Source organism: Psittacula echo (assembly GCF_963264785.1).
Source record: "Psittacula echo genome assembly, chromosome: 2".
NCBI classification, from domain to species: Eukaryota; Metazoa; Chordata; class Aves; order Psittaciformes; family Psittacidae; genus Psittacula; species Psittacula echo.
The window spans coordinates 4,144,370-4,216,458 of record NC_137737.1 but is presented as its reverse complement, the minus strand read 5'-3'; the positions used below and the strand labels follow the sequence as shown (position 1 = coordinate 4,216,458).

General features: G+C 39.8%; 2 protein-coding genes across 9 annotated transcripts; both read right to left on the bottom strand.

Annotated features, from left to right (window-relative positions):
- Positions 1 to 7,680: 7,680 nt before the first annotated feature.
- Positions 7,681 to 16,950, bottom strand: EIF1B (eukaryotic translation initiation factor 1B). 3 transcript variants are annotated; one of them, XR_013956168.1, is made up of 5 exons: positions 16,628 to 16,950; positions 14,597 to 14,760; positions 13,796 to 13,897; positions 13,000 to 13,216; positions 7,681 to 11,613 (listed from the first exon to the last, which is right to left on the bottom strand). XR_013956168.1 is itself a non-coding variant. In XM_080609861.1 (4 exons), the coding sequence occupies exons 1-4, from the start codon at positions 16,656 to 16,658 to the stop codon at positions 13,172 to 13,174; spliced, it is 342 nt and encodes a 113-aa protein (XP_080465987.1). In that variant the 5' UTR covers positions 16,659 to 16,950; the 3' UTR covers positions 11,848 to 13,171. The 3 variants fall into 3 exon arrangements, 1 of the variants encoding a protein (XP_080465987.1); XR_013956169.1 differs by having other exon boundaries at positions 13,038 to 13,216; XM_080609861.1 differs by lacking the exon at positions 7,681 to 11,613 and having other exon boundaries at positions 11,848 to 13,216.
- Positions 16,951 to 21,973: 5,023 nt separating this feature from the next.
- On the bottom strand, positions 21,974 to 70,182 carry ATP2C1 (ATPase secretory pathway Ca2+ transporting 1). 6 transcript variants are annotated; one of them, XM_080612001.1, is made up of 28 exons: positions 70,024 to 70,182; positions 69,323 to 69,551; positions 55,370 to 55,480; positions 54,320 to 54,436; positions 52,655 to 52,744; positions 49,921 to 49,956; positions 48,995 to 49,056; positions 48,523 to 48,631; positions 44,955 to 45,110; positions 44,239 to 44,307; positions 42,970 to 43,045; positions 42,379 to 42,445; positions 41,214 to 41,338; positions 39,941 to 40,038; positions 38,372 to 38,467; positions 38,181 to 38,270; positions 36,382 to 36,486; positions 34,610 to 34,766; positions 33,404 to 33,574; positions 32,291 to 32,388; positions 30,575 to 30,625; positions 29,585 to 29,751; positions 27,754 to 27,822; positions 26,050 to 26,166; positions 25,227 to 25,374; positions 24,518 to 24,613; positions 23,593 to 23,734; positions 21,974 to 22,770 (listed from the first exon to the last, which is right to left on the bottom strand). In XM_080612001.1, the coding sequence occupies exons 3-28, from the start codon at positions 55,436 to 55,438 to the stop codon at positions 22,634 to 22,636; spliced, it is 2,718 nt and encodes a 905-aa protein (XP_080468127.1). In that variant the 5' UTR covers positions 55,439 to 55,480; positions 69,323 to 69,551; positions 70,024 to 70,182; the 3' UTR covers positions 21,974 to 22,633. The 6 variants fall into 6 exon arrangements, 5 of the variants coding, with proteins under 5 accessions (XP_080468127.1, XP_080468125.1, XP_080468128.1 ...); XM_080611999.1 differs by having other exon boundaries at positions 69,401 to 69,551; XM_080612002.1 differs by having other exon boundaries at positions 69,323 to 69,475.
- Positions 70,183 to 72,089: the final 1,907 nt, after the last annotated feature.

Genomic DNA, 72,089 nt, shown 5'->3' with positions numbered 1-72,089 from the left:
CATCTTCCTGAACTCAATCATAGGAGCTCTGAAAGACCAACTGAGGCTGGTTTCTAGGTTTTCCAACATTATAGCTTTTCCTAGAGGACAGACTCCTTTTCAGGGTTCATCAGCTCTCTTGGGCATCAAAGTCAGCCACAGACTGCATCATGCAACAGTAAGCTCCTTACCACTGGAGAGCTGCAGAGCCCACAGCTGGTACCTGTGCTTGGAATCTCAACCACGTTGAAAAGTGGCCAGATCTGATCCAGCTGATCAACAGGGAAGAGATCCACATCTCAGTGAGTGACTAAGCTTACTTGTCATAGGAAGCATTAAAAGACGTGTCTTCAGCTTAAACAAAATGTTGGGGTTGCCAAATTAGCTGAAATTGAGCCCACCCATGTAAAATATACTTCCACTAAACTGACTCAAGCTAACTTATATAAATGTAATTCCACATGTTTTCCTTACTGATATCTAGACTGATGGGCTTGGTTCCTAAGACTTATGAGAACTCTTTGCTTGCAATGTTCAAGTTATATTTACAGCTTTAATTTAGACCAGAAATGAAATTGATAGGGATTAAACTCTAATCTGTCTGACCTACAAACTATTTTGCTTGGCATTCTGTATCTTGTAATCAATGAATTCCAGAATTAAGTGATATAATTGCACATCCTTGCTTGCTAGGGAACATTTACACTTCCCACACAAACAAACCAGTTCTACTCATCTTATTTCCTGAAAGGGAAGGCAAGGAGAGGATTAGGAGAGCTTTGGGTTACATAGAAAAATATATTTAGGTGCCCTCAGTCCCACAGCAATCAATAGACACTCAGAGACTCGCTGGAGCCTGTCCTTAAGTAATATTGGCAGTTTCCAAGCAGTCTCCTAACAGCAGCTGGTGCCATATGGGCTGCATCCAGTCCTGGGTGTGCACAGCCACCAGTCAGGTCGGTGGCATGAGACTGACTCCTCATGCAGGGTTTTGTCTGTGCTCACTTTGCCACCTCGTAATTCACAGTTAGAGGCAGTCAGCAACCGCTTAAGGCCAATGCCATCAAACCCAGCTCAGTGGTTCTGAGATTCTGTTCCTAAACCCACATCTAATGCCTACTTTCAGGCTCTTCAGGCACTATTTCATGATGTTGAATGGTGTTGGCTCCTGGTCTGTGGAGTGACTTTTCATATTGTAACCAGTGTGTTTATCCTCAGTAAAAACAACTCTTAGTTTTATTTCAGTGGCACCAGACCATTAGCAGATTTTCCTCTGTCACAAAATCACAGCTTCAGTTTCCTGGCGTTTTCCATAAACCACCTTTTTTCCTTCTGAGGGTAGCACACAACCAGACTCATCCTCACACATACACGGGGAACAGCTAAATCTAAAGCTTTTGGTTCATGTGTTTTCTTATATGAAATCAGGAAACCCCTTTAGGCTTCACCTGAGCCTAAAGCAAGAGTAGCCTCAGCAGTGGGTCACTGTGGAGCACTTGGGTACATTTCCCTGCCTGAGCTAGCCTGCCATGCCTACACAGGGAGGACGTGGACTGGACTGCCCAGGATCTCCTAAGACCATCTGACTCTTAAATCTCTATTAAATGTGACGTACTTCAAACAATGTATGTGAAGATTAAATCCTACTATAAAGCCACTCACCTGAAATTACTCTGAAGACCACCCTGAACACAGCCAGGATCAGTGTCTGAGCTCCTGATGTGAGCCTAGTGCCGGTTTTCTGCTGTTGGTTGCTTCCCAGAACCAAGGGTCCATGGCATTGCAGCATGCATCAGGCCAGGACTGCCACATCTGAGAGTGATATTATCCAGAATGACCTGAACCACTGTATGAGCTCATCAGCCCCTAAAGGAAGAGCCAATGAGACATCTCAACCAGAAGAGTAAGTCCCCTTTCCTCAGGGCTAACATTTCCATCCACAGTGAAACCTTCCACATAGTTAACCCAAATGGAATTAATATACTCACATAAAACAGGAAAACAAATCACGAAATCATTCAGTATCTTCTTACATTGCAGGAAATGCTGTTGATTTATTTGAAAGATTCCCCATGGGTATCAGGAAGTCCCTCCACATGTGAGTTGGAGTAGTGAGGCTGCAGTTTGGATTAGAGCTTGTTCTGCAATAGAGCTGCATGGATGGCAGCAGGGTGGCTGCCAGACCTAAGCTATTTATGCCTGCTGGCTATGGGATGAGATCTTACCAATGGTGAGATCAGGGCCTTCAGCAGGAAAGAGCCTTTCCAGCTGTAGGGCAGGACATTATTCTCATGGCGTGTACTCTTGGGCCTATGGGGGCTGAACCAGCCAAGTTTCTGGCAGATGCTGGAGAAGGGCCAGTTTGTTTTCTCCCATCACTGAGGCTGGTTTATACTCCTGTATACCAGCCTCAGCAAAGAGAGAAAACATGACCATGCCTCTTTGGGGTCTCACTTGAAGTTCCTCAGGCCAAAGCAGGCACCAGATCAGAAAAAGGTGAGCCAGAGGGAGAGCTGCAATGAACTTCACGTGGAGCTGGTCTGATGGTCATCAGCAAAAGCTGTGAGGAGCAAGCAGTGAACAGCCCAGTCTCTTCCTGCATGCCATGGATCCCAAAATACAAGGCAGGGTCTCTGTATCAGCCAGAGGGGCTAACCTCTCCCCACTGCTCTCACTGTAGCTGTATCTGGTTTGGTTAAACAGTGAGGCTGACTGAAATGAGCTACAAAATCACAGTGCATCACACCACCAGCCCTAAAATCATCAAACACTGACACCTTCAGTGCCTGTTGAGAGAGTCCACAAGCATAAAATCATAGACTCATAGAATGGTTTGTGTTGGAAAGGACCTTAAAGCTCATCCAGTTCCAAAACCTTCCACTAGAGCAGCTTGCTCCAAGCCCCTGTGTCCAACCTGGCCTTGAACACTGCCAGGGATGGGGCAGCCACAGCTTCTCTGGGCACCCTGTGCCAGCGCCTCAGCACCCTCACAGGGAAGAACTTCTGCCTTAGATCTAACCTGAGCTTCCCCTGTTTCAGTTTGAACCCATCACCCCTTGTCCTATCGCTACAGTCCCTGATGAAGAGTCCCTCTCCAGCATCCTTGGAGGCCCCCTTCAGATACTGGAAGCATCTGAAATTCCAAAGTGGAGGAGCCAGCATCCCTGTTCTGACCAGAGAGACAGACATACATTATTTTAGGAAAACAGGTTTTAAATTACCAACACATTTCTCTGGAGCTGTATCTTGGCACAACATGGCGTTGACTGCAACTACATGCCCATGAACTAGGGTCTCACTTGATGCAAGTCATCTACCCACTGGATATAACCAGCCCCAGAGCTTCAGGAACGCTGATCTCATGGACAACTTGTACTTTTTAATCGGGCAATCTCATAAATCGTTTTACTGTAGCTGATGCTTCACTTTTGAGGAGAAAGAAAAAAAAAGGAAGGTTTTACAAAGCTCCCTTTATTCACCTGAATCCCACCAAGTCAAGAGAAAAACTGCTGCTGACTCACAACAGCATTTGAATCAAGTGCTGAATTAGAAATTACACTTTGTACAGTTTCAGCTCAGGGAAGAACTAGCTTCCTAAAAGATCATGTGGTGACACCTTTTATCCTTTCTTAGCAAAAGTCCTAGGAGTACTTTCCAACACTGATGCACCAAATCAGAGAATTTTCCTCTTCTGTAACAGTTGTAATAAAAGCCAGTTATAGTTTTGGTCCCATAGATGTTAAAAACTGGTTTCAGCCTCCTTTCATGAACAAAATACCCACTGAAATCCAAAGTGTTGTGGCTGTTTGAGGAACCCATCTCTAATGCATCTTGGCTGCTTCCAACTCTTTCAGTTCTGGGAGAGGAACAGGTTCCCTGCGCATTGTCTACACTCAGATACCCTTATGGGCCCAGCCCAAGGAGAGGACCATTATTTGTCCAAACTGCTGATCCCTAAAGGTGCCTCCTCTGACTTATGCAGTGGTTTTGGACGGCTTTTTCAATGCTGGTTCCTTACACCTCTTCCCTGTAGGCAGCTGCACGGGGTGTGTAGCAAATCCCATTGCCTCCATGCAAAGTGCGCTGACCTCCTCTCTTCCACCTTGCTCCAGCAGACCCAACACCATCTTTTCTCTGCGCCTGCAGAGAATTAAGCGGACAAAAAGTGATTCTTTAACCCCCAAAAGCAATCCATTTCCTGCCGATTCCCCTCCCAGAACCGGCTTGCTCTCAGAGGAGGGGCATCATGAACTGGTGATAACTGTGGAGAGACACAAAGGCAGGTCTGCCTCCTTCTGTGGCACCTTGCCATGAGCTGACTTCCACCCATTATGAAGTCCTAGCTGTCCTCTCTTGCCTCTCAGTAGATTTCTTCCTTCTCTCTGAAGTGGTGCAGCAGGACTCTGCCTCACACCCCTTGCACAAGGCTCTGCAGTAAGCATGCACTGAGGTACAAGCCCTTGATGATGTGCAGCCGCGGTAGGGAAGGGGTACATCTAGGGACAGATTTCAGGTTCTCTCCCTTTCAGGCAGAGGAAATAGGGGGGACAGTTTCACACGGGTTATGCCTGAAACTACACGGGAATTTTACCAATTGTTCCTCTCTGCATTCCCCCATCAAAGCTTTACGGTCTTTTGCAGGCTTCAGTGTCACTGTTTTCAGTATGTGCTGTCTTCTAGTGACATCTAGGGACAGAGGCTGGAAATCGCAAGCTGGCCGTTTACATGAGCAGTTTAAAACGTATTTAAAATTGATAAAACTGGTTTGTTTGATGAGACCAATTATTTGATTGATTTGGGGAAGAAAAGAGCACCTGTCCCCTATCCCCTTACATCAGAATTTGTATTTTTAACAATCTTTTGTTGCCATCTCCCAATAACTGTTTGTAACACTTCAATGGCACAATGCACACAAACCTTAAATGAGCCAGTGGCTGAAGGAACAATTGCAACTAAGATCAGTGGAAAAGCACCCCGCCTGTTTTGCAGGATGATACTCCCCAAGGGTCACTCCTCAGCTCATGTGCATCAGCTTTCATTTCACAAAGTAGCAACAGAGACATGTCATTGACTGCCATAATGTTTCATTCCGGTACAAAGGATGCAAGCAAGGTAAAGACACTGCACTATGGAAAGCAAAGCACATGAAAAGGGAAAAAGAATGGGACAGAAACACTTACAGGTCTAAAGAGCAAGCAAGTTGCTTTGTGTAGCTGGATCTACTATTTACTCATTGCTGCTACTACTAATGTACTTATTAAATTTATATGTCAGTCCTCTGGTCATGAATCAGTCTCCATGCCTGGTGTTTCACCTACACAGGACAATGTCACAGGCCCTGATCTGGAGATCTTACCTGCCAGGGAAGACACAGCTGATGGATGCAGGCCATAGAGCAGAGGGAACAGTGGTTTCACCTCAACTGCTTTGTAGCCTGGCTCGATGTCAGATCAATCTACTCATTCCTGTAGGAACAAAGTAGAAGCAGCAACAACTCTTCCTGCTGTGCCTTCACTTCTTTACCAGAGAGGCAGGCAGGCCTCCTCCATAGCAGGACACCAAGCAGGAGGAGATGGAAAACGCACTATGTACCTGTGTAACACATCCCATCAAAGACGCAGAAATGTATGGGATAGCTCTTTTAAAACAGACTGGTGTGACTGCATAGCCTACATCTGCTCTGGATCTCCCCCTCTACATTTAGACTTCTTAATTCTTCAAAACCCACAAGAACAAAAGAAACCTGTGCTAAATCATGCCTAGACCTTTGGAGAACCCCTAAAAATACATCTTTCTGATGGCAGGAGGAAACATGGAACATATTCTCAGAAGGAAACATCAAGAGAAGTGCTTACACATGCATTAAGGGCTTGTATGTCCAAACCCCAAATATTTAAATCTGCGGTCACAGGAAAACTGTGTGGAGTACACTGAGCAAACAGAGCAAAGAACACAGCCTAGAGACAAACACTGCCAAGTAGCACATTTCCCATCTCCACCTACTTTGTGTAGCAGCCTGTGGAGCCTCAGGACAGCTACACACAAGCCATTACCATTTTAAGCACATTTCCTTCGCATTCCTCCTGCTTGTAGCCTCATCCTGCAATAGACAGCTGCTAGCAAGTGGGTGCTCTTGCTTTTGCATATAAACTGTGTTCTCAGATGGTCATTTGTTGTCTTCTGAATGCTGACATTGATGATTTCTAGAACTCCGCAGGTTTGTTTGGTTCCTCTTCCTGTATATTGAAAAAGGACAGTTGCCTGATTTCCCCATTCAGAGGGTACTGCCCTGCAGCTGTCAGGGCACTACTTTTATCATACAGACAAAAAGTCATTAACAGACTGTAGGCACAGCTCCACAATAAATGTCCAGTTCTGTGTGGTCAGATCCCATCCTATGACCAGAGTGCTCCAGTACTTTGAATTTTACTGCAGGAGACCCAGCTGAGCATCAGTCCAAGCTACTATGAGAACCAGCCAAGCTGCTGCTTCCATGCTGTGCAAGCCAGCAGCAGGTCAGACTGGCTACAGCTGGAGGCCACCTGAAGGGCCCTGCATCGCTCCATTTGGTAGGATGATGCAAGTACTTCATTCCCTCTCACCCTTGGCAGAAACTCTTCATAGCGCTACTGAAAGATGATCTAGTTTCAGCATGACTGGAGCCAGTTCTGGAACTGGCTTTTACTATCAGGAGAAATGAAAGAATGTGATGATCCCAGAGATGTCCCTCCCCTCAGTGCCCTTCAAAACCAGTTTGGCATGCAAGGAAAGAGAAGCAGCAGTGGGTGAGGACTCCCGGCCCAGCTACTTTCAAATACAGCACTGGTCAAAATATTTTTAATCACATAAAACCACTACCTGACCATCAGAAAGTTTCCCCATGCCACTTCAAAAGCCTACCTGAAGGAAAGGTAAGGAAATAAAATACTCTTCTTTCAATACTCCCTATAAGGACCTTTTCCATACCAAATTCTATCATATAAATTATCTTTAATGTTATTTTTTACTAAAGGAACCTAGGCAGTAGTTTTGTTCTGTATCTTCAAGTCCTAATCCAGATCTGAGCTTTAACGTCAGGTTTGACTCAAGGGTACTGACAGTATTGGACACTGACAAGTACCAGTTTGCAGGTTCTTCACCAAGTACAGATACCACTGATGCCAGTTTGGTCTGTTTGTTGAGGTGTAGCTGGATCTCCTATTTAGTGATTGCTACTACTACTGATTTACTCATTACATTTATATGCCAGTCCTCTGGTCATGAATCCCTCACCAGGAGTCACCCCAACCACACAAGTATCTCGCTTTCTCTGGAGAGTAGCTGAAGGCTGCTTCCTCTAGGACAGGGACTGCCCTTCAGTAGATTCTTCCAGCAGCACTCCTGGGAATAGACCATTTTTAACCTGTCTTACCTCAGAAATATCCTCTTACTGCCCATCAATGTCTACCCAACAGAGAATCCTTCTGGTTCATGCATGGGACAGCTATTGCAACAAGTGCAGCACCACATCCTCCATGGGGTTAGCTGTCTCCCTGTGATACCCAAGGCTTGCCTCTCTGTACCATGGGGAGAGCACTGTTTGACTGTTTATCTGTGCAAGGGGCCACAAACACAGCTGACAGTTACATCCTGTCCCTAAGGAGCACCACTGTTCTACTTGCAATGTCTGCAGAATTCAGCTACTCATAACGTGAGCCTGGATCATGGGGATTTTTGCTGCATAATCACAGCAAAGATGGCTTAAAAAGGAAAATAGCATTTATTACACACACAAGGACTTTTAATCAGACCCAAAATTAATTTCAGAAATGTGCTGTCATATTCACAGATGCAAAATGTTCCAAAATAGCTGAGACCAAACTTGAGCATGTTATTAGCTTCATCCTAAACCACTGCATTTTGCTTATTCAAGAAATTGGATGATCTTCTTCTATGCAAAATTTTAGACCTAAATCATTCTGGTTTAGAGCTATGACATCCCAGTACAACTCACAATCCTTCTTTAAGTTGGTTAGTACACACTGTAGTAGAAATTAAAAAGAGAAAATATAACATCAAAGCCAATTACAAGAGGATCACATACATCACTATTAAATCACGCTACTATCTTCCACCAAAAAAAATAACCCTCCTCAATAATAACATTAAATAAAATAATACTGGCACATTTTATTTCCAAAGACTTTGTTGTCTCAGCTCTCTAACAATACTCCAATACAGGTTAAGAATTGTTCATCAACAGTTCAATCACAGACATGTACCAAACATTAAAAAGGCATGCCAAGTACAAATCCTCTTCTGAGGTTATCTTCTTTTCAATGTAAACCGGAAAGAATAGGCATGAAGCATCTGTACACAAATATCAAACAACTACATCATTTTTGCCTTATTCACCTCAAAAAAACTTTATCTGACAACTGGAGAGTTAACCCTCATGTTGCTGCACATGGACATGTTCCTAACTAAACTGAGTATGGACATATGGAGAGTCTTAGGAGGAAGGCAGATTCTTAGTACTTAATACATCTGAACCTCTAAGACCAACTCCACTTCCTTATTGGCAATGGCACACTAATTTACAGAACACCCCATGACAATAATCAACACTGCACACACCAAAAGTGACAGGAACCCCCTACTGTGCCCCAAAATAAGTGATAAAAAGGCCCCATTCTATAACTAGCTAAATACTCATCTTTTACATACTTTCACACAGTAAGAAGAACTACTGAACCTCTTTAAATGAGGGTGTAACACATGGACCCTGTACACTAGAGCCTTCCAGGAAGACTAAGAAAAAAAACAATTGCTGACTGAACTCAAAGTACCTCTGTCCTATACTGTAAAATTAGAGCAGTACATCCTGTAACAGTGCAGCACATTAGATAAGATCTCAAAAAAACTACAAACACGGTATCACACTACAGCAAGGATATCCACTTACTGGTAGGTCTGTAAATATGGGTGCATCTTCAGGGCAACCACGTCCCCATCATAAGAAGTACAGGGCAAAATGCAGAGCTCTGCTTAATTATTGCTTTGTTCAAATATATAAAACTTAAGCTTCAGCAACACCTCACAATTTTTATAATGGCTTTATATATATTTAGAACCATAAATGCCAAACTCTCAAGGAAGTTTAATTAGGATTTTTAAAGATACAGAAATAACAATGTTATAGAGGTCTTGCAGTTCAGAATCTAAGTTAATGAAAACAGAATTAAGATACAAACTCATTTATTAAGGTAGTTTTTTCATGGGGTTCCCTCCTCCCTCTCCAAAGTTCTCCAGAATAAAACACTTTTCATTTAGGCTCTGCAAGACTGTGGTGCAGCAAGTAGGTTTAGCAAAGCCACTGAACCAATGAGTAGTACACACACACAAAAATCAGGCACTATTCTTTTCAGAGATTCTTTCACTTGAGAAAATTACTGCTCATCTGCCCACAGTTGTGATCTTCATGCTCATCTCAAACACATGACCACATTTAGCAGACCGCAGGTAGAGGGCCTGATAATTCACACAGGAGGAAGTAGGCAGCTCACAGATCCAAATTACTGAATCTTCTACAAATAAGGACTGTTATCAGCATTTGTGAAGCAACGGTTTCACTGTTCGTAGCTGCATGAAGTAGATGTAGGCTCTGAACAGACAATTCCATGAATTTATGCAATCCCTTACTCAAAGTGTATCAGCTAGAGAAGCTAGAGAAGGCAGCTACAACAGCCTAATATAGCTATACACAGCAAGGCTGTGAATTTGAAACAGCAGTTCCTATCGCCCACTGCAGCTTGTGGTTAAGCCTAGGAATCACTGAGAAGGCAACCTTGATTTGGAGATCTGTAGAACACAGACTTCACAATATTCCCACAAAAAGAAACCACCACTCTTTGCAGTCTCAGCTTCCCCAGTCTCAAGTCCTTCTAGTGAGTTTAAAAACATTAAAATGTTTTCCATTATTAGCTCCCTTTTACTGCCTCGACAATTATGGCCACATGCTTTACCATTTTTTAAATCTATTTTTGAATAGATGGAAAGATTGAAACCTGTCTTCACTGTGAAAACAAGTTTTCGTGGAAGTAACAGAAGCATTTATTTCCTAATGTCTTCCACATTTTTCAGCTTTCTTGAAACAGGGAGATATATATATATTCTAAATAGGCTGAGCTTTTACAAAGAAGTTTCAGCATAAGATAAAACATGGAACTATTGAAGCCTTTCCTCTAGAACATGCAGAGATGCTTGGGCTTATAACAAGGTGTCCTGGGTTCAGCAGTAGCAGTCATTTTTCTCCTTCTTAGTAGCTGGTGCAGAGCTGGTTTTGCCTTTCAGCCTGAGAACAGTGCTGATTAACACCGATGTTTTAGCTGTTGCTCAGTAATGTTTACTCTGATCACGGACTTTCTGCGTCTCGTGCTCTGCCAGGGAGGAGGGGAAACCAGGAGGAAGCAGAGACAGGACACCTGACCCAAACTAACCAAAGAGGTATTCCATAGCAGAGCACATCATGCCCAGTATATAAACAGGGGGCAGTTACCCAGAAGGGTGAGACCACTGCTCAGGTCAGGCTGGGTATCGGCTGGTGGGTGGTGAGCAGTTGTATTCTCTTCCCTTGTTATTTCTCTTATCATTATTGGTGGTAGAAGTAGTGGTTTGTGTAATACTTTAGTTACTAAACTGTTCTTATCTCAACCCGTGGGAGTTACATTCTTTCGATTCTCCTCCCCATCCCTCTGGGAGCAGTGGGAGGAAGGGGAAGGAGTGATCGAGTGGCTGCATGGTTCTGGGTTGCCAGCTGGGCTTAAACCACAACACAAGGCTAGTTACAATCTTATAGAAACACTGTTCTAGTTTAAAATACAACAAAAAATTCTGCTTTCCTTCTAAAAGATTGTTAGTTGTCATGACAAATCTCATCTATTTAAACTTCTAACATGTTACTTACTCCCTCTCCTTTTAATTTTGTCTCTTATAGCTCAAAACACTAGAGCATAAAACTCAAGCCAGCCTTCAACTGCAAGGCTCCTCCTATCAGAAAGGACTTAAATGAGGAGGAAGTAAAAGGTTTTTTTACTTATTCCAAGCAGAATGACTATGGAGAAATGACTCAAGCTTAGGTAGCAAAAGTTAATGGAATGCCATCTGAAATGAAGACTGACTCAGTAACACATGACACTTGCTAATCATTCGTTCATTTCCAATTCAAAACCCGCTAGAAGTGCTAAAGTAATACCAGTGAAAATAGGAGAAGATACTGCTTGGTTTTCCTTTGGGGCTTGAGGATAAGCTTTAAATGAGAATGTCAGTTTTTCTGGCATTTGATAAAATGAAAATCACCAAGTGCCATGTACCCCCAAATAATTAATTCCTTTAACATTTATGAATCAGGACTAGGTAAACTTGCAATGATTTTATTTTGCTAATGTGCAAGACTTGCGTAACACTTATGCCTGGGATTTTCGTTCTGTGTGTATTTCATGTTTTCCCGTAGGCATTCCCTCCTCCTCTTGAACACATTATACTTTAATAGTGCACCATCTTCTGAAACATCCTTTCTCTGGAAGAGTTAAGATCTGTAACACCAGGCAGAATTTTGTGGAGATTGAGACACTGGATTCTTACAGGTGGAATTGTCTAGACCAGACAGAGAAAGAAATTGTCATATGAATGCTCTATAATGCTCCCCGAATTGTTTCTAGTGCCATAAATGTTCATTTCTGAATTCAGAAATCTAACAACAGAAGCAAAAGGTTCACACAAGTTAAAATTAAGCATTTCTATTTAAAAAGGCAATCATGAACAGGAAACTAAGTATAGGCACAGGTGATACTAAGTAATAGTCTTGATGTTTACTTAGGTAGTCATCAATTCTTTTTTTCTAAGTTATGAATTGGTCTTAGCAATGTTTCTTTCTTCCTTTCCAGAGAATCGATGATATTACAAGAAGGTTTTTTAACATTTCCCACTATTGTTATGGTTTCCTAGTTCAGCGTGTTTTGAATTGTTTCAGAGAAAATTTCCAAGTCTGTCTGACAAGTAAGGCAAGATCTGCATGTTTCACCAAATGAAGGCATTTCATTCTGTAAAGAGACATGTCTTAAAAGCAGAATACCAAATGCTGACAAGCTAACTGGAACTAGATGAAAATCGTGGTAGAGCAAACCTGTTATAACTTCAGATAATACTGAATGCATTGCCTGTGAGAAAAGTAAACTAACCCAGCCTTCTATAGTAACACCCAAACCCCATAACAAAACCCTCCATATTAACCATTAATCACAGCAAACTTCATACCAGGAAAACAAAGGTTATTGTGGAGTCCACTACCTTCCTTCCTTCTGCAGCTGATTAAAGCACTCTGCTTGCCTATTAAATGCAGAGTCATGGCAGAAGCCAGCTCAATGCCTTTCCTTCACTCAGTGACATAGGAGATAAAACATCTGAAAGAAGTACATGGGATTTTCTGGGAGTGCTATGTAAGACCTAAACCTTTAGCATGTTCCCAGTAATAGCAGCCTTAAGGAGTTCAGCTTATTTTAATCTTACTATGATTAACACTAATACATCATAGTCACTGCAGTAAAATTTAGAGAAGATCCAGTTACTTACTCAGCAAACAATTTATGTCATGATGCTACTAAGATACACCTACACTAAAGACTTCAAAGCTCTAGTCTTACAGCTACAGGGTAAGATCACATCAAGCTAATCTACTGATTAATTAGCTAATACTTCATCAGGTAGATTTTCCCATTTATTCAATCAGCCCTGAGCTACACTTGCCACAAAACAGTTCAGCCATTCTTTAGTAAGGCTGCTGTGCTAGCTTAAAACTTAACCTAAAGCATTTCAGGTATCCCAGAAAATATATGAATAAACTTTTATTTTTGAGCATCAAGACACACTATTTTAATACAACCCACACATTTTAAGTCAGGTGGAGAGTACTAAACCGAACAATCATCACTAAAACATTTCCATTGGAAATGTGTTAAAGTTCTCATGTGTCTTCATAACCACCTTACTGAAGTTTTCTTATGTGTTTCTAGTCTACACACCACATGTTTCACGCAGTCATGCAAATCTGAATCAAATTTTAAATGTCCAGGTAACAGGGAAGTCCATTCACTGCAAAGATTCATTTTCAGAGAAAAGCCAAATAAGCAGGGTTCTTCATGAGAGTACAGGTATTTTAGAAACCATGAACTTTCAGTTGTTCTTCCTTGACAATGCCAATCTAAAGGAGAAAAGCAACACATTTTAGTAAAGCTGATATGCTTGGCATATTACAGTGATATCAAGTTACCATAATCTTATACTTTGACTAAAAATACTGCAACACAGTATACAGTGAATAAAGCAGTTCCCTAGTTTCTAGAACGCTTCTGGGCCAAGCAGAAGAACTGACTACATAAAGAAGAAAATGTTATCAGATATCTGACTTGTTCTGTAGTCCTAGCACTTCGCCTTTGACTGTGTTAACACCTCTGCATCATGATTGCTATCAGTAAGCCTCTTTCCTCTACAGTGTTTGCAGTCTCAAAATTATGGTTTGCATCAAACACTCGATTTTACAAATGGAGACCTCAAGCTGCACTGCCAAAGAACAAGTGGAATCCCGTAGCAAGGTAAACACATTCTACAGTGCTCTGATTCTTACCCACAGGTTTACTCTCATTCTGCAAGTGTCATTTTACTTTTTGGCTGAAAATACAAAGGAACTATAGTGACATCGTTAGCTGGTTAACTAACATCAGTGCCACCTGTCACTGTATTTCTTCCAGAGAAGTTTAGATATTTATCTGCAGTCCCTCACCTCCAAGAGGAATTGGCAAATGTTCTTCCTCTGGTCACCTTGAAGCTGGATAACTTCACCGTATTCAGGATGTTCAATCACAGTACCATTACAAGCAAATTTCTAGAGAGAAACATTCACATTGTCACACATCTGATGTACATTACGATTTTGCTTAGCAAGTCTTTTCAGCAGAATTTTGTCACAGACGCTGCGTACTAAATCCTGATGCCAAGCAAGGCAAAGGCTAGATCTATTTTATGCTGGGGTTGGTATATCTGCTGATGCATACAGAGACAAACTAAACTGCTGATGGTAAATTCAGGCAAAGACAGCATTAGCTACTGTGCAGAAGGAACTGGCCAATGCCCATCACAAGAAAAGAAAATAAAGTCATAAGATACAGCCTTTCAACTCCACACCATTTTAAAGTAAGTATTTTTACCCTGGAGAAGCTAAAAGTCTCCATTTTCAACAGCAACAAAACTTATGACAGAAGCAGGAATACAAAAACAGTTCTACTATAACCTCATTTTATTCTTTAAATCAAAGCAGCCAGGTATCTGTGAATTTAATGAAACATCCAAAATGCATTTTATTTACTTCTTTATCAGAAAAAAACACTAAACTTTTTAGCAAAAATCAGTGTCACTAGACACTGACAGGAGTTACGAGAAAGACAGGGAAACAGCCCAATCTGAATATGAAAGTGATGTGCACTGGCAAGAATGAAATAAAACAAATATTCTGTTATTTTGTATTAAAATCTATCATACTTCTTTACATAATATATTTATTACCAAATCAAATCAGTAACTTTACCTTTTTGAAAGCTTTCACAAGTTTCTTCTTGTCATAATCATCTGCAATCCCCTGAACAGTTGTCAGTGTCTTTCTTCCGTTCCGTTGCTGGATTCTTATATGAATGTAATCCTCAGTCCCTGCCGGGAGTAAGTCGTCACCCTTTGTTGCATCAGCAAAGGGGTCTGGGGGAGTTAAAAAAACATAATGTTTAAGTATATGCTCAAAAATCCTCTGCTACAATCAGAGCACTGCTTTCTCCTGCTGCATTAAGTCTCACTAGGCTACTATCTCAACACAGCGCTCTCAACTGTCATGCATCCGGTGTCTTCCATGCCCTTGGATATAAACCATTTTCAGCGGCAGTTTCAATCTACTTCACTATTCCTTGCAAACTGCAAATCCTGAAGCTTCTAAAACTGAAAACATGATTCCAAGAGAACATCGCATGCACCTTAAGTTTTAGATGGCCACATGCATTTTAAGGGCAATCCTGTCTTTCATCAGATCAACTGATAAGTAGACAATAAAAAAGCTCTTGTACACAGTGTCCTTTACAGAGCAGAAGTCTTACACTGTGACAACCACACTACCAGCATTTTAAGGCATGGATGTAATTCTTGGCTACTAATACAAACAAAACACAGCCACAGCCACTAAGAAGTGTCAGAGGCTGTCTGTAACCCAGCACCCCTCTGCCAGTCAGTAATTTTAGGCAAGAATTGTAGCACAATTTATTTACATTTTAACTAAGTCAGTTGTCAAATTCTTCCGAGCTTAGATTTATCTAGGTCAGGTGAAACAGGAAGGCATTTAGGAAGAAGGCTTTCTGGTTTATGCTTCTTATTCTCCACAAAAACATATTTAACACACTATAAAGAAATTTTATGGCCCAACAACTTTCCCAATCAGCAGCTTCAAATAAATCTTGAAGCATGAAGTGCTTTAAGTATTATTTTTTAAGATAAATCACAAGTAATTTTTTTACATTAATCAGAATTATATTGAAAAGTCTGATCTTCAGGAAGTGTAGTTCAACAGCCACCTATGCTACAATGTCCCAAACTTCCATCCAAAGCTCAAACCTAAACACACCACTACAGTTTTGCCACACACTTGAAGCAAACACCCCAAAAGGGTAAGACTTCAGCAGAAACAGCAACAGTACTTCAGCTGCACTGACCTATGTAGAAACAAGAATGACAAGAGCATTAAAGGCACTGAAAGCAGGATGAGGATGCAAGCACCACAAGGAACAAGTACAGCACTGGGAAGCTTGACTGGCTTAATTTCTATTATGGATAACACACTAAATTTCACTGTGAATTTCATGGTTTGTGGGGCAAACACTAACAGAAAATTCCAGTGGAAAAAATAAGGGAAAAAAGGAGGGGATTCAGGCATGAATATCACTTGCCAGACTTTAGGATTCTAGGCTGGAGATGAGCCAGCACTGTAGGTGTTAACACTGAATCACTTCAAACAGATCCTACGGGCAGCACCTTCCTAAGCGCAGGGTCAGCTCCTAAATCGTGATTAACATAACCTTCTCTTATGGGTTACATGTGCAGAAGATCAGAGACAAAACTTGAGGCCAAAACCCTGATATTATCGTATGAAGTGTTACCTGCTCACTTCTGTCCCCCACAGATAAGAGAACCACGGCGCAGCGTGGTAAACTTCCCTGCTAATACAGCAGAAATTACTTACCTTCTGTATAATCAACCTACAGAAACTATAGCCTTGGCAAGGCATGGGTCAGGTTTTGGGGCATTGTTATGGATGAGGCAGCAAATCAACAAGCAATTGGAACTGAGGAAATTATTCCCTTCTCAGTAGAGCATATGAACCTCAGCTTCCCTCTGTCCACAAAGATCACAACTCTAGGGCTGCACCCGCTTCACTGTCACCTCCGAGGCCGGGGCACTGACGCTCGAACCGCACCGGGGCCCTCAGGAACGGGGCCGGGGGCACAGGACGGGGTGACCGGGGACAGCCGAGGGGACGACTGTGGGTCTCTCTGCGGCACACGGGGGTGCCGGCGGCTCTTACCGAAGGATTGGAGGTTCTGGATAGATGACATGCGACTCTGCGGCGAGAGGCTGGAGCAGCGGGGAAAAGGCCGCGGCTGAGTGCTCACGGGTCACGTCTCCGGCTCCGCAGTGCCGGAGGGGCGGGGAGCGGAGGGAGAGGAGGAGGGGACGGGTAACAAAAGCAGAGGGAGGGTGACGAGTGTGAGAGGGAAGGAAGGGGGAGGGAAAGGCGGAGAATGGCGTGAAAGGAGGAGAAAGCGCGAAGAGGAATGAAGAGCGGCCGGAGCCCACGCCCCGACACCCGCCCCTCAGTGCCGTTAACGGGCAACGGCCGGCCGTTCCACTCACAAAATGGCGGCTGGCCCCGCCCCGGTGAGGGGTCGCAGTACCCAAGGTGCACCGCGCCCGATGGACGTTGCTTCAGGAGTTAGTGTTGATGGTGGATGGTGCCCAGAGTCGGGTTGTGTGCCCGCACATCTCTGCCTTCCCCAGGCTGGGCACGGTTCTCCACAGGAGCCCATTGTTCCCTCCCCATGCTGCCCACCCTCAGGACGTGGCAGGCCTCCGTGAGTGACCCCAATGGGGGCTTCCCTGCATGCTCCGCTGGCTTGGGTGGTGCTGTTTCCCAGCCTCCCTTCACGTTTCCAAGCTGGCATCAACCTGATCTGAGATAGTGCTTCCTCCTTCCTCAGTCAAGCATAGCATTCTCCTGGAGAAACTGGCTGCTCATGGCCTGCATAGGTGGATTCTCCTGTCTTTGGGGCAGAGCCCAAATGGTACCAAATGGCATCACATCCAGTTGGTGACCAGTCACTAGTGGTGTCCCTCAGGGCTCAGTGTTAGGGCCAATGTTGTTTAATATCTTCAGTGATTATTATTAGGGCCGGTTGATCTGCTGGAGGCTCTGCAGAGGGATCTGGACAGGCTGGATCCATGGGCTGTGGCCAATGGGATGAGGCTCAACAAGGCAAAGTGCTGGGTCCTGCACTTGGGCCACAACCACCCCATGCAATGCTCCAGGCTTGGGAAAGAGTGGCTGGAAACTGCTCATGGGAAAGGACCTGGGGGTGCTGACTGATGGAGCTGAACACGAGCAGCTTGTCCCCAGGCATCCAAGAAGCCACCAGCATCCTGGCCTGTATCAGCACCAGTGTGGCAGCAGGGCCAGGGCAGGGATTGTGCCCTTGTGCTGGGCATAGCCTGGGTGCCACCATGGCTGGCTGGCTGGCCACACAGGGCTCCATGGCTGCTCATGGACTGATAGTCATTTGTGTGTGGGGAAGTGGTGCTGGGGCTGCAGTGGTAAAGGTTTGCCTTTAAAGTGGTGTGCCCGTGTTACAAAGCTTGCCAGTCCTCAGGAGGTGATTAATGGCTTTGGAACTTACTTGCACTGGCACAATTGCCAGAACGTCTATTTCTCCTTCTTTTTTCGTTTTTGTTTTTTGGCTTTTACACCAAGCTTCAGTCCTCTTAAACCAAAGTGATTTCTCTTCAATGATCCAAGGCCTGGATCAGCGCTGCAGTACTTTTATGCATGTCACTGTGCATTGGTCTAAGAAAGTTTCTGGTCCTGGCACTTTGCAAAGAAGCTTTAATTTTCAGGGAAAGCAAGGCCATTTGCCATCATACAGAACCTCTGCTTACCCTTTGCTGCCGTTGCTGATGATGCCTTTCTCTGCAGTATGGGCTGTACAGAAGGGTTGTCTGACTCCTTCCCAAGCAAAGGCACTAATGGGACAGTAATGGGAGGATGGGAAGATGCTGATTACAGAGCTTGCGGTGCCTGCTTCAGTCACAGAGGGCATGGCATGGTTTGGACAATGTCTGTGGATTCAGGATGCAAAGCCAGACACTGCAAAACCTTCTGGGCAGGGTGAACAAGCTCAGAACACCCATCCTCAGGGACACGTCCAGCACCTCTGTCAGAGACATTACATTATAACTAATGGGGGAGGAGGGGATATTTTGACTCTGATGCATTTTTGCAAATTCTGTATATCTGTACAAAATTCTGTTGTATGTTTTGCTCTCCCATGAAACTTTTCCCTTTTTGCCCCAGCCACTGGTTTTTGTTACCTTGGCTGGGCCAGTACCTCTGTCTGTGGGACATGGTGATGAACCAGGCCAGCGTTTGATTTGACTTGAAAAATAAACTCAAAGGTTAAAACCTCACACCCACTCCACTTGCATAATCCTGCAACGGTTGTGCTGGGGCAATCAAAGAGGACAAAGGCTAGGGCCAGGCCTAGCCCTGGATGAGAGAACAGTGTGTGTTGAGACACACAACCCAAGCCTGAAGCCACAGGTTTGGGTGAGTTCTTTGCTGACTGTGGCAGTTCTTGTGCTTAATTTGGATCTTCATGCATTTAAAATAGTATTTACTTCTCACTAAAGGGTTTACCCAGGCCTATGGGCGATTTGTGGAATTCATCCTACAGCTTACAGCAAAGGAGATTTGGTTTCTGGGAAATAGCAAAGCTCCTTTATAAACCAAGAAGATGTGACTGTGTTGTCCTTAAAACGAAACCATGGTGAACTGTTCTTAAGTGCAAACCTTGACAACTGCAGAGGGAATGGAAACAAACCCTAATTGCACAGCTTGGCATGCACTGGGCAGCAATTAAAACAAAGGTGGTGGCCAACAAGCTTATCATTCCCTTGGCTGTGTGCCACAATGGCCATATGGGATCTTTGTGGGGCTGCATCATTGCAGCATCATCTGCTGCCCTCCTCAGGGGGAGCTTTGTGCCAAACTTTGGCCCCTGTGGGCAGAGACAGGTGCCATCCTGCTGGAGATGTGCTTCTGCTTTTGCCCTCTGGCAGCTGTCCTGAGGGCCTTTGTCCTGACTGAGTCCTTCCCTTTGCTGCTGAGCAGCCACTCATGGTAACAGACCTGTGAAAGCCCTGTTGCAAGAGCTTCCAGCCACACCAGAGTGCAAAGGCAGGCCAAGCACACATGGCACAACAGTAAACAAAAAAGGTAGCAGCAATTAAAATAGGGCTAAAACCTAAGTGGAAGCAAAAGGGGTTGTTGCTTAGGCTGTTACATTTCAGTTGATGGCTAATCACCCTAGAGCTGAGGCTGGAGTTAATCTCATTTGCTAATATCTATTGAGTAGCAGGGTTTAAGCAATGGATTAGGAATGAGAGTCTTGCCTTTCCATGACTAATGTATAACCTGGCAACTATTGTGCTGGAAAAGCAGAATATCATCTCTATCTTGATCATGGCTTCAAGCTATTTAAGTGTAACAGTTGCACAACCTGGTTATGAATTGCAATTAGAGATCCCTTTGCTTGCTTTTTACTGTATTTCAGTTCATCTGTCAGGCCGTACGTGAATCATTAGAGGTTATTTATGACTGGATAAGATGCAGGGATTAAAACCAGGAACTCACTGGCATGCAGATGAAAACTATGATATACTGATGCCAAAAATTGTCACCCTGGTGCAGAACTGCACCTTCACTGGGTACTTTGAGAAGCACCTTGGCTGCCGTTTAGGAGCAAGGAGTAACCAGACTAGTGGGAGACACTTTGTGTTATTCCAGAGAACTTATGTATGGAAGTATGGGCTGGGAATGCCCTGTCTTGCATCAGGGAAACAGGTCAACTGCACTTGGGAAGAGTGGCTGGAAAGTGATAATCCCCTTGTACTTGGCCCTGGTGAGGCCACACCTTGAATCCTGTGTTCTGTTCTGAGCCCCTCACTACAAGAGAGACATTGAGGTGCTGGTGCAGGGCCTGGAGCACAGTGTGATGGGGAACGGCTGAGGGACCTGGGGGGTTCAGTCTGGAGAAGAGAAGGCTCAGGGGGGACCTGATCGCTCCCTACAACTGCCTGACAGGAGGATGGAGTGAGGTGGGGTCGGTCTCTGCTCCCAAGGAACAAGGGACAGGACAAGAGGAAACGGCCTCAAGCTGCGCCAGGAGAGGTGATACCAGCAGATGGCAGCTACGCTCAACATTACAGGAAGTTACTGGAACTCTGCATCCCCTTTCTAACTGGGCTTGTATTTGCAGCAGTCTCCAAAGTCTCATTTCTATCAGATGAGTTATTTGAAGTTGCAAGGGGTTCAATTTGAAGTTCTTGATTTTAGTACTGAAATACCAAACAGCCGACAACACTGAACCACAACAGCCCCACTTGCCAAAGATGGTAATAGTTCAACAGGAGGTGCACTAACAAATCTGTTCCACTTCTGACAGGCAGAACTGCTGGAAATAAATTTATGCTTGAAGACAAGAGCATTTCTGTAAGAGGTCATCTTGTTCAAGCCCTACCAACTCAGCGGTTCACATAACGTCCCTGCAGGAAGAGACAAGGGCCATATGCCCTTTGCCTCCGTCTTTGCCTCTACACAATCAGGTAGTATTTGCATATTGAACAGGCCCAGGGTGAGCCACAGCAATGGATGAATTGCAGGTGTAAAGCAGACTCAGTGATGCACTGATGTCCTCTCTGCAGCCGCACTTCCCAACTAAGGCTGGGAACCTCCACAGGAAAAAAGAACAATTAAAATAACCTCACAGCAGAGAGATTCATACAGCATTTTCCAATATGCCTTGTCTTCCATGAACTCCCCAGATTTTGAGCATGGCATGTAGGGCAAGCCACAAAAGCTAAGTACCAAAATAACCCAGTGCCTGTTTATGATGACAAGTCATTAACTGACAGGATGCCCTTGTGACAGCATGGCCCAGAGTCAATACCAATGCTACACTTTTGGACTACAGCATGGAAGGATGTGTATCCACATGCTGTAAAGCAGAAGAGATAACATTAAGTTTCATAACCCCCCCTAGAGATCTTGGACATCCTCTTTTCAAGATTCCGTAGGTGATTGTTCCTTGCATTTCCTCAAGGCATGCAATGTGTCTGATGAGACATTCGTGACAACAGCTACAAGTCTATTTTGATGAAGAACACAATTTCCAATTAGTGAATATTAAGAGTATTCAGACATCATATATTAAAAATACTTTATACCATATCAAGACACAAATGTATTATAATGGTTTTCTAGCCACAAAAAGTCATTCTGTAGGTTAAAATTATCAGTTACGCTAACAGTAAAAACTATTTTATGATCAGAGTGAAAGAAGGAAGAGAAAGGAAAACCAAGCTTCTTTTAAATATGGATAGGGGGTTTTGCCATTAGAGTGAGAGTGCATTCATTTTCTGATTCAATACATTACAAATCATTTCAGTAACAGTACTGTCTTACAATCACTCAAGTGAGCAGTCATAACCTAAAGTAAATATGGAACAAGACATGAAACGAAGCTTGTATCTAAAAGTGTATCAAACCAGCATGCTCATCTGGTGTAAATGCCAGTTGCTTTCAAAAAGAGAGACGTCACACTTTTAAGAAAAGCAAACATTTACTTCAAATTGCAGTATAGGCTTTTCAATCACAGAAAAAGAAAAGAAAAACAGTGATCTGACAGCGGTCACATCCTGTGCAAAAAAAACCTGTAGCACAAGGTACTTGGAGCCGCTTGCACATTGCAGGATAAAGTAAATAAATACAGTAGCTAGAATATGGCACTCTTGTGACAGACTCTAAACCCCGTGGAATGCCTCTGAAATATTTTTTTATCCTTGTATTAGTAGCAAAGTCCCACCACCGTAACATAGGACAATGTTTTAAATAAACCAAACTAAAATATTTATATCTAAGAGAAGGATTTACACAGTTATAACTTTTAAGTGCAGAAAACGGGACTTGGGCTTAGATCTTTCTTTAAATTAACCCCCCCCACATATGATCCCGTTTGATCTCAAAAGTAAGTTTATGTTTGAGGAAAAATGTTACCAAAGTTGCATAATTTCATTTGTTACTCCCACAGCTGGAAGTTAAATTCTAAACAGTCTTGAAACACGAACGTTCATCATTAGCCAGTGAAACAAAGGACTTGTCAAAAGCCCTCAGGATTTCTTTATCCTCCAAATATTGATTTGCTTTCCCCTACATCTTTAGACAGCAATCGCTAAGTTTGCAAACAAAAGAATGCAATATGCATCATACATCAAGAAAAGACGAAGTTGACGAAGAAGAACTTCCACGTTTCTGAATCTTTTCCTTGCTTCTTTCAAACTTCTTTATGATCTCAGTCACTATGCACACAGAGGAAGTGAGTCCCACAAGAAACAGTAAATCTGTCAAAAAGATACACAATCAGCCTTTTTAAAATTTGCTATTTAAGGCTTAAGGCAGACTTACAAATGAACAAGACTCACAAGACTTTCAAATTGTCTCCCAGTCCCTGGGTAAGTTCAGAATCAATTTTTGAAGGACCAGGAGGTTAACATGCATAGTTTATGCACAAATCATAAGTACAGGCATGATATTTCAAACTCTTAAAGTATTTCATAATCTTGCTTTTATTAACACCTATGAAAACAATGAACACTAAGCAACACAATTAACTTCATAGGGGGGAAAAAAATCACCATCATCAGAAATGACTCTACAATAAAAATTATGTGAAAACATGTATTTCACGACAATTATTTAACTCCAGAAAACTGCAGAAGTAATAAATGTAAGTCTTAATAAAGCCAGCAGCATTGTGTATCTAAGGCCTCTTAAAATCCTCATGTCTATTCATCCTAAGACAGTGCAGTTGATTATTAAATAAAGGATCAATGTGTCTAAATAAGGTATTTACATTTAGAGAGAAAAAAAATCCAACTTGCTAAACAGCAACATTAATATTGCTTAAAAAACTTCAATGAAGTCTATGCTTCATTTATGCCTGCACCAAAATTTATATGAAAAACCTCCAATATACATAAGCACATAAGAAATTTAAGAACACACTGATCAGTTGTGTACCATATGCATTTAAATCATGGTTCCCAAAGGCTTTGTATTCCTTTTGTATGCAAACAGACAGAAAGTGCTCTTCTAGAACCATCAGCTGGTGTATTCACAAATGAATCCTTAATGCACAGTTTTGGAAAGGGAATTGTTCTTACCCAAGACACTCAGACTCTCTGTTTGGAAAACCTTCTGAAGTGGAGGAAAGTAAATGACCAATAACTGCCCCATTATAGATCCAAGAACGGCATAGCAGAACATTTTGTTACTGCAAAGTCCAATCTCAAACACAGATTTTGCCTGTAAAACAACACATTACACTGTACATGGAGTCTTAATTATATCTAGAGAAGAAAGTAATTTGTAACTACAACTGCTTTTCATCCAGACTTTTAGAAAAATGTAAGAAGTTACTGTTGACCTTTTAGATAATCCAGAACAAAGTTCCTGAACAGGCTAATTATATTTTCTTTCTGGTAAACAGAGTACTAATCCTGTCTTCATAGTCATTGACTTGTATTTTGAGCTCACTTTTCTGCAAGTACAGTGCATTAGAAGGTACTCTCTACACTGGAAGTGCTTCTGTTGACCCTGACAGTTCACATCAGAAAACAGACTGCAAATTAAAGGTAGTAATGTATACCAGCAATGTCCTTTTCTCCAATTAGCACAGAAATTCAGCCTTGCTTTCTTAGATCCAAAATATAGACAGAATGAACAGTTCAAACCTTTTTCCTTGGATTATGGGTGTAGGATTACAAAATACCAAAGTTAAGGCCTTTCTGCCAAGGATGCTGAACTGACAGAATTTAGCAATACAAAGGATGATCACACTTCAGCTTTCAATAAAAACTTCCTTGCTTCTGTCAGGATAGAAACATTACTACCAGCTCTGCATCACGTACACAAATTAAGGGCAGTAATACTTATGATGTCATTTAAGAAATCCTACCTAGTAAATATGTGAAACTCAACAGCAGATGTGCAGGCAAACATTTGAAACAAACACAGCAAGATCCTCCCTTAAAGAAAACTCTGCTTGTTGTGTAAATACTGTGTAAATGGACAATAGGAATCACCTACCTGAGATCTAGAACTCAAAGCATTGAACATATCAAAAAATACAAAACAGGTGAAAGTCATGGTTGTATCTCGAGGTGTTATTACATTGTCTCTTAACTGCCAACAAAAGAAAATGAAATGGCTTTAGCATGCTTTAAACCCTCTGCAACTAAGCAAAGTTATTATAAGAATTCAAGTTCTATGAGCTAGTAAATGAAAGCAAAAGCAACTTGATTGCTCCAACCTGATTTAATAAATTATACAGCAAAAATTACACACCTGTGACCTAACAACTATTTGTAATTACAAGCTGTGATTAAATGAAGCCTCCTGACAAACATTTATGCAAGCATGTGGAATACCAAGAATTCTATGATGTAGTACCAAAAGTTCAAGCAGCGGTTTTCTCTATTGGGAAAATAAAATCAAATGGCTGTTTCACAATAGCCTGGGTAGAAAATTTGTACAATTACTTTCTATGGGCTAAGGTTTCCCAAGTAGATTTGGGACTTGGGAAAGAGTGTTAAAATAAAGAATGGGGAATAAAACTGTACTCCCAATTTCAGCAACTACTTGGAAAAACCTTCCTCTATAATCTCCTAGCTGAATAGATCATTAAATAAGCACAGTCAAAACTTGCAATTAAGTTCATAAAAACAATGAATTCCAGCTGGTGGTATGAAAAGGACTTCTTTCAAATCAGTTTGTTACTGCTTTAAACTTATCATACCTCTCTCCAGAAGACGAACAGTGTTCCACACACGATAATTATTGACGAAACCAGTATTTTTACAATCAGACTTTTGGTCAGAATGCTGTCCTTCAGATTTCTTGGAGGCTTCCGAATTACATCTTTATCCACAGGCTCCACCCCAAGACTTGAAATTAAATGAATGTCTTAAGAGTTTTATCATCATAACAATAATTCACTGCTTCCAACTTAAGAATTAGATTTTCCGAGTTGAAAGATTTTAATCTTCTCTCTGCAGCTTAAGAATTATTTCACTCAAATAAGCACATAATATTTTTACTTTCAGAAAACTGAGCTGTATGTATTAGTAAATAAGTATTAGCAATATTCTAACACTGTAGTTTTAGAGTCCATAAATACATGATCTCAGACAGTATTCAAAGTTGTGTATGTTACTTTTAAAGGAATTTGTAATATTACTTATGTTCCCCATTTCTATTACTGTGATCAACCCAGCTAAGGAATTTGCCATTCATTCCTTTCCACCACTCCCTCCACTATCTGTCTGCAGTGAAGAGGGTGGTAAGAGAACAAACCCAGAGAGAAGCCAGAATCCTGCATGCAAGTTTCACAGGTATATCTGTGGATCTTTAGGTATCCAGGCTGCCCCCATACTTATCATTAGATACTAAAGTAAATCAAAAGGAATGAACATACAACTATACTGCAAACATAATAACTTAAGGTTTGCTGTTTTGGAAGCATTTCACAACATTTCCTGAATAAGCAGAATTTCCTTATTCGATTTCCTTGAAATAAAAAGGACTACAGCTCTCTACTGGAATTTCAAGTCATTACTCACCTTTGAGCTGGAGGTCCATCCATAATAATATTGATCCATAAGATCTGCATGGCATTGAGAGGATTAGGAAAGTTCATTAATGTAGCCAGTGAGATTAAAGTCAGTGCTGCTATACTCCTGTTGAAAGAAGCCATGTTTATAACTGTCAGCATGGAACATTTCAGAAGATCCACTGGTATCTGCTTTGTAATCAACACTTCAACTGCTTAAGAGTAGATAGAGATTTTGACAGCCTAATTTTAAAGGCAAAGTATAAATTAATTCAGAATAGTCATCTTGATACACTGCATATTTTAAACAGCATTACTTTAGTAATAAAAAGACAGCAAATTTGTGTCTTAAAAACCTTCCACTCACCTTCACCTACTTGATTTTTACTTAGGAACTGGGTTCTATGTTTCTTTTGTGCCAGAAGAAGATCTTTAAACATGGTTTTGAAAATCAATCTGCTTTTACGTATTTGATGTAAACACAACTACTCTATGCACGTATCAGCAGTCTAACCAATCAGTCAAGGCAAGGCACTACACCCCAAGCTCCCTGAAAATACCTACACCACCCCTCATTACTAGCACGGTGAGAAGGCTAGGCAGAAGACTGAAAACAGATTAGCTAGTTGCAAGCCTGGCATTAGAAACCTCTTTAAACAAGTATGCACTGATTGCTTTCAGAGCAAGATTAACCAACAAGCAATTCATAACCAACATGAAGAGAGCAAGGCTTACAATGATTCCAAATTTAGCACTCTACGAACCCTGTTTATGTTCTCCCTGCAAAGAGGGACGGGGGGAAAAAGACAGGTAACTCATTCATCAGAAACCTGAGGCTACCATGCTAACAGGCAAGCACACTGTCCTAGAATACTTATGCTTAGTTATTTTTCAGAAGCAGACTTCTGGTATTCTACCAATGCAGGACACTACTCAAGATTCAAAGTATACGACACTTCTTGCATTCTTATGCAAGTTTTAAGAGGTTAGCGTTTTCTGGGTTTTGTTCTGTTGGGGTGTTTTTGGTGGAGATTTCTTTTTGGTCTTTGTTGGTTTGGGGGCGTCTTTGGCATTTGTATGTTGGTTTGTGTGTGTGTGTGTGTCATGGGGGTTTTTTTTGTTGGTTGGTTTTAGTTTCTGCAGCTTGATTCAACCACTCTGAAATGCCACGAAAGCTTCACATAAGTACATGAATGTGGCGAAGAGGAAAACCATGTTCCTGAATCCAGATCCAATCAGATTAACTCACAAGAGTTTTGAAACTAAGGCTTAATGCAAGAAAAGGAAGTCAGCTTCACAGAGCCAACTCATTCCATAAACCACTAGATGGATTACAGAGAAACTAACCTCCCATTTCCCTGGTTTCCTCCATTTCATTTACATGTTCTGGTTAAGGATGGTATGACTAACTTCGCCTTTAGACAAGGACCCAAACATAGCTATGCTGTTTCTCACCAACCTCTCAGATATTGACTTTACACATCGTAACAGGAAGAACTGTGACAAAGTTAGATGTCTGTTTTATGGCACTCTTTTCTGGTTCTTTAAAGAGGAAACAAGCCACCAAATACAAACACTTGAAGCAAAGCATTATCAGCGCCCTATGTGAAATTTACAGTGTTCACATGAATTTACGCAGCATCGCTTTCACGATGCTTTCATTCATTCACAATGTACTTAGAACCTTCCAATACTGTCAACTTTTCAAACTTACGTGCTCAGTTGAAATCTAACAAAATTTTTTATGTTGTTATAAATTCCTTTGCCCTCCTCAATTGCAGACCTGCAATTAAAAACACAGATTACATCACTTCACAAACAAGACTACTGCCAAAACAAAAGAGCTTAAAACAAACCAAAAAAACTAATACTTTAAGCAGCAATACAAACATCAAAAACCAAATGGAGCTGAGGTTCTTAGAACTTTGGCAGTCATTGTCTTTCAACTTGACTGGATTAATCACAACAGTTATTTTCCAGCTGCTTAACTTAACTTACAAGATGGAATGTTGTTAATAAAATCTCCTTGTTCAAGACTCACCAGCATCCTTGATGAGACCTTCTGATTCTGGTTAGGTAACTTAAAAAACAACCAAACAAACACCAACCTGAACACAACCAAACACACTTTAAAAACCCACAGAAATACAGCATGACTTTAGAAGACCAGGTATTCTTACTGCACCAGAATTAAATATGCATAGACCATCTTCTTGACCTCCAGCATGTGTCACAACTTGCCTATCACAACTCTAGCAGTGCAAAAGTATTTTCTAATACCTAAGTCAAGTCTGCTCTGCTGCAAATAAAACTGGATTTTTTCCTTCCATTGCCCCAACAGCCAAGAACAACAATCAGCATTCCTTTAGTAATTTTTAAAACAAAAACCTCAAAGAGGTTGGGGGAACGGATGTAAAACTATCAAAGCTCATACTTTCCCCCCCTTAGTTTTCACCACTCTCTTCACCCTCCTATCGAGAGATTTCCTGATGAAGTGACCAAAACTGGAGAAAGCATTTCAACAAAAGCCTCACAAAGCCAAAGTAAAGTACTTACTGCACATGTCTTTCCTATGCACTCTTCTTCATATCTTAGAATTATTCCCTTTTCTCTCATTTTTGCACACCACCACATTGCGGTTGGCTAAATTAGTATGGAAACCTTTTAACTCTCAGATCCTCCTATGCCATACTGCTACCTAGGTAATTTTCTTCTATTGTAGTTCTACATTTCACTTCTTCCCACAGGTTAAGCATCATACTTTAAGACAAACTGAAGTGTCCTGAGATTGATGCTTAATTCTGAAATGAAGGCTATCTCACTGGACAGCAGACCAGCTCTGCCAACAACCACTACCTTCAAAAGTCAGATGGATTAAATGCAAACTAAGTTAAATTTAGCCATACTTTCTTTGAAGTATATGAAGCAAAAAAAAAAAAAAAACCAAATAGCTGATAACTTATTTTCACCTGTGATATTTAAATAGATTACATATATTCCTTTCCTTTTCTGAAACACCACCTTATATAAAGAGTTGAAAATAAATACAGGAATGCTCTCATTTTCACATAAGATTGATGCTTCTAAAGTAAGAAATTAAAAGAAGATGAATCCTATTGACAGCTAACAGAGTCAAAATTTCACTTCAGTTTACAAATATGCTATGATCACAGTTCTACTTGGAGAAGCAGAAATAAAGGTTCATTTTTATAGCATGTACATGTGTAACATCTTTTGTTACTTGCATATGGTCTATGTACAAGACCAAAGTAGCAAAAGGTCTAAATATGTAAATACATTCTTGTATTATTATTAACATACACAGAAAGACAGGAATGCTTTGTTGCCTCTTGTAATATTATGTTCCCAGCTCTTTTTTCAAGATGCTAATACAGGTAATCACCATAAAGACAATTTTTCTGACTTAGTGCAGAACTCATTAACAGCTGCTCACTTACAAATCCAGGGAATTTACGTTGGTTTTAACCCAACCAACATTTCATTAGAACTATATAGCACAAGATATGTACATAAATGCCACCTACATTATTGTCTGAAAATCATCATCCACGAGGATCATATCTGCTGCCTCTTTACAAACATCTGTTCCAGTTTGTCCCATTGCTACACCAATATCTGCAGCCTTCAGAGCAACAGCATCATTCACTCCATCTCCTGTCATAGCTACTACTGCACCATTATTTTGTAGGGACTAAAGAAAGCAAGAACAGCTTAAATCAGGGATGGAAATAACCTATACTATAACAATTTTTCTACATACAAGGTTGGTGCCATCATGCCCCCACTCCCCCATTTCTTGTAATTCCACTGTAAAGTCCTTAAAAAACCAAAACAACCCCCCCAAACCCCAGCAGTTTGTATTCTAATGATTTTTTTTTATATACAAAGATTTATCATATATTTTCCTGTATTCAGACAGCCCAAATTTTAAAGCTGGGTATATAAAATCTGCCTTTGAATAAAAAAACCCAAACTCTAGAGAGAAAGATGTATTTACATTTTACATTATCACCCTCTTATAATTCTCAATATATTCCAACTGTCTTCATGTCCGACTGCCTTCTCCTATTGCTGCTTTGCTGATTGCTCCAATTGTTATACTGAGTATGTCCCTCTTTGCCACCTTCTTTTGTTATCTTCTGAATGGAAGCATTACCTCAGAAATGGCTTGAAATTCATGCCTCTTTCTCTTGTTCTGAGTACCAGAAATACCCTTCTTTCAAGTTTCTAGTCAGTGTAACTGAAACGTGACACAAAATTCCAATCAACTCCCAGCCCCCAGCTCCCTATATACAAGCATGATACTGCCTATCAGGTACTGCCTATCAGCAGCTGCCTATCCCCTGTGAGCACTACACATTTTCTCAGTAGTAGTGTGAAATACACTTCACTGTCAAACCAAATGAATTTCTGATCTTATCTTGCCAGACTGTAGCATGTTATAATTTAAGTGAAGGCACCACAATCAGTACTCACTCTAACAGTCCAGCAGTTGAGCCTTTAGCATGACATACCTTTATAATTTTCAGTTTGTGTCTGGGACTGGCTCTGTAAAATACTGCAACCTGTTAAAAGCACAATGAAGAAGTAGTGAAAATTTGAGAAATTTAAAGAATTGCACTGGATTCTATAACGCCAGAGGATAAAATATACTACCAAAGGCTAACTGTACTCCCGTTAACTCTAAAGTTGAAGCTGCCATTTTAATAAGGGTGAAATAGCATTCCAAAGAAGATTCAAAGCATGCTCTGCTAAACAAAGTTGGTGCTACTTATTTCAAGACAGAATATGCAATTTAAAAGCCTTCTGAAATTATGAAGCAACATGAGTTACAATGGCTTGCTGCTGGCCTTCCTAAATCTGTGCAGGCAACTGCCACGCCGACTGTACTATCAATGTCTTTTCCCTTGTCAGCACTTCTGACAAGTTACTTAGGACATTTCAGTTTTACTTGTTTATGTAGCGTATTATTAACAGAGTGACGTTTTGAAGCTAATGAATAAAATTAATTAATTAAAAATTAATAAAAATTCTTAGAAGATTCTTAGAACAGCTTAGAAGGAATGATGAGTTTTCATAAGTTTTTTTGTCTGTGGTCTTCTCTGTACATTGAAATTTGAGCACATGGAGTTAAGGTTTCCTTCAACTCCATACTGTTAGCATTCACATCTATATTTCCTTTTTAAGAAGGTGGGTAAGAAGTTAGGCTTCTCAACAGCCACTTCAGACTACACAGATCTCAACCTTACTGGTTTAATTGATTTCTAATGAAATTTTAAACAAACACCTAGGAAACAAATTGGGTCTCAGGTCAAACATGCACAAAGTCAATTTGTAGCTATTTCAGTTATTTACAGCGAAGAGTCCTTAAGAACAAGTATCATCAATACAGAAATTACTATTTGCCACACAATTCAGTTTTCCCAAGTTTGTTTTTGTGAGTGTCCAAGGAAAGACACAAAGCTGACATTCACGTTTCTTGACTGCAGGTATTGGCTTTTGGCTTGCTTACATGAGACACAAGCATGCTGCAGTCTCCTTTTGCAGTCTTTTCATGCATAAATTTTTCAACACAGCCAGCCTGAACCTCAATTGCTTTTGATTATGTCTTTGCATTTACAATTTTGACATTGGCCAATGCATTTAATAACTAAAAAGTATTAAGCAGTAATTTAACAGACCCTTTAAAAATTCTCAACCAGTGACCTCAGATCAATTAAAAACCACTAAAAATGCAGACAGCTCTTCTTGCAAGTTACAAAAGGATGAAGTGTCTGAACATGCAAACTGTAAGGTTTTTTATATATATATATATATATATATATATATATATAAGCTGAGCTACTCAAAGAAATAAAAGGGTCTAACAATACAAAAAGGTGATGGTGCTCACGGAGAGGTAGCAAAATGAAAGTTCCAATACAGGTATTGAAAAGTAAAAAAAGTGAATTGTTAAAAGAGAAGAAAGCAATAAACTCACTAAAAAGCTAACCGTGGGAGCCCAAAGAAATGAATTTTTGTATGGTCATATGTTAAACCAGAAGATACTTGTTTGATCTGGGACAGCTTCCATGTTTCTGTACTCTTGCTGAATTTACTGGATCACTTTGATTAGAACCATGCTATCTGTATCTCAGAAGTTACATTTTAGTATTCCACAGAAAAAAGCATTTCTCAATACAACAATCTATCCTTTACTGCATTTCAGTAAGCAGGGTATCAGAACAAACCTTTGGTGTTATTTGAGAAAGCTGCTGAATATCCAGATCATCTATTTCTTCTCCAGAGATTGCCTGTGAATTTTTGGAATACAGTCCTAGTCGGCTAGCTGCAAATAAATAATAAAAGAGGTATTACATTAATTTACCCTTTTAAAACATTTACTACCCAATTTTATTTTTTTTAAACCTACTGTTTCTGCAATATTTCAGATTCGAAATGCCTAGAGCAGAACATGTTAACACCTTACTAGCTCAGTATAAAGTGCTGGAACTCTTTAGTAACAAACACATACTACAAAGTCTATCATAATCAGATACTTATTTCCTGACACTTTTATTAGGTCTAAATGTTGGTATTTCCTTGTGTCAGGCGCCATATAAACACAGGAGCTCCGTCCTCTCTAAAGAATTCACAGTTCAAAAACAACATGGCAGAAAATGAAAATGCCATGGGAAACACAAGGAAGAAAACCCTTCTGAGAAAGTACTGCTAGTCTAGGGGTGCATTTGTTATGTGCACATTCAAGTTCTTGTTCACCATCCTGTATGTAAAGAATTCATATTCTGGCAAAAGTACTTGTTCTTTAATGTATTAATACTGTAAAATGAAGATAACTAGTTTGTTTGAATATTTATTTATAGTACTTAAACTTCAAACTTGGATATATACACAAAACTCTATTGGATAGCATTGAAGTGCATTCTAATACTCATTGTCACTGGTTATTTTAGTTTCTCCCTTTTGCCCTAAAACAGGCATCCAAAGCTGAGAGTAGAAAGGGGGGTGTTATAACAAAATACAGTAAGAAAATACAGAGTCTCCAACAGCAAAAGTCATACATTAACCCAGTTAGAGAGGAAAAAAAGGAAAAAAGAAAAATACAAATAAACAAATTTAAGCTGAAACCAAAGTATTACTTCAGGGGAGTTTTGGTTGGTTGGTTGGTGGTTTTTGGTTGGTTGGTTAGGTTTTCTTTCCCCTAATTCCACTGTGCTATATGCTAACCCACTATACAGAACTCACATATGTTGAAAACTTAGCACCCACACTTCACAACAGTTAGCTATTCACTGCCAAAACAGAACGCAAGTGACAAATGAGAGGAGGAGGACTATTCATACCGATGGCAACTGCAGTCTCTTGTGAATCTCCAGTAATCATTTTTATTGCAACTCCTGATGTGATGAGTGTTGTAACAGCTTCTTTTACACCAGTTCGTGGAGGGTCAATTATTCCCACAAGTCCCAAAAAAGTCAGTTGTCCTAACTCAGGGCCAGAAGCTAAGGCAAGAACTTTTAGGAGACAAAGAAGAGGAAGAAAAAACACACACAAAAGTTAAGATCTGAAGTTATCACTTACATCAACACTTAAAACAACTGCTTTAAACAAGTAGGCCAGCACAAAGCAAAGGGAGGAGCTGCAATCTTCTTCTAAACCTCAGTGGCAATGCCTGTGGAGTATTCTTAACAGCCTACTTATGTATATCCCTTTCTTCTGAAGAGTAGTCTTTTTACCAAACACTTGTCTTCCAGGTTTTAAAGATAACTTTCCTATCTGTTCTCAGATTAAAGTGTTTATACTTTCACTGTGTGGAAAAAGAACGGCATCCAGCTTTGTGGTCTCTCTGTACATGTACAGTCTTTTATGCAAAAGGATGAAAGGGAGGATCAGTTAACTTTCTGCTTTGGTTTTTTTTTCCTTTTAGAGAGGCAGATTTCATTAAGTACATGCTGAATATTTTCTGGAATGTCTTTTACAGTAGTATCCTTAATTCAAACACATTTAAATGACACTAGAGTTGCAAGAGGAAAGCACTTGCTTAAAAACATTACCCTAGATTTGAGAGTGGTCTGAAGCAGACATAAAGAATGACTATCAGAATAAAACAGCACACAGAGGTAGCACTGCCAGCATAGCCATGCTTTCAGTTGTATTAAAAGTCTACACAGCTTGTTAACAGGAAAGGTAACTCAAATGGCATCTTCTGACCTACAATCAGTTGTGCTAGCCTAATTCTCTGTAATGAGATATGGAAGCTACTAGGGAGCAACATATTGTTCTGTTATGGTCACACACAAGAGATGACAGGAACCAGCTGTGCCTTTTCTCACCCTCTGCAATTTAATCATGTTATTATACATGCCTTAGGCAACAGCACCCGTTTTTCCACTCCCCCACTTTAAAGTAAAACTGAACAACCCGGTGGCACTTACTGAATAACAACATAAAATAATCCTCACAGTTCTGGTTCTTCTTGTTCATTTTTAAACAATAAGCAGTGCCATTAAAATAACAAAGGTTATTTTACGACACTGAAACAGCCTTACCCCTAAGTCCTGCAGAGCCCATAGATGTCTTCTCTTGCTGGTATTTCTCTCTCTGTTGCTGAACAAGAGGTAGGGTCTGCCCCTTACAGTTATATGATGTACAGTACCTAATGACTTGTTCATAAGCACCTTTCATAAAGCAGACTTCGGGTTTGTCCTAAAATGAAAAAGAATTGCTGGGTGGACATGTGTTTAAGTATACACACACACAAGTACATATACATGCACACATTAAGAATGGCATATCTGTACTACTCTTAAGAGTATTCAAAACAATGCAAATCAAAGTTACACTTCGAAACCTAAAACTTTGAGTAGCTCTATACAGTGTATGTTCAAGAGGGTAATGTCAGAAGAGCCAAGTTAATAATCAATATCTCATTTCAGTAGACATCACACACATTATACACTGTGGGTTACAGTTTATAGACTAAAGAGGCCATGCAAAGGACAAAAAATTAAATGTACACAGAACATCAGACCTGAAAGACCTTTAGCTCATCATCTTACCAGCTGCATAGTTTGTTAAACATCACCTGTACACCCTTGCACCCTGCCTGACAACTCTTAAGATTTTCCAGAGAGCCATCTAGCCTTGATGGTATCAAGGGACTGAGATTCCTCCAGCTACCTCAAACACTTAACTGCAGTGCTAAATAATCCCTTTCCCCTTTTCCATTAAGAATTGCTGCCTCAGCTCAATTTCCAATCACTGGTTCTCATCTTTTCTCCCATGTAACTAAAAAGCTCCTTTTTAATATATCTATTTTCTGCCTGTGAAGGTATTTACACAGTAGTTAAGTTACTTCAATCTTTCTGATAGGCTTAACTGACAAAGCTCTAAGTTTCTAAACCCACTGCATTTTCTTAGCCTTCAAATACTTATATTCACTTTAAATCAAATTTTTCAACAATCTTTCAAAAATGCTGATACTGAAACACAGACGCAGTAAATCCTTACATAGATGAAAATCATATAGCAATTCCTGCTCACAACTCTACACAGGCAAGGATAATTCAACCATACTATTCAGATAGATATAAGACGTCAAATGCTCTGTTTCCAAAGCAGATTTTATTGTGACACTTGAACACTGTCAGCAGCCTTTTCTTTGGTCAGAAGTACTAGAAACTTCTCCATAAATCCAAGGTAAGGTCTGTTGTTGCACATACCTAGAAGGCTCCAGTTATTAGACTGGCAGTGATTGTTAATATTTGTAACAAAAACATTCAGATTGGTCTAACTGAAATATGAATTTAAGTATGTTTATGAAAGCACCAGAAGATAAAAAAAGAATGGTTTGTGTTGATAATCCAGGGTACCGTCAACACTGGGAAATGCGCTGTCCCTTTCAAACCCAGAAAACCTGTGTTCTCAAACAAAAGCAATTTTACTATTGAACATCAATGCATCTTGCTCTTAATTCATTATGTAACTGCAGCACTGAAACAGCAGAAAGATTGGCAGAATTGCTTTAGATGTTTGAGGAGGGAGAAGGAATTAAAACCAGCCAGGTCTCCATTCAAAGTTTCAGATAACCAAATACTGCAAATAATTTCCCAATATGCCTTTTATGGAAAGAATTTCTTGTGATTTTTCATCTCCCCTTCAGAGCTTGAAACTAAACCTGATCCATTATCAAACCATATTCCCAGGACTGTGCATTACTACCAGCCTGCCATAACTTTTGACATTAGAAATAAGGATATGAAACAACATAGATAGCCGTTCTACAGAGCCAGTGCATAAGGACATAGTGATTGAAGTTTACCTGCTGCGTTCTGTGAATACATTTAACAGCCATCCATTTTTGTTCTGAGCTGAAGGGATATTCAGCCTTCCTTATGTAGTCTTCCTGGAGCCCATCTAAACCCATCTGTACAGAACAGAAGTACCACCACAATGTCAGAACCGTTTCTTTTCAAACAGCTGTACCATTTGTCAACTTGTTGAGACATGTCAACAATCATTACTTAGTTTAAAACCATTTCATCTCTAAAGTTGCCTCTGAGCACGCTGTTCCAGTTTAGAGAAGCTTCTGACGAACTAGAAATGAATGAACCTAGAATCTTCTTTGAGGCTTCAGCATTAAGTCAGATCATTTAACACTATATACTATCTGAGATCCAAGGATTCTGAAATACTTTGTAGATTCTGATCAACCACAAGCACGAGCCTTGCAGTGGCTAGCAATGCAGCTCCTAGTTTGACAAAATACATCTATCGCCCCAATGCTTTTAAATCTTCTGTGTAATTTCTCTGCTAAGAGTGCCTACAAAATTGTAACCCAAGACTGTGACAAAGCCTGGACAAGGAAAGTCACTGATTTCAGGTTTGAATGATCCAGCCTGACTTTTTTTTTGTAGCAACTGGAATCACCCAAACGTTTCATCTGAAACTGACCATGAAGACTCCAAACAAAATTAATTTCATTTCAGAGGTTGTTCTCTCCCCACCCCTGATGCAGATCGCAGCATTCCATGCTCTACCTCTAAACAAGTCCAAGAGAAAGAGCCTATTAAAGATGCAGAAGCAGCAGTCTGCTGTAAGCCATTCTTAGTACTTAGAGAGCTTCACAACTCCTTCACCACCTCCCCTTCCAGCAACAGATGTGCAAGACTCCTGTTCTCAGTTTCTATGGGCTCTTGCCAAAATCACACCACTCTGGCCCTTTCCAGTCAACGACTGGGGACTTGGAATGAGTCTCACGAGCAAGACGGATACATAACAGGTCTTAGTTACACAGGGAGAGAAAGACTGTAATGCATTCATCTTTCAGTGTTTGAGTTAATTTTTTTCTGTGATGGTGAATAAAGGGCTAAGATGCCTCACCACATTTCTCAACAGCTGCAATGAGTGTGTCAGAGCATTGTAAAAAAAACCCAGAACATTTAATTACAGGGTCCACAATTCAAACTACCTGTGCCCCACACTTACAGGGCACTATAAATGCTGCAGTCACCAATACATCAATTACCAACTTCTTACTGCCTCTGGTGAGAACTGGGAAAAAGGCAGCACAATTAATATTCAATGGGTAAATTAAATAAGCTCGTGACAGGTAAAAAGACAATACCAAGTGCAAAAAAAAGATTTTACTTTAGTGCTAAATTGTTTTCTCTCATCTTCATCAAGGACTCTAGCAATAGGACAAGGGGGAAGGGGTTTAAACAGGGGAAGTTCAGGTTAGATATAAGGAAGAAGTTCTTTACTTTGAGCGTGCTGAGACACGACACAGGTTGCCCAGAGAAGCTGTAAATGCTCCATCCCTGACACTGTACAAGGCCAGGTTGGATGCGGCTTGGAGCAACCTGGTCTAGCAGAAGGTGGGGTCGGAACTGGATGATCTTAAGGTCCTTTCTAACCCAAGCCATGCTGTGATCCTGTGATCTTTCAGAATGCGCAAAGATTTCCAACAGATGAGAGACAGAAGAGATGAGCAGCTGCAATACAGATCTAGGAGACCACCGAAAAGAAAAAGAGAAAAACCAAAGAAAACACAAAACCCACAATTTATGTGTACACACTTCCCACCTGCTATGAATTCAAAAGGCACCTTCAAGTACGTACCTTCATAGCAAGCGCGATTAAAGCCCCTTCTGTTGGTTTCCCCATTAATGTGTTGTTTCTAATCAAAGCATCATTGCACACACAGCCAGCCTAAAAGATGAGAAAGAAATGGGGAGAAAACAGAACACAAAGTAAATGCCATACAAAGCTATGTCATCAATTAAAACTCATCTCTCTGTGCAAGATCTTACCTCAACAATTTTGCTAATGGATGGGTTGTTATAACCATGAATAACTTCACCATCAAGCATCACCTCTCCAAACCTGTTATAACCTACTCCAGTAACCTGCAAGGCAAACAGCCAAAGGCAGTATGCAGTGTAATGTTAATCAGGTTCATAAACTCTTTCAATCTCAGCTTTTTACTATACAGAAAATGTTCAAAAGGCCACTCATAATGACTGATTTTAGTCAGTGTGAATGGATTCTCCACTCAGCTTCTAATGCAGCTAGCTTACTAGCTTAAGGAATGAACAACTCTGAGGGCAAGTGAGTTTAATGTATTTTATTGAAGACCAATTAAAGTAGCAACTTTATTCCTTAGCATACATAGACACAGTGTGTGTTGTTTCCTTACAGTAATGGGCATGCTTTCTTTTTTTCTTCTTCCTTTTGCTTTCTCATTGTTTCCTCCTATTTGTATCTACCCTGGTTAATAACGCATTCCCCTGCAAAGGATGGAAGTACAGAGCAGAGTCCTACTTTCATCCAGTAAGGAGAAAAAGAAACTCCTGGTTGAACAGCCTCTCTGTTGAGACCTCAGAAGTGTTAAAAACAGTAAAACAGTAAACAGTGAAACTGTTTTTAGTGCATAAAACCCAGGCATCCCACTAGAATTCTAAAAAGTCTTCATATCTATGGCATTAGCAGCAAATATATTTTACAGCCATTTCAAGTTCTTTCAATGAGGAAACAGAGATGATCTAACCCAGATATAAAAAAAAATCATGCTAGTAGTAACAAAAAATTACAGTATACCTACACAATTCTAAGAACAGAAAAACAAATAACAGGATATATAAGCAAATGTATGTAAGTAACAGGAAAGAGTAAGAAAAAATGCCAGTATTTATGTTGACAAGAGTGACAAGACCCTCTGTAAACTGTGTTGCAGGATCCCCTCTCCTCCAAGCAAGAAAAGTTTGGGAATTTTGGAAATTGCTTAACACTCCCCTGAAACCACATGCAAATCCACACCTTACTGCTTTCCCTTCTCTTTTGTACATTTATTTCAGTCTTTGCTACAACTCCCCAACCTCAACAACCATTGTTTCATGTCCTGCTCCTACTTCCAACCCCATCCATTACGAGAAAGCAAGAATGATAACAAATACTTAGTACGAAGAGTTCACACAATAAATTGTCTTTTAGCCAAAAGCTGGGTATCCCCATTTTAAATGTTTGTAAAATACAAGTTTTATTTTTTATGCACCTGAAACAGCAAAATAACCTCAACTTTCTGTACTGAAGAACAACAATCTCTGAACTTGTCTTTTGTACTCTGCCTTTTATTGTGACCTACAGCCATGAAAAGATTTAAGATTTATTATACAAAAAATTCTTCTGCAACAAACACAGAACAAAGGCTGCAATATTAAAAGAAGAACAGAATTAGCTGGAAGTTGAGGAACAGGATTTTGGTGCAACAAATTTACACTTTCTTAACTGATGCTTTACCTGCAGTATACTCGAGCATGTTTCAGCTGATAGACACAACAGTAAGAAGGAAAATTAAAGCCTAACAGACTCTCACTACATACCTCAGCATGCTGCCCATCAGAAGTAAAAATATGAGTTACAGTCATTTCATTTTTTGTCAGAGTTCCAGTTTTATCCGAACAAATTACGTTGCAACAACCTGAAAGAACCAATTACCATTTATAAGATAGGGCTTGTTTAGAACAAAGTAACTGACAAGGACATACGTATTCAAGACAAGTAGACTTCTAGAAAACACTGCAGCTGTCTTTGTGAGAAAACATAAAGAGATTTACCAAAGACAGCCAGCTTTCAACTACTAATGATTACGGTTCTTTGCAAGTTTGTCCAATAAATACAACTAATTAAAATCTCAAATTCACAATTCATCTGAAATGCTTCCATTCACCACCTCCTTCAAGTTATTCCACAGTATCTCAAACTACATCAGTGGGATCTCAATTGGAATTCCTAGTGAGGAATAAAGCTAAGAGCTTGATTTAGAGCAGTAAATCTTTATCAAGAAGTATCTAACAGTGGCCACAACACTCGTGTCACAGAAGTGTGACTTCCTACTAGGCATGCAAAGTATAGTAAGATTGAGAAGATGACAAATACGTGAAATCTGTTAGATGCCTTTTTAAGTCAGGCAAAGAGCATTCTGAAAGAGTGTTGCAGCATCTCAGTATTTTTGGACATGACAGCAGGAATTACAAAAGCAACAAAAAGCCTTGCAACGCTAATTAAATTCTCCTAGAGGCATTGGAAAAAGTAGTAGTTCCAATCTTTAAATGCAAAAAGAAATCTAAATGCAGCAGATTCATTTAACTTTTCTATTTTCCATGTCCTGTGTTTTACATGTTTCATGACTGAAACTCTACAAAATGTTTTAAAGTTTTTAAGTTTTAATGAGTTTCATAACATCTCAAAGGTGAATTAATATTTACAAAGCTTCTTCTAATATTCGAATTTAGATTTGCTTCGGATTTTCAAAATCAGCCTTAAATTCATTTTAAAAAGAACATTTTTACAAGTCTTGTTTAACAAGAACATCTTACAGCAAACAAGTGTAAAAGTGTACTCCATACATCCAAACACTCACACAGTTTCCACTATTGGTATGCTATTATTGAACGGACTATTTATCTCAGTTAAATATTAATACAAAAAAGTAGTTAGAGGGCCCACAAAAACGCATACCTGAATTCTAACTGTCTAAAATGCATTCAATTTAGATATGTTAGAAATACCACCACACTGCTAGCAAAGTAAGAACACGTGCTGTATTTTAACCAGTTGTCACCAATGTTTGTGTTAATCTGTTAGTCTTCATACCTAAAGTTTCAACAATAGGAAGTTTCTTTACAATAGCCCGTTTCTTCACCATTCTCATCACACCAAGGGCCAATGTCACTGTTACTACAATTGGGAGTCCTTCCGGGATTGCAGCTACAGCCAAACTGTAATGAAAGTACACAAATCTCCTCTTAGAATGTCATTAATGAATACATAGTAATGACGCATTTACACTTCAGAACATTGTTTCTGTAGCAGTCTTTCCACTGAGGTTAAAAGTGGAAGGAAGCAGCTGCCATGTGATTCTAGCTGTAATACCATGCGCTAAGATATGCTCTGAAGACAGCAACAAAATGCAATTAACTTGGATGTTTCTATGCATTATTTATCCAAAAGTATGAAGAAAAATTGGGGTAGGCAGAAATCAATGGTACTCCTGTTTTGGCTACACAAAACACTAACTGGGACTATGCAAAGCAGCCCAGATTGTGAAGAGTAAGTGCAGTCAGGACTAAAATGAACCGGAAAGTGCCACCAGTTCAAGTGGCCACTGATCCACAGCTGTTACTTCCAGATCATGACCTGGCAGCAAGCTAAGTATGGGAATGACACAGAAAGTCATTCAAAACCAATCAAATAACCCCTGTAAAAACCAGATGAAACAAGATCACAATAACTCATTACACAATGCTTAAAGAAGCAATTGCCGGTGCCCCCCCACCTGCAAAAGGGTAAACCACCGGAGTTTGATCCTGTCATTTAAAGAAACATTCTACCTTATGTACTCTGCATGTAATTAGCAACTCAGCACCTTTTCTAAGAGTACAGAGGTAAATGATCTAAATTCAGTGTTATTCCCAACGGACAACACCCTGGGATTAAGTTTCCATAATGTGCTAGAAAATGAGCTAATGAACCACATGACACAAGGCTTGTAGTAACTTAGTTCTGTTTGATGCCACTTATAAAATGACAGTTTATTTACTCAGTGATGAGAATTCAAACTGTACAACATTCTCATCACCATACAAATGCACAGTTTAAGAGACTATCAAGAACATACTGTATCATTAAAAATGAGTATGAATTTGCCTTCTTACAGCATATCTTCATTTTTAATTACTTATGTGAACTTAAGAGCAGAGTCTGTGTGCAAGCACGCTACATATCATTAGCTTTCAGGCACTAAAACCAAAAATCTCACCTCACACCAATTGTGAACATATCAAGGATATGTTTTCCTTGCAACCAGCCAACCAGCATAATAACTCCTATAAAGAAAGCAATTGTCAGGATAAATATAAAGCCAACATCTACTGTAGCCCCAGTGGGGACAAGAATAAGAACTCAAATAGCCAAAACCAAGCTTAGCATTGTGCTACCTATTAAAAAAAAAAAAAAGTATTATTTCTTTCTCTGTCAAAGCATGATTCCATTAGGGTGGCAAAGGTGAAGCAAGTTTCTGCTAGTCAAGTTGCCCAATCTTACCAGCAGTGAGGTACTCACTTTCACACACCTTGAATCAGAATACAAGCCACATTGGAATTTAAAAGGCAACATTTAGAGGACAATAAGTCAGTCAGAAAAGTATGTTTGCAAGAAAATACAAATAACATCTTTATGATGAATGTTGTCACACCAGTCATCTTCAGGTAATAGGGGCATGAACTCAAAGTGACCAATAAAATGAGCCAAAATATTTAAAGAAAAAAGAGATCAAGTCTTCCTTTCTCCCAAGCCTACATGGTAGTTTGTTACATAATAATGTGTCATTCTTTCACATAAATTCTCTTACCTATTATACCAAAGGAATACAAGGAAAGCTGTTTGCCCAAGAGATCCATGCTCTTCTGCAGAGGTGTCTTTGGAGCCTTGATGAACAGTAAACATGTAAGAGTTAGCAAGCGTGGGTTAAAAAACATGAACTGTATTAGTATTACTTTAGAGATCCAAATTTCAAGAGGCTGACAGTGAATAAAATGCAGTTACACCTATTGTTGCCATACGTTTACTTTGTGAAAACAGACTTCTCTGTTCCATTTTGTGCAGAATTCAACAAGATTCAAGAACACTTCAATGAAATGAGATATTTATTAGCAATATTCTTTGGGAGCTTTGTGATGTCTACAGCAAGTCTAATACAAAAGGTCTTAACAAAGATTTTATTGGGTTTTTTTTCTCATTTAGAATTACATTTGTTACAATGCAAGCTAAAACTATTGAACAGATGATCATATTTTCCTCAGACGTGTAGAAAAGTGGATTCCACTTTGGTGACTGGGCAGCAGTATTCCCTTTGAAAGGTGTAGTAAGGCACTGCAGCTAACATGGGGTCAGTGATGCACTCCCGGCTCCCTTACTTGCTGTTTTGGCCAGATTTCAGAAATATAAATATCCACAGAGAAAAAGTGTTGCCTATACTATGCCTGATCACATACTGACATCTAGAGATAGACTGTCCCCTTAATCCTACATTGGGTCAGGCAGCCAGAGAAGCAGCTAGAAGGCCCAAGATACACAACACACTCGAGTGAATTCCCAGGTAAATCAGTGTACTGGAATGAAGAAAAATCACTGTGGGAGTTCGACAGACAAGAGTCAGAGGGAGCTGATTAAAGGATAAGGTGGAGATCATGAAGTAGCAGCCAATACATGCATAACCCCAAAGTACACTGCTAATCAAAAGAAAACGCGGTCCTACAGATCTGTTACATGAATCTCTTTTGCACAAATGCAGTTCCACTTAGAGGGCAAACAAAAAAACCTCCAAGAAAAAACAACCCCAAAACCACTTCCATAAATTGCAATGAAATTTGTTTCATTAAACAGGTTCAGCATGTTATTTACACAGTTAAGGTTCTTCAGGTCAGCTATGGATATTCTGTTGCACAGAATTCAATTACCACTTTCATGTTCAAGAACTAAGACTTGTTTCACTAGAGGAAAGAAAATTAAAAGCAATGTAATTATGTCTAACTAAGTTCCTATGGAATAAATCCAGTTTTAATGAATTTAATATACAGTTACAAAATATATGTCTTTGCTTCTAAATATTCACTCTTACCTCTTCTGCTTGCATCATTTTGAAAACCTCCCCAAATTCAGAGTTTTCTCCTGTTCCAATAACTATCCCCTAAAATAAACACAAAAATAAAACAAATTCAAATCTGAAGTTTAACATCAGTGGCTGCTCTTGATAGTTTTGACTTAAATAGCAGACAAATGCCATTTAGCCCAGAATGACTTTGCTGGCTTCGTTCATAAAATCAATTCTTGGCACAAGTAGGGAATATTTTTCCTAAAATATTGTTCCTTGCCTAAAGAGGCAACAGGAACATCTTGCCTCTGTGAAACAAACTGCTGTGTTCTGCACTGCTGAAGTATTTGGTAACTGCCAGTAACAAAACTCAAATAGAGTAACACCTATCTAGTGCTAACTACAACTGTATTTTCAGTTACAGGTTTTCCAACAGGTGAATGTAGTTGTAGAAAGCAAAATACCACAGTAAAATCCTGGACAGAAGAGTTTCATTCGCTCCCTACAAATCTGAGCTCTCTTACCTTACTACGTTACTTTTCTTCTTAAACCAGTGTCTGAAAAAACACCAATGAGAAAAGCTCTGCAGTGTATCACAGCAGTGTTCCATATTCCCAATAAAAAAATTCTCCTTCTATACCATTTCCATTGTTTCAGGAAACTCAAAACATATGTAGTCTTAAGAACAGCCTTCAAATAGTTGAAACACGGAAAATATTCTTCCTTATCAATAATGATTTTACCTTTGCTTTTCCACATCTGACCAATGTTCCCATGAAAGCAATATTGCTCCTAGAAGTAAGGTCTCCATTGGTTGCTGCTGGCTGAGGAGCTGTAGATTTGGAGCAAGGAGCTGTCTCACCTGTGAGACTGGATTCATCAATAGAAAGATCCACAGCCTTTGAAAAACAAAAGAGTTAAAAAGCATGACAATCTTTAAATAACTGGAAGTGTTAACAAAAGTTTCCCATTTTTTAACATGAAATATATATCCAATTTATTCATATGGTAAGAAGCCATGTCAATGGCAACCATATTTTAAGGATCAACAAAAGCAACAAGCCAGCTCTCACTTTCATGAGTCGAAGTTTAGTCATAATTTTATGTTCACAATTGGTTTTGAACCCCATCCCTGGCAGTGTTCAAGGGCAGGTTGGATGCGGCAGCCACAGCTTCTCTGGGAAACCACCCTCACAGCAGAGGGTTTCTTCCCTGTATCTAACCCAAATTTACCCTCTGGCAGCTTAAAGCCATCAACCCATGTCCTGTTCCTACTTGGTCTTATAAAAACCCCCTCTCTAGGTTTCTTGTAGTCTTCAGATAGGCACTGGAAGCTGCTCTAAGGTCTCCTTGGAGCCTTCTCCAGGCTGAAGAAGCCCAACTCTTTCAGCTGGTCTTCATAGAAGAGCTGCTCCAGCCCTTGGAGCATCTCCATGGCCTCCTCTAGATTCACTCCAACAGGTCCACATCCCTCTTGTGTTGGGAGCCCCAGAGCTGAACAAAGTACTCCAGGTGGGGTCTCATGAGAGCAGAGGGGTAGGATCACCTCCTTTGACCTGCTGGTCGCACTCCTTTTGATTCAACCCAGCACACAGTTGGTTTTCTGGGCTGCAAGTGCACACTGCTGGCTCATGTTGAGCTTCTTATCAATTAATATCCCCAAGTCCTTCTTCTCAGGGCTGCTCTGAATGCACTCTTTGCCCATCCTGTAGTTGTGCTTGGGATTGCCCTGAGCCAGTTACAGGACCCTGGACTTGGCCTTGTGGGACTTCATGAACAGTGGTTTTTGGTCACAAATTCTCTAAAGGAAAAAATCCTATTCAGGCAACAGTTACACAGACTAGAGGAAAAGAAACTGCCTTTTTTTTGGTCTAGGTTTTATTTCTGTAGGCTTTTGGTAGCATGTGGGTGGTTACAAGAACAAAAAGCTAAAAATTAATTATTCTGTATTAATCAACTGACAGCTGAAGAAAATAAAATGCGTGTTCTATAAATACAATTCAAACCAAAAAATAACGCCTCCAAATATAAAATGAAATGTCTTTCTCCAGCTGACATCAATTCATACATTGTAATGTATTGACATTAATGGGTCTTGAAAAAAGCCAAAGCCTGAATCATAAAACTCTGCTCACAAGTAGTAAAATGATTTTGCATTACTAAAAATATAAAGCCGCAGGTGTTAACCATATCATTAACTTTTAAGAAAGCCTTCTCAAGAAAAACAGCGTTAAAGGATGCATAATAAAACTCAAATGCCAAAACTCTTTGAGAGGATCTCACAAGGAGTAAGCAAGAATCAGTTATGTCACGTTCTGTACCACCATACTACTGCAGATCACTCCTAGGTTTGAGCTGAGGGGTTTTTAGTGTTTTGTATTTTAAGCAGCATGACAACCCTGATGCACTCCAGTTCTACCTGGACATCAAAATGAACACAGGGTGCCATAGCAAAACCAATTTAGTCAATGTTAAAACAGGAGTACCATTACTAAATTGTTTTTGATCAGCCAAATCCCTCTAATTCGGGCTAGTCTCCCAAGTAGTTACCAGTGCAGTACCCCCTTTTAAAATATGGATGCTGTCTCAATAAAGGAAAAGGGACACTTGTCAAAAATTGCAATGAATCTTTCCAGCAAAGCCATAAAGAATTATTAACTCTATAAAGTTTAATAGCAATTTTTTATTCATGATGTATTGCTCAGACTCCAAGCTGAACCAGGCTGAAGATGCCACTTTGCAACTCCTGCACTTTAGCCACGAGCTCCAAAACATTTATCAACACTATCAAAAGGAACTGTGTTTAAAATCTACACTGTTATGGGTACGTTAGTTCTTGATGTAATATTTTGGCTTTAGAGAAGATTACTATAAAACCTCATGGACCACTTATTAACATACAGAAAACTTAGTCCAGAAAAGGTCATCGAACAGGTTTTTGGAACAAGATTGCCCCTTCAAGATTACACGAGTGAAGAATCTTCTTTTCACACATGAAAGACTTCAGAAACTAAATGGTACCCAACTAAGATTACTGAAGTTTCCTGGGATGGTATCAACCAGTCTATGTGGACGAGATCTAGTTCTTTCTTCAAAAAGATGATCTTCCTGTAATTTCTTTTTAAGTCCACCACCCCATAACAATGCCCAGTAGAGACAAGATGAAAATAAGATCACACACTTTTATTTTCAAATGATCTGCAAGAATAGTTGAGAATAAAATGGCAAAAATTTTCATCTTGTGTAGGGCTACAGACATCTGAGAAACCTAATGCTGTTTCTGCTTTCATTTGTAAGAGGCCCAAGCATGCTATCATGGCATGCAATAAGCTTATGAGCAAGAAAGTAGATGCTGCTGCAATAGCAGCTTTGTATCGGTGCAGAGACAATACAATTGCTGAGGGAACAAGAAAGTGTTTGCAGTCACAGAAAGCCAACTCTCTCAAGTAGTAGCTACACTACACTACAGGGGCTAATAACTGATGGTCCAGACAAATTTGAGGAGTGCCTCAAATTTGTCTCAGAAAGTAGCTCGTTCAGGCTTTACCTATAAAAATGAACACTGATTAATCCAGTATCAACTGTGGATATACGGCTCATCATATCCAAAAATTACTTTAACATGATAGCCCAGTTACTGGGTAACTTGAGAATGCCCAATCTAACATAAAAGTAACATGACATTATCCAACCAAAATAAGCAAGACGAATATATATATACACACTTCATTTTTAGAGAACCTGCAAGTACCACTACATTGCTATTGCTTCAACTCAAGCACTTTTACCAGTGCTAATGTTAGAAATCAAACAGTAAACTAGAAGTTGTAACAACACACACAAAATAGTATCAGAGGGAAAAGATTACGGTGGCAGTATTTCAATTCTCCTTTTTTTTCTTAATATTCCATTACCAGAGAACACCCAAACAATACCCTAAACATTAATACAAATAAAGACTCAAACACACCTGCAACCAGCTGCCAAAATATCTTGTCAATTAGACTGAAACCAGTCATTTTACATGCTTAGCATATTATAAAAAGGACTCAACCAACAGTTTTAAAACTCCATTACTACATCAAATTGGAAAATTCTTTCCCTCTCATACTCTACAACAAGAAACTATACATCTACTGTAAGGAATGCACAGTTACACTTGGGAAGTAATCCTTCCAAAATTTCTATCAAAACAGCTATGAATTCCAACCAATAACACTTATTGCACTTCAGTATTCAGGGGCTGTCTTCTCTTCCCCCTTGTCCCACAAAAAGAAGTTATTAAATATTAAAACAATATTAGATATATACCTCAAATAGTCGTAGATCAGCCGGGACTCTGTCTCCAACTGACAGGCAGACTGTATCACCTGGGACTAAATCTCTTGCGAGTGTGTGTTCTACCCTGCCTTCTCGTACACTGTAGGTAAAAACACGAAGAGCAATAATGTTTCCCCCCCATTTTGCCCGAGAAAAGCATTCACACTGTTGACTACACAGTGCAGTGTTATTAGTTTCAACAAAGTACTATTTCTAATTTGCTGCTTGTTTCTGAGAAGTTACACATTATTGACATCATTTGAAAGGTTCAGAGAAGCAGCAGTGTGAAGTAATTTTTTACACTCACAAAACAATCTTTAAAATAAGCAAAAACAAGCATGTCTTATGTCAGCATAAAAGCTTGATATAAAGGCAGTAAGTTCAGTAAAATCTTTTTCATGTACTCATTTCACATTAAACTTCACATGACTTAATTTAGGCCAAAGGATGTGCAATTACATACCAATGGCATTCTGGAGGCACAAGTTTACTAAGCTCTTCAAGAGATTTTTCTGATCTGTACTCCTGCAGAGGCATTAAAAAAATCAGATAGCATTTTTAAAACAGGCAAAAGTTAAGCCACAATAAAATACATCCATATCCACTGAAATTTACCTTACTAGTAGAGCTGTGTTAAAGTAATATTCCAACCTAAAGGATAAGAGATGCTCCTCAACAGTCCTGTATTAGATACTTTAAAAAGCAAGTATGGTCCAAACAGTGAAAAAATTACCAATTTATCTAGATGCATTTCTTCTGACAGAATAGCAGAGGTCCTTTGCATTCTCCTTCAACATATTCAGGTCTTTCTAAAACTTGTAGTAATGGTTCTGAACTCATGATTAAATTCTACAGTTTAACGAGTCAATGCCAAAAAGACTATGTTCATGCTGTCTTACAGGAGAAGTAAGGTAACACAACTCATCTCTAAATCAATAAACAGGTTACAAAAGGTAACAAAGATATAAAACACGGACCCAAAGCAATTCTGGTTTAGGCACACACTGAGTAAAACTATTTACAGAATTAAATCAACTTTTTATGACTCAGAAAATTAAAGACTGTTTTTTCCTTAAATTTCTATACAAAATTGACGCCAGAGTTACATTTTCAAAATCTATGTTACATGAAGTTAAATACTTAAGCACTTTTGCACTGTTTATTCTGAGTGCTTCTTTACAAGTACTCTCTTATGGCTGAATATCAATATAGATGCGTAAATATCAGGACAAATAAGGCACTTTAAAAAAAGGCAAAAGACCTGAATGAAAGCACAGAGCATTTCACTCAACCATGCATAGTACAATGCATCGAGGCAACTACTTCAGTCTGATAAATAGAAGAGTTTACATAAAAGCAATAATCTTATTTGGACAACAGATGTCTTACCTGAACAAAGGCAACTGTAACAACAATGAGTATTGCCTGCAAGAAAACAAAAGCAGGTGAGATAAAACAATCCCAAATGGCCATGAAAGTAAATGACTCCATTTGCTTTTGCTCAGCCATAGTTGTTACTACATATGTTAACAATACGTGTAACTACATAATAGTAATAATAATAACCATGTAATATAATAATAACTACATACTACATATGTTAACAATCTCATTTGGAAACAGACCTTCTAATTATGAGAATCACTCCATATCCCTTGAGTCTGTTATAAAAGCAAACCCACTACCTATTTACATCTGCTCTGGTGATGTTCAAGACTCAATAACCTGATTTTACTAGAAATAATAACTAGACAGCAATTTTGAGGAAAAACTTCCTCTGCTTCATGTTTCTGAACAGTGAGCAAGATCCAGCAGTGGAGAGAGAACCATGACACAAACAGAAAAACTGGTCTGAATGAAGTGTGACGGGTGTTTTCTGTGAACAAAACAAAGCTACGAATAACATGTTAAGCACTACAGAAAATCACAGATGTGGTTCCATTCAAATAAGCAGACAGAAAGACTAAGAATGAACTGAAGATGATGAGTCATAAAATATCCCAGCAAGGATACCCAGAGAAGAACAAGACTCAAACTCTGCCCAAGATTCCCAAGGGAGATAGGACACCAAGTACACTCCAAACAGCCAAGATACCAGAGATCTCAAACAAAACTTACAAAACCATAACACAACTTCCATTAATTAAGCCTTCAAAGTACACAAGGCAACTACTAAAACCATCAGATATTACCATTTTGCAAGAAAAAAAACTCTCTTGAAGAACGCTTCACTAAATCAAGGATAAATCCAGTAAATCTGTCTTGTGATGCTAATGTTAGCCTCACTAACTGTATAGCAAAAAATCAGTACATATATTCCACCTTTCCATGGAACATTTCCACCACAGCTACATATTTCTTTTGGAGGCAATATTATCTCCTACAACGCATGCTACCTGACACAGCTTTGCACTCCTAGCCTCACATCAGTCTATCAGCTTGCATCTACGCGCAACGGCTTGCCTCAAGAAGCCAGTATCCTCCAAATGGAGAAAGGTATGGTTTGGGGTTTTTTTCCCCTTAATCTTCATCAGTTCCCAGTCCAGATCAAAAAGTTTTACAATGCATTTTGTACCAGCAGAGCCAAAAGATGGCAAAAGCTGCTCAAACCAGCATTACCACCAAAAGAAATACATGCCATTGATCTTTAGCAGCAAATTAGGTTTTTTCCTATGACTCTGGGCACAAATATACAGACGTGGAAAAACTGCATTATCATCTGAAAATGAAGCAAAAATATGCACTAGGTGATATAGTGGCATTACTAAGAACAAGACTAAATGCAAGGTCAGTCAGAAGTTAAACAAAAAGCACAAATGACAAACTCAACTACACTTTTCCGTCATGTTTTAACACACCTCTACCAATGTTCACTGCTAAAAGATTCCTTCCCAGGTTGTAACATAGAATGAAGAAATTACTGTTCTCTTACTCTAACTGCCCTGTTCTTTTTTCATTGCCTTGCCCAAGAGGATTAGGAAAATAGACTTAAGGGCACTAACCCAAGGAAAAACCATGAAATAATTCAACTTTCAGTCACAACAATTACATACCTTCCATAATACAATACTTGACCTAAGTATAACTTAGGAACACAACAGACCATTCCAAGCTAACACTATAACACTACAGATTGGATCTAAGGAAGTTCTTCACTGTAAGGGTGGTGAGGCACTGGAATGGGTTGCCCAAGAAGCCTGTGAATGCTCCATCCCTGGCGGTGTTCAAGGCCAGGTTGGATGAGGCCTTGGGTGGCATGGTTTAGTGTGAGGTGTCCCTGCCCATGGCAGGGGGGTTGGAACTGGATGATCTTAAGGTCCTTTCCAAACCTAACTATTCTATGATTCTATAAGAGAACACATGCAATTCTGAATTTGAATAAAGAAGCCACATAGTTTATCTTCCAAAGAAAAATTATTCTTTCTAAAAGATGAGAGGGGTTAGGGGGCAACCTCCAGTTATCTATAGTTAGTTAGATAAGGAAAACTCAACATAGAGAGTATGGACGTCAGCCAAGACAAAAAATAGCTAGAACCGCCTCTGGTCACAGAGAAATCCCAGTTTTCAGTTATCACCTATCACCCCAATATGGTCAAAGGAATTGTAACTTTCCTCTCTGTGACATTTGCAATGACAAATGTTTGGCAGTACTATATTTGAGGTGCTGGTTTAGCACCCTGTTTAACTGCAAACTTCTACCAAAAAGTAAAAATTATTCCATCTTCTACCTTCAGGTTACTTTTTCAAGTTTTAAAAGATTCCATCTTTAAAGTAAGTTCACAGAAGGCTTATGTTGGTTTCCATTTGAAATTAAAGATACGCAGATGACAACAAAAAACCTGCTCCTCTGAACAAATGGCTAAAGATAGGCATTTCAACCAGTGAGAGATTAAATATGCAAAATGCAGCCAGACAATTACTGATGTATTTTAATACATACTACTGCTACCAGTCAAGAAAAGAAAAACCTAGTCACAAACAGATTTAATGACAGCATACAAATCAAATCCATTAATTATAATCAAGCGATCCCATCCCACATTGGCATTCATGGGATGTTGAAAGTGTATGTGGTCATGCATTCTGAAGTGCTCCCAGAGAAGATGAAATTTTAGTTCCTTACCACAGTGATACTGACAGCATCATCAAACTGATGCATTACAACACTGATGACTGCAGATGCCAGGAGAAGCATAATAAGGGGATTTTTAAACTGCAATGAAACAGAACAACGATTCAGCAAGACTACTGACAGAAATGCCATTTTATCTACTTCTCAAAGCAGATCTGATCGATTTCTAAAGCATCCTATTCTAGAATTATTTCTAACCTAACAGTGCAAAGAAAATCTGACTCTGTACAGTTCAGAAGTTTGAGAGTACTTTTTTAAATAAAGACTTTGAATAGTCTGTATGTGATATAACAGGAAAAAAAGTTTCTTACATTTCTTAATTCACATTTTTAAGACAAAGAAAATTGTCTCCCATATTTGTTTATATTGTATTTAAATATACAAAAAGCAGCCTGAAATATATTATAAATGTCTGAGGTAACAAGCTGATCCTGTTCCTAGCAACTGATCACTATCAAGGCAGCAATGTACTTCATAACTTTTAATACATGATTTCTTGTTTTAGAAGACACAAGTTTTCTTTTTAGATCATATGCCTTCTTCAGATTAATACTGAAGGCTCTTGCTTCTACATGGCAGCTGTTTGCTAACATGGTCTAAAAACAAAAAAAAAAGGTACAAAACATTCCTATAATTACAGAACACTCTAAAAGCACACATGATAAGCACATGCAAAGAATATGTATCTTAAATCCTACCTAAAATATACTTGGATATATGCTTTAGAAGTGTTCTGATGCATCTGACTAATTTGCGACTGCACATGGGAAAATACACCATTAATGCCAAAGGACAGCTAGTATGTGATGATGTTCCCACTGTTGTCATCAGCAGGGAGCTGAATATCCTTTTAGTCTCTGCCAAGTAAAACAGTTTCTCTAGAATTAACCATCTATTACTTCAGGGTTTACTCTAGAACTTAACTGCACTGCTGCTCAGACAAGATGCAGGAAACATTGACCGAAATGTCTGACATTAAAGATTCATTAGAAGAACTTCCTGTGTGGAAATTTGCTGTAAATACCTTGTGTAGTATTGTAAGTACCTTGTGTAGGCTGGGAGGAAGGAGTGACACTTCCACACAATTCTGAAAAGCTGCATGTGCCCACAGGAGAGTGTGTGTGTGTGTGTATATACATGTGAATGATAAATCACACTGATAAGAAGACAATTCACACTTGACTTTTGCCAGTTCTGCTTAACACAAGAATCAAGTCTGGCCCCACCTCAGTTCAAAGGCAGCAGTTTTGGGTTTTAAGATTTCCTTTGTCTAGCAAGTTATTCATACTTCATATTCCTTTTAAGTATTTACCAACAGTAATAGGTATTTGCGTCTGACCTTAGTGTCATTCATGCTCAAGTCTTTGCTTACAGCGAACTTTATTCTGCTAATACAAGCCTCAGGCTAGTTCTGAATGTTACCCTTTGGCTAGTTATGAACATATGTTATAGAACAAATCATATGATTAAAGCACTGGCATACACCTAAATAAAAGCTTTTTAAATTGGTGAATTATTCTACAAGCTCCTATTATGCTAGCTTCCCTACTAATATCAGAATATGCTCATGCACATGAAATCTAAGTAAATCAAAATGAAAAGCAAAACTACTGACACATATTAAAGCCAAAAAGCAGAAAGGACAAAAATCTTAACCTGGGAAATATATTTTTTCCACAGTGGTTCATCTTCACTAATATCGAATTCATTCCACCCATGGAAGGCCCGTCTATGACAAACTTCACAGTTTTTTAAGCCATTCTGAAGGTTAGCCTATTAAAGTATGCAAAGAATAACAGTCAGAAATTACATTTATAAACAGTTATAAACTACACTTCAAAATAAATTCCAACCCCAAAATACATAGCTTTAGACTATACAAATTTAGCGATATTAGAAATACAAGCTTGGTACTAATGTTTGTATGACAATAAAGCTAACTAGCTACTATTCTAAAACTCAATTTGGCAGTACTGAAGCAATTCAACCAGATATTCAAAGAAGAACTACAGAAGCAGATGCTGTTTCCCATTTCTAAATGATGACTGGTCTTACTTGCAGAACACTCTACAACTAGCCAAGCTGCGGCCATAATTTAGAGTCTTGAGGATTATGGCAGGAGTTAAGTTACTCAGCCAAATGACAGAAACAGTTCCAAAGTCTTGAGCTGTCAGTGACCAACGTTTATCATGGTGCACTCCTCAAGCAGTCAAGCACACAGAAAATGAAAAAAGACCATTTATCATGAAAATTAACCCAGACTCAATGGTTCATAAATCTATCAATGGGTAACTTTCTTAATCCTGTTCCTCCACTTAAAATGGAGGCTACCAAAATAAATTAAGGACATTAAGGATTCCCTAGAGAAATGGAAGCAATAGCAATGAAAAATAGGCCAGAATTCTACAGGAAGATTGACTCTAGGTTTTTTATTACCAAAAAGCAATCTTCAAAGCACACAGAAACCCAAACACTTTCAAGTTGAATCTCATCCCCCTCCAAACACCTGATTTTTTTGAAAATATCAGAGACTAGAGCATTTTGAGTAACAATTTAAAACCCAACGTTCTTCCAGAAGTAGACAACAGCTTGCATCAAACTGCATGACAATGCCTACACTTTCAATTGCAAGATCTGTCCTTAAGAAATACCAAATATATCGTTTGGTAACATCAGCACATTCTGAAGAGATATAAAACCACTTACTTGCAGAATGCTCGCTACTTCATCAACTGGCAATTCACTTGCTTTTTTTGAAGACAGTACAGGAATCATTGTCTCATTGTCACCATCAGGGATTTTTTGAAGATGTGCAACCTAAGAAACAAAACCAAAGTCTGAAGGGAAGGAGAGCACTAGCATTTCCTTTCAAAATACATATCAGTAATGCAGTATTAAGGTCATTAAAATGTTTGGGGTTTTTTTGTAAGCACTGCACTTTAAAAAGTATCTACAATTCAGCTAATTTTCACAGAGTACCACCTGGAATAATAAAAGAAAACACTGAATGTGCAATTGAGAAGACTAATTTCTGCAATGACGTGTTCCGTGATCACAAAAGTCCTAACAGTTACATATATTCATAATCCTTTAGCTCATTATCGTCAATACCTGGTCAGAAAGTAATCACTCCAGGTAAATTCCATTCCCTGCCTCTACTTTTCTACCCATTAATGAGGGCAGACTCAATAGGCCTATTTACATTTTCTAGTACACAAAGAAAGTAGAAACAACATTAAGAAAACCGCAAACAAGAGCATAGATGCAAGTGAAGTCATAAAACTTGACTACAGTACAAAAGCTTCAATTCAATGCTATGAAAAGTAATGTTTTCCTATAAATTTAGGAAGCTAGAGTTTCGTGAACTGCAGAACAGCACAAGAGCGACACTGACCACACAGCTCAGCACTGCTCTGATACTTAATGCAGTGTCAGAGTTTCCAAATTCCTGCTTATTTAATAAGCTGAACTGATACTTTCTTCCCCCATCACGCCATGCACACATCCACCTTCTCCATTAACTGGAAGACACCTGACATGCAAACACACGCTCCACAGAAATGGGTTTCCCATTATACTTGCACACAATTTGAATAAGTAGTTTTATGCTTTAAAAAATAATTATTGCCCTGTATAAAACTTCTCTGTGGATGTTGAGACTTAAAATATAAAGTACTTCAAGATGACAATATATTAAAAAATTCCAGCATTATTATGCCCTAAAAAGGGTAGGACAACCTTCATTTTCTATACCACATGCTGCTTGCCATGTACTCAAATAGAACAGCTTGTATTAATTCAACTCAGTATTTGTTTTTCTATCTGCTTACCTAAATAGACTCCACAAAGGCTTCATCCAGGGGCCCAAGGAAATGATGAACGAAGGTGAATGTGGAACTCCCATGCTTTCACTTTCAAGAGAAAGCCCTGGGAACTCTACACTTGCCATGTAGCTCCTAGTGAAACACTACGCCAACAAGACTTGCTCCTTCACTGCAGCTCTAATAAGGCACGTCTAGAGACCAAGATGAGAGGCAGGGCAATATGAGGTGTGTTTGACTCTTGAACCGGGGTATTATGGCAGACAAAAGAACTGCACCTTAGCTGCCCCACTCAGCTTTCTGTGGCCTGAAGCCAGTGGGACTGAGCAGCTGGGCTGCTGCTGCGCAGCGCATCACAGGCCAAGCATGGGAGCTCAGATACGCTCTGCCACACTTCCACTCCAGTTTCTGTATTTTATTACACTGAAAGAGCTTTGTTTTGTTCTTTGCCATCCTTTCAATGATGCATTTATGCAATGACCAGAATTGGAAAGTCTGTGGTCACATTTTTAAAGTACTACAAAATATGTGACTTATATACACTCCAGTACTGGTTAGGTATTTATTGAAATCATAAGTATATACACTGACATAAGTCTTCTTTAAAAAGGATGGTGAATACACATTATTATACAATATATACATTTATAAAGCAAGTTATTTCCAAATGCTTTCCCATGTTTCAAATTATACAAGAAATTGAGTCAAAAAATATTTCAGACATGGCTCTACAAATAACAGATTCTTTCTCAACATTTTATGTGTATTGAAATTTTTCCATATGTATTTATGTATATATATTTATGTATATTTAAAAGAACTATTAGTTTCAACATCAGAAGAAAAACCAAATCACGTCATGCAAACAGCTAGCCTTTGGTTAAGTGTACCACTACTTTTACCAGCATCCATGAAGCAGGTGATGCTCACAAGATTCAATCCCTAGGAAGAAACAGTTTCATTCAAATTCACCTACTCTGCCATTAAGAACACATCTAGTGACAGCTGCTGTTAAGCCTACGCATACAAATCTGTATTAAATCAAATCAATTCTCAGGAAATTGCCATTAGAAATTATGACTTTTCACACTTTAAATGGTTATACTTTATATAAAAGTATAAATATATATATAAACATATTTATATAAATATATATATTAACCTTCTGTTTCAGCTTTCTCGGACCTCACTTTTCTAAGCCAAACATTCACCCACAATTTTGCCATGATCTCCCCACTTTGCTGAAATGCCCTACAGAATTACTAGCTTCTATTCTTTTCTTTAATGTTTCCCATTCTAAGTACTAGCTTTTGATTTTTATTGCAAATAGATCATAGATACCACATTCTTGCTATTAGCCACCAAACACCAGTTTAGGGCTGAAAACCATTAAGCCTAAGTGCTATTTCAAAACAAACCCAGAAACATATGACTTTGACCAAGATGACTCCACATTCTCAACAAGCATGCTGAGCAACCAAGTCATCCCAGTAAGAGCATGCAGAGCTGAACTGACAGCCATTAAATTTTACTGCTGAGAAAAACCTTTTTCCCTATACCAACTGACATGGCTGCTAAACACAAATAACAACTCAAAAAAGGTATCTAACTGATCATTTCTCTAATACTATCAATTGGGACTTCAGAAAGTCTAATAAGCTTTTTAAGGACATTTTAATAAGTTAAATATCCTTAACCAGAAGTGTTAGAAGTACTCTCAGAGGTCAGGCTTTTCCAAATAAATCTTCATTAGCACAGAAGAATTGTGCTACAAAGCTGATTTTTGACACTCTTTTTTGTGACAGGACTCAAAAATCCATTGATTTTTATCATGTTTCATTCATGTTACCTCCCACTTTTACAAAGAACACTGTGTACTGTATGCAAGGAAAAGAAAAATAATCTGCAGAGAAAATCTGGCACAGGATTAGAGAAGGTAAAGGCCCAAAGACCTTTTCATAGGCAGCTCCTTTCTCTAGAGTGAAATAATATACTGTGAGACAACTCTGGATGGATCTTAATCTAACTTCTCAAAAACCTCTATAGTCTATGTAGCATACACTACGCTTGTAGTTAGCAAATAACAGTTTCAAATAACTAATATCTTTGCTATCCATTACATTTAATTGCTTAGCCAATGAGATCCTGATCACTTTTCTCTTCATCACTACCTTCCAAAATATTAAGTGGGTTATGCCAGGCAATTTAGGAGGGGAAAAAAAAAGTGCTTGCTACATGCTGGAACACAGTAACTCAAGCAGATAATTCTGCCTTTACTATGCATTACTTCCACAAATCAAGAGAAAGATTACTTCTCCAATACTGTCAGCAAATGCTCTACAGTCCTTTAGACTGCTACACAGATCTGCATGCTGGAGATGTGGGCTTCTGCAACATCTTTTAGTGTATCCAAAAAAGCTATCCCCAAAACCACAGTGTTCTATATTAAATGAGTCAACCCACATATATAGTAAGCTGTCTTAGATGTCTTCCCCCCTATAGTGCAATTAATTTTCAAGCATCTACTAGTTGATACCTTAAAACACTTCAGTACTTGTTGCAGGCCAAGTTTTTATATGGATAATTGGGCTAAGAAATGATACTGGCCTATGGAGCTGTATCGGATGGGCAGACAAGCAACACCACAGAAGCTTCTGAAGCTGTGACTACAGCTTCCCATTCCTCACTTGGAGCTAATCCTACCAAGGCACAAAGAAGCAGGATGTTAAGCAACAACAATAAATAGCTGCATTAGGAAGGCCTTTTCTCGGTCCACTTCCAATGCACACACCACCATTTCTAGGCCAAGAAAAATGCATCAATCACACGACTATGGAACTGTGACCAAGGTGTGTTTATCAAGGTTAATACAGATTTGTCTGGAAGGCTTACACTACCAGAAATTCAGAGTTCCCTTCTGTTCTCTCTAAAGAAGAATCCAGTTAACTACTTCCCAGTAATGTGTACTGCTTCTACTTCCTCCTACACTACAAGACTTTGCTTATCCTCTTTCTATCATTATCAATACCAAGTGTCAGCAACTTACTTCTACCATCTGGTTTCTCAGCTTACTAGTAGTGATCAGCAGGGCTCATGAACATTGTAGTACTTTCACAATTATTCTTAAGGGGAAATTTTAGCTTTGCTTGCTCAGAGAATGCAAATGGCAGGACTACCTTCACTAAGAGCAGTCTAAAAATTTTTATGACCCTCGTAGTAAAACCTATTTTCAGACAAAGCTTGTGACCAAAACCACTTTGGCTGATTAGCTACTATTAAGTCCTGTAGACATCACATGCAGTTTACTCAACTGACCTACAAGTGCAAAATACAAAGATGATGTAGAAGCAAAGCTACAATGAACATTAAAAAAAACCCAATGAAATTAAAGTTGAGGAGCTAAGAAATGCTGATTCTTTCTTTGAGAAGTTCCTTCAGAAACCTGAGACAGGAACATATCTGATTTAAGCACTCTGCTCTCAGAAAGAATTGGAAGTCTCCCTGGCTAACTGCAGGTTAGTACAGCTAGTTCTCAGGAAACACTGCGGCACAACTGATACGTAAATAGACGACTGGAAGCACTGACTCAGCGTGCTTTCCAATATTTGCCTTTTAGCCATACCTATCACTGTCTTCTGAATCTTCCCATCCATCTGAACAACTGATCAAGTTGGCCTGAACCTACCCCATTACTCCCCTTATACTGAACCACTTTCCAGCCAACTCTAATACTACCAAATACCTTTCAACTTGTTTGTAGTGATCTACCTGTAGGAATACTACTGGACAAGCAATTAATGACCCGTATCCAGGTCTATGCCTCTATATCATGGATACCACGTGATCACTACTGAATCATGCTGTGTCTAATCAATACTAAAATTAATGAAGGTACACATAATTAATGCATAAGCAATTAATGTGCATTTTTAATCTTAAGTGTATGTATAGTACGTTGTCTTTTCCACTTGGAAGTATTACATGCACCTGCTCAGGAACTGCAGCTTTATTAATGAGATAGGATATTAGAACTTGTTGTCCCTCGGACAACATTCCAGACCCGGCTGCTATCAGTGACTGATGAAAATGTACCGTGAGCAAACCCCGTAAGAGTACTAGTGAACTCAGAGCAGACAAGATCTACAGTAAGCCATGCCCTGACCAGAGATCCATCTAAAGCTGTATCATCTATGGGTTTCCAGCATCAGAAAGTACATATGATTTTACACCTTGCCATCACCTCTTCCGAGTTATTAATAGCTATCAGCCTTGCAAGTGTTTGTGTCTTTCTTATTGGGATCCCAAAAGAATCAGCACTTCCTCACCCACCATAAGAATTACATTTTTTGTCTACCATCCCCACACTTTAAAAAAACAAATCCTGTTCAACAACAGAATAAAAAGGTGTTTCACTGAATACAAAACAGATTGAAACTTACACGCTTCCCATTTCCCGAGATATTCTGCATAATCAAATCGTATGTAATGCATACAGAAAGGTTTAGAAAGCTCTGATTCTACTAAGCATGTTCTGCTCTAGTTCTGTACAATTCAGAGCCGGGATGGCAGGTGTGCAGGGGTAGCAGCAGACAGATCAACTACTGTAGACACTAGTGCGCACAGCACTATAAAATACCAAGTGTTTACCCTTTCCGCACTGTCTGGCATCCTGAAAACACACAAGGCTAGAGATCAACTAAGATGTCAGTGGACAGAGGTCTGAGTCTTTGTGTGTATGCACATGGACTTTGGAAACAGCTCCTGACAGCCGAAGACTCTTGGCTGTGAAAGGTATCTTTAAGAAGACGACTCTACCCAGAATTAAAGTAACCCTCTTTTTCAATATGAAGCATCAATGCAAAGCCTTCCCTTACTCATTAGGACATTGGGGCTAGAGGTTTTGGAGATCCGGATCTTCAATCATCCTACTGCCTACCTTCAAACTCTCCATTTAAACAGGTCATTGCTCAGCATCATGCCTGTGATTCCAGAGTCACTTTCTAACAATGTCCTTTAACACATCTATTTCACTAGCTGTTTCTGCCATCTTTGCCTCCTCTATTTGTCTAGAAGTCAAGGTGTTCCCAGACCCATAAATCACAAAGACCAATTATTTCCTGTATTCTCAACTAGAAAATTCTCTAATGAGCCTCAAACCCCTATAAATTTAGACATGGAAAATACTCATACTGTGACTGACCAATAAACCCCTATACCAGAAGGCCCAGAAGAGATGGGCAAGGGTGATGCGCCCATGAAGATCATAACTTAATGTAGGGTGTGACTAACCACAGCTATTGCAAAGAGGTTGATATGTATTACACCCTCCATATGTGGACTATCTAAAAGAAACTGGTCAGAGAGCATTGTACTCTGAAAAATAACCTTATGGAAAATAATGCTGCTTTCTTAGAGCAACAAGTGCCAAACACTCACTCAACACACCCATGACCAACCTGCAATAAGAATTTTTTACTTGCAGCTGCACAAAGCTGCCCCTTTCCACCCCAGAAGGTTGAAGCCTGCAGACTAATGAGGCACTTGTTTTCTACCAGGCGCTATATGCTTAGGATAAGAAATACTTTCTGAAGGCTTTGAAGTTACTGTCTACTACCTTCATTTGAATGGACTTCTTTGGAAAAGCGCAATGATTTTTCATGTCTGGGGGAACGGCTGCAGCAGCCCCTGTATTCTACCATTCAAAGAAATTTGTTCCTATTCACCAGTATTTTTCAGATTTTACCAGAAGTCCCCACATCAAAGGAAGTACACACAGAAAAGTTCTGTCTCTAAAAAAAGCCAGAAGGAAATAGAAATACCAATTTGCATTAATGAGTTCTACTTGCAGAGTAATTTCTATCCTGGAAGGTCACATAATTTCAGACCCTTGCTATTGTGTGTTATTTTGTCAGACTTTACAAAAAAAGGGTGATATTCAATCTGGCACACACACAACCCATTAACCAAAGAAACAGAAATACCCAAATTATGACAACAACCTGGTAAGCTGCCCCAAAAGCCTGAAAAAAACCTGCTGCTTTGTATGCCAGTACAATTTCAGCAGTGCTTAGGACTTTCATTACGACCAATGACCAGCCATTAGGTAGAGGTGTACTCTCTGGTATACAACACCTCTGCGTCTCTGACCAACTAAGAAACTGAAATCTGAACACTGGAAACAACCACCTTAAATTTCAAGGTTTACCCAAACTTAAAAGTTGTAAAATATTCAAGAAAGAGACCTATCCCCAACCCTACCTAGTTCAGGCGGTGCAATAAAGGCTAAGATGCTCCATTTAACATCCAGCTTATTAACTCCACAGTAGTCTATAAAGCTCGAGAACTACTATAAATACTTCTAAGAAAACATTTCTCTGAGAAACACATTCCACAACCTCAAATATGTCTACCTTTCAGGATGTTTCACCTTGCTGTCTTTAAAAAGAACTAGAAAGGAAAATAGAACATACACAGTTCAACTGAGGCTACCAGCACAACAGTAAAGCTGGGCAATTTTCTGCAATCACTGCATATACCATATGGTTATCTTCCAAGCCATGTGAATGACAACTGCCTGCTCTCTAGCTAGAAAAAATATCACATAAACAATGATACTTTAACCTGACTGCAGTACTGTAGATCATAAGAACCACCCAATACCACTGTATCTTCCTTTAGCTCATTTATGTAGTATACAGTTGAAACAAGAATGCCAAACATTCAGACTTCATATTCAATCACTACAAAAGATTTACCATTTAGAGCATTTCTGTATACTTTGGAGGATGTACTATATCAGTCTAAAGCCTGGCTGCCAAAAGCCTTGAGGTGGCATCAGAGTTACCAAGAATGCACTGCAAACACATCAAACCAATCCGTATTTGGTGGGCCAAAACATTCAGCTTTGATTCTTCCTGTTCAAAAAATCTCCCAGAACAGTGGAAAAGTCCGCTTAAACATTTCCCACATTTGTCATTACCTATTCATCAGGAAAACAGAATGAGCAGAATCCTAAGCACAGACTAAAATGATCAAATCAATGCTACTGCCCTGATGTAAGCAAAGTTTATGTATAATAGCACTGGGTCAGCAGAGAAACTCGCCATCTATGGAAGAGAGCACTGACAGCCATATCTCACTTGACTCCAAATAGCACACAGCTCTGCTTAAATCCCGACTCACATGAAGCCTTTAAGAAGTTGAAGGCCAAAAGAACTTTGCTTCTACGTATCAGTCATTTATCTTGCTGGAGTGTTGCTAGAAGAGAACATTTAAGCTTTTGGCTCCTCTCCAATAGTCTGCTTCTCTCCCATAAGATTTTGAAGTGCTGAGCTTCTCAAAATTAAGGATGGCACTTGAACAGCAATCACTAATAAAGAATTTTAGCACCCTCTGCTATACTACTAATGTAGAAGTAACACGCGCAGACTTAGTTGACATGTAATTGTATTAAGAAAGCATATCAATATGTATTTGTTTAAAATAACAAATGAAACTCCAAGACCCAATAATTGATGATATCCTTGACAGCAAAGCAGTTATTTCATAATGTGACAAAATAAGCTTCAATTAAAATAAAAATATATCAAACTTACAGTTTACAACAGTTCTCGGGACCAAGCTAGTGTCAGTGCCAATTTAAATGCAAACATAACTCACTGCATAATTACTCTACTTATGATAGTAAGCTTTCTTATCATTAGCACCAAGAAAGCAGCAAGACTGTATTCACCAAGGGTTTTCTTGGTGAATTATGTATGCAGAAAGAAGCACTGCAAAAATTCTGCACTTAAAGCATTTGTAAGCGATTCTCTAGACTGCATCTGCTAACCCACCTCCCATTTTATCCCTTCGAATTGTTGAGAGTAAAATGTTTACAAACCAAATAGCTAGAAACAGATGCCTGTCCCAAATTTATACCTTATTGTATTTCATTTTCCTTCTCCGCTCTGCACTGTATCTTTATATTACTTCTAGCTTCTATAAACCACACTGCAATTGCCAATTTTATCACCTATTGTCAATTAAGCATCACCTGATCTCCTTCACCAACTCAAAAGCAGGTCTCAACCAAAATCTACTTATTAATTTTACTTTTGCAAAATTCCATTGTGGTAGTATATGGGTGAATTTACATTGAACTGAAGCTATGATTACATAAAGAACTGAGTCAAGTTAATTGTCTGCTTATGCTAAAAGGAGATCTCACTCCTTTGTCCTTCATTGTTTTCAACATCAACTGGATGCTTCACGAGCCCATCCAACTTCCTAATTCAACAGAAAGCTGTCCAGCAAGGGGCAAGGGGAAAGAAGGGCTGGGCTAACTTCCCTGACAGCCAAGATAACACCTACAGCAGGAACACAGCTAAGAGGAGGATCTTCTTTCAGCAGTAATGAGACCATTTCATTCAGTCCCATAGAAGAGCATCCCAAGATCACCACATACTTGTCACTGTCCATCAAAAAAGCAAGCAAAAATATTTCTCTTCCATTAAATTAGCTACCACCCTGAGAGCTATCTGCATTTTCCTAACACCACCTTTTTCCTGTGTCATTAAGACAGCATCATGCCCTAGACTCTTCACATAAACAAAGGTAGCAAAATAACTAAATGTACATTCTGCAATGCCTTACCTCAAGCAGACTCCATGTTAAAATCACTTGTAGATTATTACAGATTAACATTTCTGATTTATCTGCATGGAGAAGAAAAGGGGAAAGCGAAGACTTGAACCATCTAATGGTCCATCAACCAGGCAAACAGATTAAAAGATGACACTGGCCAATTAAAAAAGAAATCTATGGTTCTAATGCAAGGCAAGTGCTATGTTAACTTAGTGGTTATTTAAGTTATCGAAGCACTGCTAAAAGACAGGAAGGTATCTACTAGAGCTGGTCTTTACTGAAGACCCTGCACTTAAAAAAAGTTTCTCACCTTATTCTCCAAGTTAAACAGAAGAGATGCAGATGGGACTTTTTTGCCAATGTAAGTGAAAGGTATTGGGTTCTAATTAATTTTCTGCAAGCTGCAGATAGGTAAGGAACAGTACTCAAGGAATATCAAAATTCTTGTTTCACCTATTAGTTTATTAAGAAATTGTCTACACGCAAAACGAACATAAACTGCTGTGATAACACCAAGTCCATTTCGGATTTTCTAACTTTTTTCCATCACACATTTCATTCTGATTACTTTGGATGTTACGTTCATGAACAATTGATGATGCCATTCTGGAACACTTTAAATTGCTTTCAAGTCACTGCTGCCGCAGGCATCCCTTCCCCCTCTGTTGTCTCCTGCATGTACCCACACTCACCCCTTTGTCAGTATTTACAGCTGCCTAATCCGTGATGAGCCAGTCCAGGGTGCTAACTCACTGTCCCCAGACAAGAAAACCTATTCACTGATCTTCAATCTGCTAAATTCAGGAACCAAGCACATTTTCACCATTTAAGAAAAATACCCATGAAATTCATTAGGAAAACTCAATTGCTCTTCAAGCACATGACAAACAAAAACTACTCATTTGTCACTTCAGGATTATGTGAAGTAAAGTTTAAAACCTCTTTTTCATAGAAAAAAAAAATCTTGACTTACAAATCACTATTCACCCAGCTATCAAAATCATCTTGAAATTACTACTGACAGACATTGTCTTTGAAGATTAGCTGAAATGAACTAGGACTCAAAACAATGAAGGTTAAGGAGGGTTTCAGAATCATCACGTCATGTGTTTATTACTTAAAAGTAAGTCTGGTTCGAGTTTCTGTAACAACCTGCTACATATATTTGGAAGATCTTTTTTGGTTTATGGGTGGGAAAATGTTACTCTGACCTCTTCTATTAAACACTTAATGATCTGCAAACAAATGCTACAGAAGGCCTTGGTAACAAAACAGTACTCCTATTTAACAAGTTGTATTTGTAACCATAGTCTGACCTCAGAGCAGAGAAGCTCAAAGTTGATGTAACCTAGACTGTATTCTTTATTTTTTCTACTAAAAGGCAGTCTTCTACAAGACAATCCTTGCTAGAACAAAGAGCCTGTCATGATCTAAAAGATCACCTGAAAAAAGAAAGAAAACCACCTCAGACTACAATTACAGAAGATTTGTTAAAATGGCCCAAAGGCATTAGTGGAGAGATCCAAAAATTACAAAGCCTAGTTTGCACTCAGAGTTATGTTTTGTCTATACAAGTCCTCTTAACTTCCCGCAGATCAAGAGAAAGCTCCACTTGTGGAAAGAAGTCACAAAACTCTACCTTTCCAAACAGAAACGCAAACATCGTTCCTCTAAGTCATAGTTTTACTCAGGTCAGCAGAAGTCTTCCTATCATGGGAAATTCTCTCTTCCCCATTACCATAAGACATGATTTTTTTGCGGAAGTTTAATCATCTCAACACAAGAGACAGGAACCACAAAGTCTTGGGACAAACGATTCATTAGCTTAGAGTAAACATACAATATTCCTTAGGAATACTGACTCAACACAGGGAAACATCAGTTTTCCAAACCATCATCACTTCCCAATCTTGAATATTCATCTAAATAAGGGGTTGGAGAGGAGAAAACAACTGCCATCTCTTGCTCAATATCCAAACCAAAGAGATTTTTCAAACACCAACTTGCAAAACAAAGCAAAAAAGCTGACAGATATTCTAACTGCAATTTGTATTCTACAAGATTACAAAGATTCTTCACCCGTCTCTTGGAGAAGATACATTCATCTTCTCAAGAGTGATGAAAAGTTCTAATATGAAAGCTGCTAGTGTCTGCCTGTCTCCAAATGTCAAAAGGCTAAAAAAAAAAAAACCCCAAAGAGCTCAGAAATACCAAGAACACCAAACCAGACAGACAGCTGTAAATATATGTGCCTGTCTGGAGACTGAATTATGAGATAGGGGGGTGGGGGAGTGGAAATAGTGGAGAAGTAATACAAATGGTAAGAGAACTAACTCAAATCTTTTTAATGATACTGAAGTTCAACTTTTGTCCTACCCCCAGGGGCCTACCTTATTTTGAAAGCCTCAGTAAACCATAGCATTTAATTCTACCTTGGAAATATGTGTCTGACCATCTTTTAAGAAGTATTGTTTGTTACTTTCATCATACAAATTATTACTGATTTTTAAACATAATTTATTTATCCTGTAAGGAACTGAAGAAATGTCATCCTTGTGCTGCCAGCATTCAGAAAACTTGGAAGGGGCCATACTATCATCCATGTAGTTAATTATAAACTACATCTATGATATACTATTTATTTGGTAATAGAACTAAAGGGCATTAAAGGCCTTCCTGCCATTTTGGTTTTAGCACACAAGTGTCAGACAGCTACTTCATCCCCATTGTGTTCCTACTCAGTGTTCAAGGCCAGGTTAGACAGAGCCTTGGGAGACATGGTCTAGTGTGAGGTGTCCCTGACCATGGCAGGGGGTTGGAATTGGATGAGCTTGAGGTCCTTTTCAACCCAAACCATTCTATGATTCTATGCAATGGTGTTATATCCACTTTCCTTCCCTCACCCCCAGTGCTGCCCATTCAAAAGCCTTTTACTTGCAATACAGTGACTGAAATGCAAAGGCACTACAACTACTTCTATCAGCTATCTAACCTCTCAAAAACAAAGATCAGTCTTCTAGAGAGGCTCCCCCACACTCCAAACCTCCTTCTACCTAAGAAGTTTCATATTCTTGATCATAAATATTCAGTTGAAAGACATAATCAGTAGAATTAAGAAAGTTCTAACATTATTTTAACATTAAGAAAAACAGTTCTGATATCCCAGATTATGATAACCCACACAGTTTTCAACATAGGCCGGACTTCACCATTACTTCAGTCATAGAAGACAACCATATTTCAGAATGGAACAATATCCAACCATAGAAAATATGTTAGCCTACCAGGCACACTCAATCCAATTCTTTATTCAAGTTATTAAAAAAGCAACTCTCTCCAGAATGGGGTAGGAGGAAAAGGAGCTTTTAGGTTTCACATAACAACCTACAGAAAAGGAAATCCAGCTGCCACCTAGAAAAATCCATCCAATATCTTCAAAGAATACCGATGACACAAAGGGAGTGGGGAGAATCAACAGGTTCCCTTCTCATATGTATTATCTGTATTAACAAATAATACATTTCAGAGATTTTTGACATCAAGAGTCAAATAAAAAGGGGGGGTGTGGGGGAAGGAATTAAGCTCAGAGTCACTATCACCAGTGCAAAGGGGCTTTCAAGGTTTCCAGAGTATAAACTGAAGACCAACATGGAAAAAGTGAAATAACTCCCAGGATTAAATAATTTCCAAGCTAGACAGGAAGGAGAAAGCATAGGACAGCAATCTCTTTCTGCACATAGAGCTTACAACTTCACACCAGATCTTACAAGCAGCAGAACTCAAAACTTCAGTGCCACTTGTTAATTAAACAGTGCTCAAGAGAGCGAAGTAAAGTAATTTTTAAGAACACAAAATAAGCACAAAAATATTTCAATACAAAACACAACACTTCCCAATTTCACCCTGACAGATAAAATTCAATAAACCCATACAATCTAAGCAAATACCAAGCAACTAACGCTCAGAAGCCCCTGTCTAAATAGAATATGTCTATTCCAAACACACAGAGCACTAGAATACACAATAGAGATTTCCAATATCTGCCAGGACAGAATAAAACTGATTATTATCTGAACAAGCAGCAGCACAAATGAAGAAAAGCAATGGTCCTACAACTCTTACAGCACAAAATGCAGAGCAAAACTCCTACCACGAGATTAACACACGAGAGCAACCCTGCAACCCCCTGGAACAGTAAAACATACACACGCACCAGTAGGAGTTGTCACCAAATTGCATGCACAAATCCTCTTAGCTCCAATGAAGTCAGTGACTCTGATGAGACCTTTACCTTCATTTTCCATCGAAAGCGTACTTGAGTCGATAGTTACAAAAGTCTTTAGCAACAGCAGCACTGGAGCGGGAGCTGAAAGGTGAAGACAGAGATACCCCAAGATCGCAGGCAATCACACTGCTCCCTTTGCCCCCACCTGCAGCAACATCTGCAAGAGAAACACCTGCGCTAAAAGAGGAAAAAAAGAATAGAAACCAAAAATAAACCCTCCACAACAGCCGAACCCTGTGAATCTCCACCGCTTTTCCACTCACGCCAGCGCGGAGCAGCCGCACGCATCCATGGAGCCCGCAGAGCTGTCAGCTGCCGCCGAGGATTAGGATTAGTTGCCCAGCATCTACAGCAACACAGAGCAGGGCCGCCGCCGCCTCCCCCCTCGCCTCCAGCAGCCTCGTCCCGCCCGGGGAGGGGCTCCGCATGGAATGAACGCCCCGCACCTAAAAATAAACGCTCACCCCAAGTAACACCGCTACCCCCGCGCCCTGCCCGCACCGCGTCTCCTCAGCGCCCGGCGGAAGAGAAGCAGCGAGGAAAGCGGCGGCTCCCTGGAGCTCGGCGACCCCCGCCCCGCAGCACCCCCCTCGGCTCCCTCAGCAGCCGCCCCGGCCCCGCCCGCTCACCCTATGGCGCAGGCCGCCGCGGGAAGCAGGGCGCTGGTGGAGGTGTGAAAGGGGGACAGGCTCAAGCAGCAGCTCTGTAGCCGCTGCCTCGTCCCTGCCGCCTCGCCGTTCACCTCCGTGGCTCGGGACGACGACGGCGGCGGCAGCAGAGCCGGTGGCACGGGCGCATCCCGCTCCGCTCACTTCCGCGGGCGGCGGGAGAGGCAGCGGACGGGGCGGGGCACGGCAGCGGAAGGAAGGGCGGGCGGGCGGGCGAATGGCACCGCCACCATCACCCCTCCAACGCGTGGGCGCCTGCGCTCCCTTGCTCCCTTCTCCCTACAGCGAAGGGTGGGGGGCTGCGCCCTGCGCCCTGTCCTTCATCCCTAGCCCGGGGCCCCCGGCATGGAACGCGTTTAAACCCCCAAGCCACCGCGGGGGGTGCCTCCGACGCGGAGGTCTCCTCACCAGGAGGGCGTTACTGTGGCGAAGGTGGAGCCGTTAAGCGGTGTGAGGAGTTACCGGCGCGGGCTCTACGTGAGGGCTCACACCGAGCAGCCGCGCCCGGCCCGTGCCCGCCGGCCTCTGCGCCACGATTGGAGCCAGAGTGGGCCCACGGCGCCGGCCGTGGAGGAGCAGCTCCCCTAACACCTGCTGGGTGCAGAGCCCCCTGCGGCCTCCGTGCTGCGTGTCTGCGGAGCGGTGCATGTATGAAACGAGGTCGTGCGTACGGAGTAGCTGCTGGTTTTAAAGTACACCCAGCAGGGGTTTGTAGTCCCACTTATTTCACCGTCAGGTTATATTCTTTCAAATGTCGGCCAAAAAAACCCCGACTCAATGCAAAATCTTAAAACACTGAAGGTGGCTACTTTTGAAACCCCTTTTTAGCTACCAATCCAACCGCTCATATCACTAGTTAAGTATTGGGGTGAAAAAAATGCTTTAGCAATTGAATTATGTTTACCTAGCCACCAAAGGAATATTATTTGAAACTACAGGTCCAGCGCTGAGCTCTGATGCTGGGGAAGTCTTTAAATAAGAGTGATTTCCACTGAGATAATAAGTGTTATATTTAAGGTATGATACAGGAGTAAGGATAAAATGCCTTTTGATTTGCAAGGTCAAAATCTAATGGTGACATGCTAATTGTAGGCTTTACACCCTGTCTTTACAGAAGCATGACAACATGGTCCGAGAAGTACAATTACACTGACATCACCTTGGCTTTGCTTTCCTTAAGCAGCAGCAGAAACCAAAATCAGTGTCAGTTCATAAGAGGCATTTAACGGAACTAAATTTTAAGCATTTTAATTAAATCTCCCCACCCCTAATAGCATGTCTCTTGAATCCCTCTGCTAAACAAGGTGAAGTTAAAGCGCATACTTGCTTCTTTTGAAGCTCTTGAAGACAAATCTGCTTGAGTGCTAAAATAATGCAGATTTGTCAGTATGTTTTGAGACATAAAGCAGAGTTACAAGTGCTGCTTTAGAGTAGATATGTGCATTCAGGAAAATAAGATGACAACAAGCAGGTCAATTGTTTGAGAATACCTTATGCACAGTTTCTGACCTGTCCTATATAGTTGCCTTGTTACTTGAATATCTTCATGGTTACTCTGAAGTATCCCACTACAAGTAGGTAGCACCGTCATTGGAGCAATGACTTTTCTTCAGGATACTGCTTACGTGAACTTGTTTGTAAGGGAAGCAAAGAACCATACTGAGCTATTGTGATGCCAGTTATGATGCCTCAACTTCAACACAAAACTGATGCACAAACCAGTTGTTTTGTTAAAAGCAGGTAGCTCTTGCTTTCAATATCAGATGTTACTATTACAGATAAAAAAGTTACGTAAATACTTTTATGAAGAAAAAACCACAAAGCCTGTAGGCCCTAATACTGTTTACATCCACAGAATACTTGAACTACTTTACTGGTGAAGAGTTTTGGGGAGAAAATTGGGTGTTCTTGAACACTATTGAACTTGTTCGCAACTAGACCTATTAAGGTCTCAATATCTGTGATGAAGTCTGCCTACTAAGAGACATCCTGTGTTCATGTGTCTTAGGAGAAAAAAGTCAAAAGCA

Bases quoted from the DNA above. Each gene is read 5' to 3' on its own strand.
- ATP2C1 (XM_080611999.1), bottom strand. The intron at 36,487-38,180 runs GTACGTACTTGA...TGTTCTGTACAG, and splicing joins TAATCGCGCTTGCTATGAAG to ATGGGTTTAGATGGGCTCCA. The intron at 23,735-24,517 runs GTAGGTGATTCC...GTTGTTTTACAG, and splicing joins CTTTGAGTTCTAGATCTCAG to GCAAAATCTGTGTTTGAGAT.
- EIF1B (XM_080609861.1), bottom strand. From the start codon at position 16,658: ATGTCATCTATCCAGAACCTCCAATCCTTCG. The intron at 14,761-16,627 runs GTAAGAGCCGCC...TAACTCCCCCAG, and splicing joins CCAGAACCTCCAATCCTTCG to ACCCCTTTGCTGATGCAACA. The intron at 13,898-14,596 runs GTAAAGTTACTG...GTTTCTCTCTAG, and splicing joins TTGTGAAAGCTTTCAAAAAG to AAATTTGCTTGTAATGGTAC.